Genomic DNA, 72,089 nt, shown 5'->3' on the forward strand with positions numbered 1-72,089 from the left:
GAGTGCTGTGTCGGGATCACTGGCGAGAGTGATTATGCCGTTGGGCCCGGGCATCTTGAGCTTCATATACCCGTAGTGAGGTATAGCTTGGAAGCGTGTAAATGCATCTCGCCCCAATAGGGCGTGGTATCCACCGTTGAAAGGGGCCACTTGGAAGGTTAATTCTTCAGTCCGGGTAGTTCTCCGGTGTGCCGAATACCACATCGAGCGTGATTTTTCCCGCGCATCGCGCCTCCCGACTAGGAATAATTCCTCGGAAGGTCGTGCTACTTTGCTTGATGCGGCTCCTGTCTATTTCCATTTTACTGAGTGTATCCTCATAAATGAGGTTTAGTCTGTTGCCGCTGTCCATGAGAACCTTGGTGAGCCGAAGCCGTCCACGATCGGACTGAGGACCAAGGCGGCTGGGGCTCGGACTATCCTGAATTTTGGTTCGTCATCGGCATTGAAAGTTATGGCCATGTCGTTCCACAGGTTTGTTGATGCAATTTGGCGGACTTCGGTGAGGTCGCGGAGTGCCCTTTTGCACTTACTGTTTGAAGCAAAAGTCTCGAAGACCGTCAATACTCTGAGGTCGTCGTCTTCTAGGGGATATTGCTCTGGGTTGTTTTTTGTGAGGATATCCTCGCCGCTCTTGGCCACCTGCCGGAGTATCCAACATGCTCTAAGGCTGTGGGTTGATATAGTATCCGGTGTTGCGTGTAACTTGCATGGTCCATCGAGCCATCCCTCCAGAACGGTTCCATATCCCGTAACGGGCTTATATTTATTTACCATTGGGCCAGGCATGCCACGAGGGTGTGTCCTTTTCACCTGAACGAGGGGTTGGGTGGAAACCGGCGGTTCCCAGCGAGCTGCCTGAGTTTTCCAGGCGTTTTCCATTGCGTAGTACTTGTATATTATGGTTGCCAAGTCTACGAAGCGTGATATGCGACGACGGTTGATGGCGTTGAGGATTCCTTCATCCATGCAATTTGTTGCGAACCGCTGAAATCGCGTCTTCGTCGCGACAATCTTCAATCTTATCTTTGACAAGCAGGAATCTAGCCCAAAAGTGGTGGACCATTTCCTGAGACTGCTATTGTATGCCCATGAGAGCGCTTTTATCTGGGGGGGGGGGGGGGGGTGGTTTGAAATCCGAACCCTGACCCAATTTAGGATCCGGAGTTTGAAGAACTTCCGAACTGATTTTTTGGGCTTGTCGTCCGATTCTATGTTCGGAGGACAAGGCATGTCTTTCTGCAGGTAGGTGTCTGGCTCTTCAAGCTTGGAGATCCGAATGTAGTTCGTCCTCAATATAGAGGAAGAGTTATCGTTTTGCTCCTCTACTACCGCTATTTGATGGGGGATCGGCGGAGTTTTAATTTCTCTCTGGTCGGGTTTAAGCCCAATCCGATCATAATCTGTGGCGACCCCCAGGGCGGCGATGCAATCTAGGAGCTCGTTTAAAGGCGACAACTCTGCCAGATCCATCTGCTTGGAGTATTTGGAGTCAACATGGAGGGGATTTTTTGATGACCTGAGAAGTCATCGTCGGCTTAACGGCCAAACGGGCGGTCATGATGAAGCCACCCAGCCGGAGGGTTTGGCCTCGGGCCAGTGCTCCTCTGAAGGTGACTTTGTCCTTGAGAACAAGGCGAACCATCGACCCTATCTTTCGACGTCACAACGGAACTCTCAATGAAAGCACCAATGTCGGTGTCAAAACCGGCGGATCTCAGGTAGGGGGTCCCGAACTGTGCGTCTAAGGTCGATGGTAACAGGAGACAAGGAACACAATGTTTACCCAGGTTCGAGCCCTCTCTATGGAGGTAATACCCTACTTCCTGCTTGATTGATCTTGATGAATATGAGTATTACAAGAGTTGATCTACCATGAGATCGTAATGGCTAAACCCTAGAAGTCTAGCATGTCTGACTATGATTGTGAGGATATATGTCTACGGACCTAGCCCTCTGGTTTATATAGACACCGGAGGGATCTAGGGTTACATAAGGTCGGTTACAAAGAAAGGAATCTTCATATTTGGACACCAAGCTTGCTTTCCACGCCAAGGAGAGTCCCATCCGGACACGGGTAGAGTCTTCGGTCTTCGCATCTTCATGGCCCACGAGTCCGGCCCATGTCCAATAGGTCGGACGCCCGAGGACCCCTTAGTCCAGGACTCCCTTAGTCTTCTCCTCGGTAGAACTCGAATAAAAAGAAAACAAATTCAGAGAAACACACTGAAATATTTTTGGAGTTTTTGGTTTTCTTGAACAAGCAAATAAAAGGGAAAAGCAAAAACGAGAAAAACTATTTACACGGGAAAGCTCCCAACAAGCAAAAGAGGAACAAGGGAATCTTTTTGGGGTTTCTTTTCAATATTACAACTAAGCATGCATAGAAAGTAAACTAACTACAACTATTTTTTTGGTTTTTCTAAGGCTTCTCAAACACACAAGAAGAAAGCAAGAAAAATAAAATTAAGCATGGATGATACAATGAAAAAGAGTGAACACCGACAGATTAAATAAGTGAACAGGAATGTAATGTCAGTGGGAAACACATACTCCCCCAAGCTTAGGCTTTTGGCCTAGCTTGGTAGTCGATTAGAAGCCTGGATAATAGTTGGGGTACTAAGGAGCGGGCATCCACTGATCCCACTGCCGAGGCTCTTCCTCCTCCTCTGCAGCAGCCTGATCGTTTCGGTAGGCAACGATGTCCGCAGGCAAAAATCCTATATCCGCCCATGGCAATAGGATCAAGCAAAGCAAGAGCAGGCAACGGAATAATATCACGAGTTTCAATGCTAAAAACCACTTTATAAGTGAGGGAGTCCTGGATTAGGGGGTATCCGGACTGCCGGATTATATCCTTTTGCCAGACTATTGGACTATGAAGATACAAGATTGAAGACTTTGTCCCATGTCCGGATAGGACTCTACTTGGCGTGGAAGGCAAGCTAGGCAATACGGATATGTATATCTCCTCCTTTGTAACCGACCTTTTGTAACCCTAGCCCCCTCTGTTGTCTATATAAATCGGAGGGTTTTAGTCCGTAGGACAACATACAGTCATACCATAGGCTAGCTTCTAGTGTTTAGCCTCTCCGATCTCGTGGTAGATCAACTCTTGTAATACTCATATCATCAAGAATAAATCAAGCAGGACATAGGGTTTTACCTCCATCAAGAGGGCCCGAACCTGGGTAAAACATCGTGTCCCCTGCCTCCTGTTACCATCTGCCTTAGACGCACAGTTCGGGACCCCCTACCCGAGATCCGCCGGTTTTGACACCGACATTGGTGCTTTCATTGAGAGTTCCTCTGTGTCATCGCCGTTAGGCTTGATGACTCCTACTATCATCGATAGCGATGTAGTCCAGGGTGAGACTTTTCTCCCCGGACAGATCTTTGTGTTCGGCGGCTTCGCACTGTGGGCCAACTCGCTTGGCCGTCTGGAGCAGATCGAAAGTTACGCCCCTGTCCACCAGGTCAGGTTTGGAAGCTTAAATTAAATGGCCGATATCCGCGGAGACTTGATCTTCGACGGATTCGAGCCCCTGCCTTGTGCGCCACGCGATTACGATGAGTATGATTTAGCTCTACCATCGGACCGTATTCAGGAGATCACACCGGCAGCCGCTCCGAGCCTCAATTCAGAGCCAGTTGCGCCATCCATGGACGGGTGGATAGACCCTGTCATGGAGGCCGTATCCTCAGTGGCGATCGAGCCGAATATCGACCTTACCCTTCATGAGAGCCGTGTTGCCAAACTGCCGGATCCTTCTCCGGCCACGGACTCCGAACCGCCTGCGCCCGTTCCTATCGAATCCGATTGGGCACCGATCATGGAGTTTACCTCCACGGATATTTTTCAGCACTCGCCCTTTGGCGACATACTGAACTCATTAAGGTCTCTCTCCTTGTCAGGAGGATCCTGGCCGAACTATGTCCGGCAGGATTGGGATGCGGATGACGAAGAAATTCGCCGCCCACCCACCACCCACTTAGTAGCCACTATCGACGACTTAACCGACATGCTCGAATTCGACACCGAAGACATCGAAGGTATGGACGACGATGCGGGAGACGAAGAGGAACCACTACCCACAGGGTACTGGATAGCCACCTCATCATACGATATATACATGGTGGACACACCCAAAGAAGGCAATGGCGATGAGACAACGGAGGATGACCCCTCCAAGAAGCAACCCAAGCACCGGCGTCAGCGGCGCCGCTCTAAGTCCCGCCAAGGCAAAAGTGGTGATGCCGACACAGGAGATAATAGCAATCCGGATAGTGCCGAAGATGGCAACAATCCCCTCCAGCAAGATTTAGGGCAGGAGGATGGAGAAGCGAGCCCTCCAGAGAGAGCGGCAGATGGAGAGGCGGAGCATGATAATTACATGCCTCCCTCCGAAGACGAGGCAAGCCTCGACGATGATGAATTCATCATGCCTGAGGATCCCCTCGAACAAGAGCGCTTCAAGCGCCGACTTATAGCCACGGCAAATAGCCTTAAGAAAAAGCAACAACAGCTTCAAGTTGATAAAGATTTGCTAGCCGACAGATGGACCGAAGTCCTTGCGGCCGCGGAATATAAACTCGAACGTCCCTCCAAGAGTTACCCAAAGCGTAGGTTGCTACCCTAACTGGAGGAGGAAGCATTCAAACCCACATCTCTAGCACATGATGCGGCTGACCGGCCACCTCGTGGTCGCGATAGAGAGGCATTTCAGCCAAAAGCTCAGTCTGCACTCCAACGCCACTCACATAAAAACGTCAAGGCATGGGGAAATACGCCAGACCTGCGAGACGTATTGGAGGACAAACCAAAACATGCAAGATCGATCTACGGATCACGAGGGTGTGCCACTATGCGAGACGATAATCGTCATGCCAGATACAGTAAATGTAAGTCCGGCCGGGCCGAACACATCGGGCAAGACTCATTCGAGCTGCGTCGCGACATAGCCTAGTATAGAGGCGCCGCACACTCCCTATGCTTCACAGACGAAGTAATGGATCATCAAATCCCAGAGGGTTTCAAACCCGTAAATATAGAATCATACGACGACACAACAGATCCTGCGGTATGGATCGAGGATTTCCTCCTGCATATCCACATGGCCCACGGTGATGATCTACACGCCATTAAATACCTCCCACTCAAGCTCAAAGGACCAACTCGACATTGGCTCAATAGCTTGCCAGCAGAGTCCATTGGCTGTTGGGAGGATCTGGAAGCCGCATTCCTCGACAACTTCCAGGGCACTTACGTGCGACCACCAGATGCCGATGACTTGACCCACATAATTCAGCAGCCAGAGGAATCGGCCAGGCAATTCTGGACACGGTTCCTAACAAAGAAAAATCAAATCATCGACTGTACGGATGCAGAGGCCCTAGCAGCTTTTAAGCACAACATCCTCAACGAGTGGCTCGCCCGGCACCTTGGTCAGGAAAAGCCAAAATCTATGGCAGCCCTCACGACACTCATAACCCTCTTTTGTGCGGGAGAAGACAGCTGGCTGGCTCGTAGCAATAACATATCAAAGAACCATGGTACTTCGGATACCAAGGATGGCAATGGCTGGTCACGTCGCAACAAACATAAGCGCCGCATTAACAGCGACAATACCGAGGATACGTCAGTCAATGCCGGATTCAAAGGCTCTAAACCCGGTCAGTGGAAAAAGCCATTCAAAAGAAGCACTCCGGGCCCGTCCAGTTTGGACCGTATACTCGATCGCTCGTGCCAAATACATGGCACCCCCGACAAGCCAGCCAACCAAATCAACAGGGATTGTTGGGTGTTCAAGCAGGCCGGCAAGATAAATGACGAAAACAAAGATAAGGGGTCACATAGCGATGACGAGGAGAAGCCCCGGCAGCCGAACACCAGAGGATAGAAGAGGTTCCCCCCACAAGTGCGGACGGTGAACATGATATACGCAACCCACATCCCCAAGAGGGAGCGGAAGCGTGCGCTCAGGGACGTATATGCGTTGGAGCCAGTCGCCCCAAAGTTCAACCCATGGTCTTCCTGCCCGATCACCTTTGACTGCAGGGACCACCCCACTAGTATCCGTCATGGCGAATTCGCCGCATTGGTCCTAGTGGGGTTTCACCTCACTCGAGTCCTTATGGATGGTGGCAGCAGCCTGAACCTGCTTTATCAGGACATAGTGCGCAAAATGGGTATAGACCCCTCAAGGATCAAACCCACAAAAACGGCCTTTAAAGGCGTCATACCAGGTGTAGAGGCCCATTGCACAGGCTCAGTAACACTGGAAGTGGTCTTCGGATCTCCGGATAACTTCCGAAGCGAAGAGTTAATCTTCGACATAGTCCCGTTCCGCAGTGGCTACCATGCACTGCTCGGGCGAACCACATTTGTGAGATTCAATGCGGTACCGCATTACGCATATCTCAAGCTCAAGATGCCAGGACCTCGGGGGGTCATCATAGTCAATGGAAACACAGAGCGCTCTCTCTGCACGGAGGAGCACACTGCAGCCCTCGTAGCAGAAGCGCAAAGCAGCCTCTTAAGGCAGTCCACTAGTTCGGCGATTAAGGACCCAGAAACCTTCAAGCACGCCCGGAGTAATCGGCAACAGGATCGCCTGGCACGTTCCGATCTTGCATAGGAATGCGGCCCCCACCCCTGTCCCAGCCAAACGGCGAAATCTGTGCCATGCGTACATAATTACGCATTAAAAATACCATGGGCACAGGCGGGGAGGGGGGCACGACTGCGGCACGCTCGAAGTCGCGGCTTAAACTGCACTAGGGGCTTCCCGCTTTGTTATTTTTCTCTTTTAGGACCTTAATCTCTGGAAACCCTGTCCGGCAGCATGATTGCCGAGCACATGATGTAGCAACCAAGGAGGAAGAAAGCTACGTCACACCATGGAACTCCCAGGTGGATTACGATAACGAGTCAAATATTTGCTTTAATACTATTCCTCAGCTTGCCCTTGGAAGGGACATGTCAAACAGTCCTACTTTTTGCTTATCGCACTACTTGTATCATTCTGCTTTAACACACCTTTTTGAATAAACAATGCATAGCACTAAGACTATTATTGCATTCTTCCTTTCTCTATATATATGTTCATTCATGACATCTAGCACCTGTACACTCTGGTACGGCCAATATGCTAGGGGCTTAAGCATACCCCATAATACGGCGTGAGAAGTCCGAACACTTTCGAAAGTGCGGCACCCCGAACGTATAGCATTATATGCATCAGCTCCGAATCATGTCTTGGGTCAATAGTTGGGTTTGCCCGCTCCCATGTTTTGGTACCTTATGTTCCGCTATATCGGCTAAGGTAGCACTGGGAGAACTACTACGATTGTGCCCCGGTTCTGCTGGGCTAAGCACCTCAGTAGAGAAAGCTAAAACTGAATGTCATGATAAGGCGAGAGACTGGTCACTGTTTGAGAGGTTTCAAGTCCCTAAAGACTTATGCCGCTTAGAGCGAGGAGTCGGCCCTATCCGGCATAAGGCGTGTATTGCGCCCCGAATTCGGCCTTCCGAATACTAGGGGCTTCGCCAAAATTTAAAATTATAGAATTCTATGGCTAAGTGAGAGTGATAACGTATTATAGTTCGATTGCCTTGTTCGTTGTGCTGAGCACCTCCCTCGAAGGACCCAAAAATGGGAACAAGAGTGCTCAGGTTTATCCCGAACACCCCAGCACTCGTGGCGTGGGGGAAGAAGCTGACGACTAGCCATCTCTCAGATTTGATAAATAGCCGAACATAAGGTAATATTTTAAATTCAGACAAGCATTGCATAGCGCATATGAACAAGTTTTCATAATACAGGATTACACGAGAAAGTTTATTCAAATATTACATCTTTCGCACACTCTTCCGCTACAAGATGGGCACCCTTCAGGACACCCTCATAGTACATCTCGGGTGGCGATGCTCCTTGCCCTACGGCGGCCCCCCCTTCACCAGCTTCACGGCGTCCATCTTAGCCCAGTGCACCTTCGCACGGGCGAAAGCCCGGCGTGCACCTTCGATGCAGACGGACCGCTTGATGACTTCCAGCCGTGGGCAGGCATCCACAAGGCGCCTCACTAGGCCGAAGTAGCTATTGGGAAGGGCGTCGCCAGGCCACATCTGGACTATAAAGCCCTTCATAGCCTGTTCGGCCACCTTGTGCAGCTCGACCAGTTGCTTCAGTTGGTCGCTCGGAGGCATCGGGTGTTTGGTCCCAGTATACTGAGACCAGGACAGCTTCTCCGTTGAGCTTCCCTCCTTGGCCTGGTAAAACTGTGCGGCATCCGACACACTGCGAGGCAAATCTGTAAATGCTCCTGGAGAGCTCCGGACTCGGTTAAGTAACAAGTAATTTACTTTCACATGCTTGCTTTGCATATTGAATGCCTTACCCGCCGCTATCTTCTTCATCGCATCAATCTCCTGGAGGGCCTTTTGGGCCTCAACCTTGGCATTCTTTGCGCTCTCGAGAACCGCGGCAAGCTCGGACTCTCGCGTCTTCAAGTCAAGCTCCAACGCCTCGTGCTTCGTCACGAGAGCGTGGAGCTCTTGCTACACCTCGCCCACCCGTGCCTACTGCCTTTCCCGCTCGGTGCGCTCCTTGGCCGCTTTGTTTTCGGCCTCGAATAGCGCTTGCTTCAGGGTCGCCACCTCGGTCGTGGCCCCTGGAAAATTTACGATGATCCTGTCATTTTGCAATCGTATTCTTTTTATATATATCCATAGACTAGGTACTACTTACCTTTGTTCACCCCGAGCTGCCTCTTGGCAAGGCCGAGCTCTTTCTTGGACCCTTCGAGGCCCTGCTTCAGTACGGCAACCTCCGCAGTCAGTGCGGCAGAGGTCAGCAGCGAAGCCTGCATACGCATATAGAAATACTTATATTAGACTCCTGCAGATATTAGTTGATCCTCTATTCGGCTTTTCTTTTTGAACACCAAACAGAGCATCAGGGGCTACTGTCTATGCGGTAATATTTTTGCTATATTTCAAATACTTACCTCAAAGCCTGTTAGAAGGCTGGCACAGGCTTCAGTCAGTCCGCTCTTGGCGGACTGAACCTTCTGGACCACCGCACTCATAATAGTGTGGTGCTCTTCGTCGATGGAAGCGCTGCGAAGCGCTCCCAGCAGATTGTCCGGTTCCTCTAGATGGACAGAGGTCACCGGCACAGGCGTCTTGCCCCTTTTGGAAGGAGGCCGCCTGCCCGAGTCCGGAACCACTGGAGGTTTCGGCGCGGTGTTCGGCTGAACGCCGAACTTGGAGCCCTCGGGAGCCTTACCCCCTCTGCTCCCGGAGTCTGGAAGGTCGCCTTGAGGCGCCTCCAGGACTGTCTCCCCTCGACCCGGTGCCTCTTGAGACAGCACCTCAGCATTATCCGTAGGGGAAGGGGAGGTGGCGGTTGGAAGTGGATCGCTATCCATATCCGACGAGTCCAAGGAGCCGCCCGACGAAGATACATCGATACGGGCTTGGGGCGGTCTGCATAATCATATTCGACATTAGGAGAAGCTGTGCAACGAAGGTATGCCATGAGTTACTCTGGTATCCGAATACTTACGACTTCTCCAGGGGCTTGGCCCTGAGCAGCCACTCGTCTTCGTCTTCGGCGGCGGTGGTGAAGCAGTCCGGAAGGAGAGTCCTTCCCTTCTTAGACCCTTCGCCCCCCCCCCCGGGGGGGGCGGCCATCCTTTTCTTGTCTCCCCTGGCTAGAGGGGGAGCGTCTTCATCCTCCTCCTCGCCTTCGGGGGAGGAGTGCATCGCAGAGTCATCGAACGATGAGTCCGGTACTACCTGGCATCGGGAACTCTTTCGGGTTCCCTTGGCCTTCTTGGTCTTCTCCGGCACCTCGTAAGGAGCCAGAGTCAGCATCTTCGTCAGGAGAGCGTCCGCGGTGTCTTCGGGCAGAGGGGCCGGACAGTTGATCTTCTCCGATGCCCCCACCCAGTCCTGTAAAGGGCATGGGAGCTCAGACCCCACACGTGGTTAAGCTATGGGAAGTGAAAATCCTACCAGATGTACAAAACTTACCGGATTCGCAGGGCGCTTCGCGCTTAGCCCGCGGTCCTTGGTGAGAGAGGGAGGGACCTCGGCGCCCTTGAATAGCACCCTCCAGTCGTCCTTGTGCATAATCTCTAAGAGCTCGCTCAGAGTCTGCTGCTGGGCCGGGTCGAACTCCCACAAGTTGAAATCCCGTTGTTGACACGGGAGGATCCGGCGGAAGAGCATGACCTGGACTATGTTGACAAGCTTGAGCTTCTTGCTTGCCATATTCCGGATACATTTCTAGAGTCCATCCAGCTCCACCGATGAACCCCAGGATAGGCCCTTCTCTTTCCAGGAGGTGAGCCGCATGGGGAATCCGGATCGAAACTCGGGGGCCACCACCCAGTTGGTGTCGCACGGCTCGATGATGTAGAACCATGCCGATTGCCACCCCTTTATGGTCTCCACAAAGGAGCCTTCAAGCCAAGTAACATTGGGCATCTTGCCTACCATGGCTCCGCCGCATTCTGCTTGTTGGCCTCCCACCACCTTCGACTTGATATTGAAGGTCTTTAACAACATGCCGAAGTGGGGCCGGATGCGGAGGAAAGCCTCACACACGACGATGAACGCCGAAATGTTGAGGATGAAGTTCGAGGCCAGATCATGGAAGTCCAGCCCATAGTAGAACATGAGACCGCGAACGAATGGATGGAGGGGAAACCCCAGTCCGCGGAGGAAGTGGTGGACGAAAACTACCCTCTCATGAGGTTCCGGGGTAGGAACGATCTGCCCCGCAGTGGGCAGCCAATGCGCGATATTCGCACTAAGTATCCGGCTCCGCACAGCTTTTTGATGTGACCCTCCGTGACGGAGGAAGCCATCCACTTGCCTCCCACTCCGGACATGTTTGGAGAAGGTTGTGGAGAAGGATGTGGACTTGGGTGTTAGAGCTTGAGTGCGCAAGAATGGATGAGCAAGGAGGAAGAAGGCGTGGGTAGAAGAAGGTTAAACCTTATCCCCTTATAAGGGCGGCCGAAACTATGCGCCCCCACTAGCCTGGTAAAACTCGCTTATCCCCCAAGCGCCGTAATTGATGGCGCGGTTGGGTTACCCACACCCGTATTGATGAGAATCCCGTAATAAGGGGGACACGATCTCTGCTTTGACAAGACGTGTCAAGAAACTGCCTCGCGTTATGTGCGGGGCTAGTTAAAGGAAGCGGTTCGAATAATCACTGGGCCATGGCATAATGTCATGTTGCCAAAACGTGTCAGCAGATTAGATTTGTGGAAATATTATTCTCTCTATGGTGGTATGTGGAACTTATTTTGCAGGGTCGGACACTATCCTTGTATTCAAATTTTTCCGTGGTGTATTCGGAGGAGGAACCCGCCTTGCAATGCCGAAGACAACACTGCGCGCCGGACTCATCATCATTGAAGCCTGGTTAAGGGGCTACTGAGGGGGTCCTGGATTAGGGGGTATCCGGACAGCCGGATTATATCCTTTTGCCGGACTATTGGACTATGAAGATACAAGATTGAAGACTTCGTCCCGTGTCCGGATAGGACTCTACTTGGCGTGGAAGGCAAGCTAGGCAATACGGATATGTATATCTCCTCCTTTGTGACCGACCTTGTGTAACCCTTGCCCCCTCCGGTGTCTATATAAACCAGAGGGTTTTAGTCCGTAGGACAACATACAATCATACCATAGGCTAGCTTCTAGGGTTTAGCCTCTCCGATCTCGTGGTAGATCAACTCTTGTAATACTCATATCATCAAGAATAAATCAAGCAGGACGTAGGATTTTACCTCCATCAAGAGGGCCCGAACCTGGGTAAAACATCGTGTCCCCTGCCTCCTGTTACCACCCGCCTTAGACGCACAGTTCGGGACCCCCTACCCGAGATCTGCCGGTTTTGACACCGATAATAAGGAATAGGGATGGCAGGGTAATCTCATGCAATAAAATGGTGGTGTTCCATTGCTGCGCGGTCTAGGTAAACCTTGGTCAAAGGGTAATCATGATGGCGTATCTCAACATTAAAGTGAGCCGCCAAGCAAGTAGCAAAAATCCCACCATTTATTTTACCCTTGGACTTATTAATATGAAGGCGACGTGCCACAATAGCTCCCAAGCTATAAGTTGTCGCCCTCTAATGCACGACGCAAAACAACAAGGTCTGGTGAGCTGAGTGCACCCACCTTCTCTGTAGCAAGCAATCATTTTGCAATGAAAAGAGCAAAGTAATGATCAACAGGAAAATGCAAGCCATTGGCAGTGATAGCTGACACCCCTCTCTCATCTCCCACTGTCAAAGTGCGATAAAAGGCCTCAAACTCCGCTGGCCTAGGCTCAGCTAAGCTCCCATCAAAAGGATCTTGCATATGTTACAAAATTCAGTAAGTGGTATCTGATGGTTTTGAGCATATAGATCAGAACTCACTTCAGGAGGATTATTCCTAGGAAGGAAAGTAAAACTTTCAACAAAGATGTTTGTGAGGATTCGATGCTGTTCACACTCATCTGCGATGAAGTCGGTGAGGCCGGCATTAGCAGCATATTGTGTGAACTCCTGAAGGATTCCAGCCTCTTCCAGGAACGGGGTGTGCGGCCATTCGCATGGCCGTACTTCCGCCAACCTCCGAGGATGGAGATCACTGTCGGATGACTCCCCAATAACACCCTTGGAGTTCTTCTTGGAGCCAAACTTCCTAAAGATATTCATGCTTTTCCTATGAACAAAAATTCTGAACTTTATTAGCCCATAAAATTTTCTCAACAAAACTTGACAAAAATGATACGAACTACTCATAGGGATACATAGAGGCCATATAAAGCATTCAAACTACTTAGAACTCTAAGAGTTCACCATGCAAGCTCATCTACAATAGCACCAAGAGTGGCTAATTATTCAAAATATAAACCACTAAAACAAAAACTAATTGGACAAACGGTGGAGTCACATACAAAGCAACAATCCCCCGAAATAGTTTCGGAAATGGAGCTTCGAGCAAAGAGATCGAAATCCGTGGGTTTGAGAGCAAGAACACGGGAGAGAGACCAAAGGATAATTTTTCTGGAGGTAAGTGATGATGTGGTGTAAAGAGATAAGTGAGGGGCCCACGTGGGGACCACAACCCACCAGGGCGCGCCTGGGGGTCCTGGCACGCCCAGGTGGGTTGTGCCCACCTGGTGCACCTCCATATGATTTTATTTGCACCAGAAATTCAGAAATATTCAAAAAAACATATTAAATTTTCAGGGCATTCTGAGAACTTTCATTTTTGGGTCATTTTTTATTGCACGGGGAAATCAGAAAACGGACAAAACATGGCATTTTATTTTATTTAACTAATAAAAATAGAAAACAAAACGTAGGGACAGAAGGAAGTTCTTACTAAATTGATCAACTTCATACCGCTCAAAAATGATCCATTAATAAGGTTGATCAAGTCTTATTAACAACCACTTTCGATTAGCATGAAACCGAAGAACTTTCATAAATCACTAACTTACCTCAATGGGGATATGAATGTACCCAACAATAAGTGTTTCATATTTCTTTTTGGTAGTAGGTAGAGTGTAACATCCCAAAATTCTAAATTTTGGAATGTTATATTAAATAAATATTTATGATTGTTAGTTTGTTGGTTTGTTTGCTGTGTCAATGATTGAGTGAAATTTGAATTTTTTTGAAAGTTGAATGAGAGGGAATAAAAGGACTTTCCCAAAATTTTCTATTTGAATCTCTATTTAATTTTTAGTTTGAAGATTGTCCAAAAAAATTCACTAATAAAATAATAATATGAGAGGAGTAATATGACACTCCAAAAATCAGAGACAATATTAGACAATTTATTTGAAACTCAAATTCTATTTCATTTTGGATCTTGAAATTATGTTCGTGATTTAGGAAATTTTATTTTGAGAATTTTGGTATATAATATGCCTATGTAATTCTTTTTATTATTCTATTTTTTCTTATTTCTCCTGGCTGTTAAAAAAAAGCCCGCGAGGCCAGGCGCGTCGGCCGGCCCGGCCCAGGCCAGCGCTAGGGCTGTGCACGCATGCACGCTCGCTTCCCACGAGCCGCCGCCACCTCGCTCGCTCACCCGAGATCCCTCCCTCTCGTTCCCTCTCTCTCTTTGTTTTTTTCTTTCTTCTTTTTTCCCTGGCGCCTGGACCCCACCCGTCATCTTCTCCCATCACACGAAACAGGAGGAGCCCAGCTCGGGCACGGCTGCGATGCCGCACACGCAAATGGCGGAAACCCATTCTATGGCTTGTCCCCTGCCCCAAGAACATGTCCTATAGATACCTAGCCACCTCCTCCGACCCCCCCAAACCCACGCCGAAACCACCTCTACCTCATGTGATCTTTGTTTGGATCTCGCCGTAGCCGGGACGGTTCATCGTAGATCCCGACGCCGGTGAACAACCCTGAACCACCAAATCTTGTCCAACATACTTCCTTCATCATTACGCCCCTCATTGACATATTTTCGGCACCCAGATTCAACCGGGGCCACCGCCTCAAGCTCGCAACGCCGCCGGAGTTCATCCAGAGCACGAGAGTTTACGTTGACGCCTGCTCGACCCTGACATCACCTCGCCTCACCTTCAACACAAAACCAGACGCCCTCGCCACACCACATCGCCTGGACACCGCCGTCGTCGCCCGGGAACATCGGAACCGCCGCCTCGCCGCCGTCATCTTATATGCCGGCGCCGCTATAGCTTCTGTAAGCGCCTCCCCATCGTCCGTTCGTTCTTTCCTCACATTAGATCAAAGCGTTTTTTCTATTATTTCTAGGTCGGTTTTTAGTTTATGATTTTATTCGGTAGATTGACCGGTGCGTTGGTATTTTGTTAATAAAATGTATGCATGCGTTTTCTGTTAATCTACGGCCGAGCGGAATATAGCTTCGGATCGCACACCCCGTAGGCTCAGTTACAGCCCGCTACGTAGCTGGCGGACGATCTGTTTTTTTGTTAGTTTCTGTTTTTTGTTTTAGATTCGGTTTTTTTTGAATCTTTAGATCTACAACTCCGATTTTGATGATTTTTTTCCTACAGTTTCACAAAAATCCGTTCTACCCAGAGAAACCAACGATTTGTTTTGAGCCTTTTAAATTTCGAATCCAATAAATTTGTTACAAACACTAGATTGCTAATAACTTTTATTTAAATGTAGCTTTTTGATTAATTATTTTTGCTAGTGATCACTTGATATTTTGTCTAAACAGTAGACATTTGCAAATTAGTTTTCCTTTATTTTAAATTATTTTTGGGGGCAAAACAGTACTGTTTTACATACTTTAGTGTTATTTTCATTTCCCTTAGTATTTATTTGTTTTTAACTAATTTTTTTTGTATTTTTGACAAAATTAGTTTTGTTTCTGTTATTGAATAGTAGACAATTTTATTTTCATTTAAAAAATTATTTTGTTTGGTTTTGTATGAAAACTTGTATAGGTCATAGTTATAGTTTTATAAAAGCTTTTTTTGCTATTAAAAGTTTATGAAAAATATTTTCTGTTAAATTAGTTGTTTTCATTTTCTTTTCTGTTAATTTATTTGTTTTGAGATTTATTTTGTTGTTTAGTTTTATGTAGGACAAAGAAAACTATTTTTATTGTTTGTGGTAAAGTCTTAGACTTTTCCTTAGTAATTTTTTTCATAATTTTCCTTGAAGTCCTTGATTTTATTTGGGTTTTATTATTTGATTTATTTGTTGTTTATTGATAATTGTGATTGCTAGAATGATTGCTTATGTGAATGTAATGTTTGACTGTATAGATATTCTTCAGATAGTGACGAATAGTACTATCAGGATTTTCTGAGAGCGTATCATCTTCACAACTAATACCAGGCAAGTTCACTTTACCATGTTTTCCATACCTATGTTTTATTTGCATGTAGTAGCACCCTTTCAAATATCCCTCTAGTAGTGTTACTGAATATTGTAGTTGAGTAGAACACATGAGGTAGGAACCCATCTCCCTATTATCAAGCCCGAGACGTTGTTTAGTTTCAATGCTACGCTATAGTAGACGGGGTTGGTATGAGTGCTCGGGAGTGGTGTGAGAATGGAGGACTCTACATCAAAGACGACAACTTCATGTTGGCATCGGCAAGGACTGCATCTTCAGGACCTCAAGACTTCAGGACCTCTAGATTTCGAGACTCGAGACAAGAATTGAGTACACACTACTGGGTGAAGGATGGATTTGATGGGCACCCTGGAGAAACCACTGGATGGCCCGGATGCATGGAGAAGCGCCATGACATCTTGCGGAAAGCTTCACCCAGACTCAAAGAGACAAAAGAATACTTCATGCCTGGAAGCTTACCTATGCAACCGCGATTCATTATGGGCTCTGGATTGGTTGACCTTAGTTGTGACTCTGGTTGGGACGGTGCTAGCAGATGTAGAACTACGGTAGGATTGGATGAGCACCGGACAGTGGTCAGGGGAACTCTTCGAAAGACCATGTTTCGGTCGCCTTGTTCTCATACACCCTGAAGTGCGAGAACGTAAAAGAGGGATCGAATCTTGCGGGTAAAGTGTACAAACCTTTGTAGAGGGTTAAAACCTAATCGATTAGCCGTCTCCCCGGTTACGGACAACTTGAGCCTCTGGACTTGGATCTATCTCGAAACTCTCAACAAGCTAGTCAAGTAGAGGCATACTAGTGACATTTTGTTTGTCTATGTATTCACACATGTAATAAGTTTTTGGTTAATACAATTCTAGCATGAATAATAAACATTTATCATGATATAAGAAAAAATATATAACAACTTTATTATTGCCTCTAGGGCATATTTCCTTTAGTATCGCACTTGCACTAGAGTCAATACTCTAGATTACATTGTAATGAGTCTAACACCCATGGAGTCTTGGTGTTGATCATGTTTTGCTCGTGAGAGAGGCTTAGTCAACGGGTCTGCAACATTCAGATCCATATGTATCTTGCAAATCTCTATGTCTCCCTCCTTTACTTGATCGCGGATGGAATTGAAGCGTCTCTTGATGTGCTTGGTTCTCTTGTGAAATCTGGATTCCTTTGCCAAGGCAATTGCACAAGTATTGTCACAATAGATTTTCATTGGACCTGGTACACTAGGTATGACACCTAGATCGGATATGAACTCCTTCATCCAGACTCCTTCATTTGCTGCTTCCGAAGCAGCTATGCACTCCGCTTCACATGTAGATCCCGCCACGACACTCTACTTGGAACTGCACCAACTGGCAGCTCCACCATTTAATAAAAACATGTATCTGGTTTGTGACTTAGAGTCATCCAGATCAGTGTCAAAGCTTGCATCGACGTAACCATTTACGACGAGCACTTTGTCACCTCCATATACGAGGAACATATCCATAGTCCTTTTCAGGTATTTCAGGATGTTCTTGACCGTTGTCCAGTGATCCACTCCTGGATTACTTTGGTACCTCCCTGCTAAACTAATAGCAAGGCACACATCAGGTCTGGTACACAGCATTGCATACATGATAGAACCTATGGTTGAAGCATAGGGAATGACTTTCATTTTCTCTCTATCTTCTGTAGTAGTCGGGCATTGAGTCTGACTCAACTTCACACCTTGTAATACAGGCAAGAACCCTTTCTTTGCTAGATCCATTTTTAACTTCTTCAAAACTTTATCAAGGTGTGTGCTTTGTGAAAGTCCAGTTAAGCGTTTTGATCTATCTCTATAGATCTTGATGCCTAATATATAAGCAGCTTCACCGAGGTCTTTAATTGAAAAATTCTTATTCAAGTATCCTTTTATGCTATTCAGAAATTCAGTATCATTTCCGATCAACAATATGTCATCTACACATAATATCAGAAATGCTATAGAGCTCCCACTCACTTTCTTGTAAATACAGGATTCTCCAGAAGTCCGTATAAAACCATATGCTTTGATCACACTATCAAAGCGTATATTCCAACTCCGAGAAGCTTGCACCAGTCCATAAATGGATCGCTGGAACTTGCACACTTTGTTAGCACCTTTTGGATCGACAAAACCTTCTGGTTGCATCATATACAACTCTTCTTTAAGATATCCATTAAGGAATGCAGTTTTGACATCCATTTGCCAAATTTCATATTAATAAAATGCGGCAATTGCTAACATGATTCGGACGGACTTAAGAATTGCTACAGGTGAGAAGGTCTCATCGTAGTCAACTCCTTGAACTTGTTGAAAACCTTTTGCAACAAGTCTAGCTTTCTAGACAGTAACATTACCGCCAGCGTCAGTCTTCTTCTTGAATATCCATTTATTCTCTATGGCCTACCGATCAACGGGCAAGTCAACCAAAGTCCATACTTTGTTTTCATACATGGATCCCATCTTAGATTTCATAGCCTCAAGCCATTTTGCGGAATCTGGGCTCATCATCGCTTCCTCATAGTTCGTCAGTTCATCATGGTCCAGTAACATGACCTCCAGAATAGGATTACCGTACCACTCTGGTGCGGATCTTACTCTGGTTGACCTACGAGGTTCGGTAGTAACTTGATCAGAAGTTTCATGATCATCATCATTAGCTTCCTCACTTACTGGTGTAGGAATCACTGGAACTGATTTCAGTGATGAACTACTTTCGAATAAGGGAGAAGGTACAATTACCTCATCAAGTTCTACTTTCCTCCCACTCACTTCTTTTGAGAGAAACTCCTTCTCTAGAAAGGATCCATTCTTAGCAACAAATATCTTGCCTTCGGATCTGTGATAGAAGGTGTACCCAATAGTCTCCTCTGGGTATCCTATGAAGACATATTTCTCCGATTTGGGTTCAACCTTATCAGGTTGAAGCTTTTTCACATAAGCATCGCAGCCCCAAACTTTAAGAAACGACAACTTGGGTTTCTTGCCAAACCACAGCTCATAAGGTGTCGTCTCAACGGATTTAGATGGTGCCCTATTTAACATGAATGCAGCCGTCTCGAAAGCATAACCCCAAAACGATAGCGGTAAATCAGTAAGAGACATCATAGATCGCACCATATCTAGTATAGTATGATTACGATGTTCGGACACACCATTACGCTGTGGTGTTCCAGGTGGCGTGAGTTGCGAAACTATTCTGCATAGTTTCAAATGAAGACCAAACTCGTAACTCAAATATTCTCATCCACGATCGGATCGTAGAAACTTTATTTTCTTGTTACGATGATTTTCCACTTCACTCTGAAATTCTTTGAACTTTTCAAATGTTTCAGACTAATGTTTCATTAAGTAGATGTACCCATATCTGCTCAAATCATCTATGAAGGTGAGAAAATAACGATATCCGCTGCGAGCCTCAATGTTCATTGGACCACATACATCAGTATGTATGATTTCCAATAACTCTGTTGCTCGCTCCATTGTTCCGGAGAACGGTGTTTTAGTCATCTTGCCCATGAGGCATGGTTCGCAAGTACCAAGTGATTCAAGAAGTCCACCCGAATGGAGTTTCTTCATGCTCTTTACACCAATATGACCCAAACGGCGGTGCCACAAATAAGTTGCACTATCATTATCAACTCTGCATCTTTTGGCTTCAATACTATGAACATGTGTATCACTACTATCAAGATTTAGTAAAAATAGACCACTCATCAAGGGTGCATGACCATAAAAGATATTACTCATATAAATAGAACAACCATTATTCTCTGATTTAAATGAATAACCATCCCGCATCAAATAAGATCCAGATATAATGTTCATGCTCAACGCTGGCACCAAATAACAATTATTTAGGTCTAAAACTGATCCCGAAGGTAGATGTAGAGGTAGCGTGCTGATGGAGATCGCATCGACTTTGGAACCATTTACCACGCGCATTGTCACCTCATCCTTAGCCAATCTTCGCTTAATCCGTAGCCCCTGTTTCGAGTTGCAAATGTTAGCAACTGAACCAGTATCAAATACTCAGGCACTACTACGAGCATTAGTAAGGTACACATCAATACACTACAAAAAAGACACATTCGTGACATTTTGGGCTGAACAATTTTTTTTCTGTCATACATATGACACTTCTATGACGATAATTGTGACAAAACCCGGTATCATCATAGATGTGGTGGGCTCCTACTTCTATGACAAAAAATCATGACAGAAAATGGGCTTTTCGTCCTGGGCGGGCCGGAGACGCAGCTGCATGACATTCTTTGGGCCGTCCATGACTGAAAAAACCATGGTAGAAGTGAGGGGGAGGAAAATTTCGGGGAGTTCCCGGTTATGGTGGGAGGTCGGGGGCCGAGCGATGCGCGTTTCTCTCGTACACGTACGCGCGTGTGTGTGAGGCGTTGGCTCTAACTGAACCCGAGCGAGGCGTTGGGCTCTAACTAAATCCGAGCGATTGCACTGCAGGCTACGCGTTACTGAACCCGAGCAATCGATCGATGGCTGTTAACTAAACCCGATCGAGCGATTCCTTCGCTACTGCTGCTAACTGAAGCCGATTGATGCTGCCTCTGGATGAACAGTGAGCATTGCGGGGGGGGGGGTTGGATGAACAGTTCCCGGTGGGGGTGGATGAACAGGACCCCGTGGTGTTGCCTCTGGATGAACAGGACTCCGATCGATCGAGCCGGTTGGGGCTGGATGAACAGGACCACCCCGTGGAGGGCAGGATGAATAGTAGACGGTGGAGGGCAGGATGAACAGTAGCCCGTGGAGGGGTGGTTGAACAGGAGCCCTTGGAGAGGGCTGGTTGAACAGTAGCCGGTGGAGTAGCGCGCGGTGGAGGCTGGATGAACAGGAGCCCGTGGATGAACAATCGCAGGTGGAGGCTGGAGGAGGTCGACGGTGGATGAACAGTAGCTCGTGGAGGCTGGAGGGGGTCGACGGTGGAGATGAATACTATCTCGTGGAGTCCCATTTTGCGGTACGCCACACCCCTCCCAATGAACAGGACCCCCGTTTCGACCGTACCGCTCCAACACAAGTCTGTTTCGTCCGTTTTGCGGTACGCCACACCCCTCCCGATCAACAGGACCCCCGTTTCGACCGTAGGAGGTCCGTTTCCTCCGTTTTGCGGTACGCCAAACCCCTCTCGATCGACAAGACCCCGTTCCGAACATAGGAGGTCCGCTTCCTCCATTGTGCGGTACGCCAGGCCTCGTTTCCATCGCCTGTTCCGTCCAAGCCCTCCCGATGAACACGACCACGCATTCCGTTCTGACCCAGCCTGTTGGCTCCCACGCGTTCTGTTGCCTCCCGATGAACACGACACATTCCGTCGCCTCCCCATGAACACGGCGCATTCCGTTGCCTCCCCATGAACACGACACATTCCATTGCCTCCCCATGAACACGACGACGACCTTTTTTCTCCGTTCCGACCCAGCCATGTACACGAGCCCACGCTGTACGTATGCGCGAGTAGGCGTTCGAGACCCCACCCGTATGTACACATAAGTGGCCGTATTTTCTTTCTTGCACCCTGGCCGCTGTATGTACGTGTACATGCTACGTGTGCGCCTCTACTACGACACGTGCGTGCCTCTACTACGACACGTGCGCGCCTCCACATCGACCAGTATGTACGTACACGTTCGCGACCGGAATGACAACGCCACATACGCTTCGACCAGGTGGGTCCCGACTGTCAGGCACTTCCTTGCCTGCGAAGATGTAGCTGGTGGGTCCCAGCAGTCAGGGGGCGAATCCTTTTTTTTGCCCGGACGCACTTCCTTGCATGCGAAGATGTAGCTGGTGGGTCCCAGCAGTCAGGGGGAAACGTTTTTTTCACGAAATACAGTAGCCCGTGCGATGGGTCCCAGCTGTTAGGTGGAGGAATCATTATTTTCCGCGTAATAAGGACGCACTTCCTTGCTGCGACCGTGGACCCAGCTGTCAGCCTCTCCACGTACAGTCCACGTCCGATGGAAGTCGTTCCTTGACCATGTTGACCACGCCGTGCCGAGAGCACCAGGGCGGTGGACGACGGCGAGGCCTAGGAAGGGGACGACACGGAGGCAGGGAAGACTCGGCAGTTGTTTCCCATGGGGGGGGGGGGGGGGGCGGTAGTACGACTATACGAGGGTTTACTGGTTCGTCTGCCGTCGCCGGAGAATAACAGCAGGTGGGGTGAGTAGAGGGATGGCTAGGCCAGCGATGGGAGCATAGTCGGGTGGTGAGGCCTGCGCGGCAGCACAGCCGGCCGCGAGGAGGAGGGAGCAGGTAGTCCCGCCGGCACTTGTTTGAGCGGCTGGAGCAGGAAGAGCAAAGATTGAAGAAGCATGACGGCCATCAGATGGACATCCAACAGTCATTGCTTGTGCGTCAACCTTTTTTTAGGAAATCCTCAAATCTGTGGAAAACAGCATACAACCCATCTGCCATTATTTCTAATAATTTACAGCCCATTTGCTAATTCTTAAGGTTTTTTTGGAGCCCATATTCTTTTTGTTAGCATTACAGCCCATATTGTGGCAACGGTTAAAAAATTATACGAAATTTTGCATATTTCGATGCGGTCCGAACTGTTTCTAATCCCGAAATTTTGACTTACATTCAAACTGATTTAGAAAATAAATGTATATCAATATAAAATCCAACAAATTCTCCATGCATAAAAATTAATGTAATTTAAAATCTTGAAATGAAAAAAATATATTTGAAACTAATTGCCGGTTTGATGTGTTTTAAAAATGTACAACTCATTTCTCATTACTGATGGGCCATTTTCTTGACCAGCCGAATGAAAGCTCTCCTCGTCTTGAAAGATTCGCAGCCCAACAGGCATGGCAAAGCGACTTACTTGGCAAATCACAAAAAAACTGGGCTGTGGTCGTGGACCCAGCTGTCAGCCTCTCCACGTACAGTTCTCTTCCGATGGAAGTCGTTCCTTGACCACGTTGACCACGCCACGCGGAGAGCACCACGGCAGTGGATGACGGTGAGGCCTAGGAAGGGGATGACGCGGCTGTGGAAACCCGCGCGGAGAGTACTACGAGGGTTCATTGGTTCGACTGCGGTGTGAGGTTGCCGTCGCCGCAAGGCCTGGCCAGCGGTGGGAATGGTAGGGGCGGTGAGGCCTCTGCGGCAACACAGCCGGCCACGGGAGGTAGGAGCATGTGGCACGACCGGCGCTGCTTTGGGCCGCTGGAGCAAGAAGACCAGAGGTTGAAGAAGCACTACGATCGTTGGATGGACATCGTATGGTCACTGGAGCTAGAATCGTTCATATTGACTAAGTTGACAAAGCCCTTCATCCCCGTCAACTTAGTTGGCCCAAAAGTCAGCCTCCCAGCAAGGTGGGTCCCAGCTAGCCGGGGGAGTATTCATTTTTTTGCGCGTAATAAGGAGGCACTTCTGGTGGGTCCGAGCTGATAGCGGGGGGGACATTTTTTTCGCGAAATACGGTGGCCTGTTCGGTGGGTCCCAACAGTTCGGTAGAAAGATTTTTTTTCGCAAAATACTGGTGGCCTGTCCGGTGGGTCCCCGCTGTCAGGTGGAGGAATAATTAATTTGCAAGTAATAAGGAGGCACTTCCTTGCTGCGGCCGTGGACCCAGCTGTCAGCCTCTCCACATATAGTCCATGTCTGATGGAAGCCGTTCCTTGACCATGTTGACCACGCCGTGCCGAGAGCACCAGGGCGGTGGACGACGGCGAGGCCGGGAAGGGGATGATGCGGAGCCGGGGAAGACGCGGCAGTGGATGCCCACGTGTAGAGGAGTACGAGGGTTCACTGGTTCGCTGCGGTGTGAGGCTGCCATCGCCGCAGAATAACAGGGGGTGTGGGTGAGTAGACGGATGGCCTGGCCAGCGGTGGGAGTAGTAGGGGCGGTGATGCCTCCGCCGCATCGCAGCCGGCCACGGGAGGCAGGAGCACAAGGCACGACCGGCGCTGGTTTGGGCGGCTGACACAAGAAGACCAGAGGTTGAAGAAGCACTACGGCCGCTGGATGGACATCGTACGGTCACTGGAGCTAGAATCATTCATTTTGACTAAGTTGACAAAGCCCTCCATCCCCGTCAACTTAGTAGGCCCACAAGTCAGCCTGCCACTAAGGTGGGTCCCAGCTAGCAGGGGGGTATTCATTTTTTTGTGCGTAATAAGGAGGCAATTCCGGTGGGTCCGAGCTGACAGCAGGGGGAACTTTTTTTGGCGAAATGCGGTGGCCCGTCGGGTGGGTCCCAGCAGTCAGGGGCAAACGTTTTTTTCGCGATATACTGGTGGGCATTTGGTGGGTCCCTGCTGTGAGGTGGAGGAATAATTATTTTCCGCGTAATAACAAGGCACTTCCTTGCGGCTGCCGTGGACCCAGCTATCAGCCTCTCCACGTACAGTATTCTTTTGATGGAATTCGGTCGCTGACCACATTGACCACGCCGCGCCGACAGCACCACGGCGGTGGACGACAGTGAGGCCTAGGAAGGGGAAGACGCGGAGCCGGGGAAGACGCGGCAGTGGATGCCCACGCGGAGAGGAGTACGAGGGTTCACTGGTTCGGCTGCGCTGCCGTCGCCGCAGAATAACAGGGGGTGTGGGTGACTGGAGTGGAGGGATGGCCTGGCCAGCGGTGGGAGTAGTATGGGGGCAGTGAGGCCTCCACGGCAGCACAGCCGGCCATGGGAGGCAGGAGTAGGCGGCACGACCGGCGCTGCTTTGGGCGGCTGGACCAAGAAGACCAGAGGTTGAAGAAGCACCACGTCTGTTGGATGGACATCGTACGGTCAGTCGAGCTAGAATCGTGTGTATTGACTAAGTTGACAAAGCCCTACGTCCCTGTCAACTTAGTAGGCCCACTATACTGGGTCCCAGCTAGCAGGGGGAGTATTCATTTTTTGTGCGTAATAAGGAGGCACTTCCTTGCGTGCGAAGATATAGCTGGTGGGTCTGAGCTGTCAGCGGTGGTAACATTTTTTTCACGAAATACAGAGGCCGTTTCGGTGGGTCCCAGATGTCAGGTGGAGGAAATCATTATTTTGCGCATAATAAGGAGGCATTTCCTTGCGTGCGGCCGTGGACCCAGCTGTCAGCCTCTCCACGTACAGTCCACTTCAGATGCATGTCAGTCGTTGACCACGCTGACCACGCCACGCCGAGAGCACCAGGGCGGTGGACGACGGCAAGGCCTAGGAAGGGAACGACATGGAGGCAGGGAAGACTCAGCCGTTGTTTTTGTTTCCCACGTGGAGGGGAGTATGGCTGTACGAGGGTTTACTGGTTCGTCTGCCGTCGCCGGAGAATAACAACAGGTGTGGGTGAGTAGAGGGATGGCTAGGCCAGCGATGGGAGTACGGTGGGACGGCGAGGCTTGCGCGGCAGGACAGCCGGCCGCGGGGAGGAGGGAGCAGGCAGTCCCGCCGGCGTTTGAGCGGCTGGAGCAGGAAGAGCAGAGATTGAAGAAGCATGACGGCCGTTAGATGGGCATCCAACAGTATACAGGCCATCTGTGGAAAGCCTCAAATCTATGGAAAACAGCATACAGCCCATCTGCCATTATTTCAAATAATTTACAGCCCATTTGCTAATTCTTACGGGTTTTTTTGGAGCCCATATTCTTTATGTTAGCATTACAGCCCATATTGTGGCCACGGTTAAAAAATTATATGAAATTTTGCATATGTCGGTGCGGTCTGAACTGTTTTTAATCCCGAAATTTCGAGTCACATTCAGACTGATTTTAAAAATAAATGTACATCAATATAAATTCCAATAAATTGTCCATGCATAAAAATCAAAGCAATTTAAAATCTCGAAATGAAAAAAAGATATTTGAAAATAATTGCCGGTTTGATGTGTTTTAAAAATGTACAGCCCATTTCTCATTACTGATAGGCCATTTTCTCGGCTAGCCAAATGAAGCTCTCCTCGTCTTGAAAGATTTGCAGCCCAGCAGGCCTGATAAAGCGACTTACTTGACAAATCACAAAAGAATTGGGCTAGCCATTTTCAGAAAGAAAAAACTACTGGGCTGGTCTGTGGTAAACATAAAAGAAAAGGCTGTCTAGACAGGCCAAAGTGTCCCGCACAGCCCAGTATTTCCGAACGGACGTGTAGGCCGGGGCGCCTCTTCGTGAACCGTGGCAAACTGGCAACTGTCCACTGACTCTTAGCCTTTCCCTCTCGATTTGGAACTGCTGTCGCACGCTCTTCCTCTCCCTCCTCCATTTTCCTTCAGCCCTTCACCCTTTCTTCTGCCATTGTTCGATCGTCTTCTCCATGGAGGGAACAGGCCGGAAACGACCCCGTTATTCTTGCCCCGATCTGAAAGATGACGTGGTGGAGGAACTCATTGATCGGTGCGACGTCATCACCTCAGCTAGCATGGCAGGTTCGTTCAAGCCCATTCTCGACTCAAGTAATAACATCATTACAAAGAACCCAAGAGTCAAGGAGCGGTTTGATCTCCCCTATCTTCTTTGTCGTGACCCTGATGAATGGCGCCGGCACGACAAAGGCCTCGCCCTGTGCCAGTTGATGCCGCTTGATAATGATACGTATGATGTTAAGATGCCATCACTCGAGGGCAAGGCTTGGGCAGGCGCAAATGGAGATTGGGTTGTTTACATTGGGTCCAACTGCGAGTGGGAACTTGTGAATGTGTACACTTGTCATCGGGTTCCACTTCCAAAAATCTCAGCACACTGCCCAGAGGTTGAGCACACCGGTAATGTACGCACGTTCAAATACGATCATGGTGATTGTCTTCTACGGAAGATAGCAATTTGTCGAGTTCCCTACCGCTCTTGGAATTACAACAACTATCAAGTTGTTGCTATCTTCGACAAGCTTGTTGCCGTCCTTCGTGGTTCGACTCGATGGATATTGCTCAAAAATCAGTTTCTGTACACGGATGAGTATTGTGATGCAATTCAATACGAGGGCCTTGTGTTTCCTGCCACCACTTGTGGCACTGTTTTTGCATGGCATCCTAGTAGTTTCGGTACGTTTGTCTTCCACCGTAATTATAATTGTTTCATCCACATGCATGCGGGTTAGCAAGTTTCCCTTTACTAATTAACCTTCTTCTTGTGTTTCCAAGGTCCTGTGAACATCCCACCACCTCTACTTGAAAAATTTTATAACCAAGGGGGAGATGACGATGGTGATGATCACGAGCATGAGGATGAGCAACGCCGATATACTCTGTGGCGCCTGGCAACTAATTCCGATGGATCACCTCTTCTTGTGTGTATACAACCCACTGATGATGTTACTGGTAAGGAAGCAGGTGTCTCCCATGGTCGCACTCTCCGGACCTATTCCAACACCCGTTGCATGGTATTCGGGATGGATAATAGTGTGCTAGCGCCAACTCCTTCTCCCTGGCACAGAATTGATAGTCTCGGAGAAAACTCGCTCTTCCTTGGACAAAACTATCCGATGATGGTGAAAGGCGATCCAACTGCTGCTGACACATTTATGAGAAGCAACTGTGAATATCCCTCGGACATTTGGGTGGTTCCCTACCCTCATATTGATATAGTAGGCCGCTTCATCCTGGATGATCGGTCCTGGGTTGGTCTCCAGATCGACAACAGATGGCCCGTCCCAAAGAATCAGTTGTGGTTCAAAGCAAGCATTTCCAACGCTGCGGAATGGTTGAGTTGAAGTTCATTTCATGGCTTGTTATTTGTTGTGTGGTGAAAACTTTAGTATTTATAATGTATCCTCGTTGTCAATGTGGGTTGATGACCTATTGTATGTAATAAAATGATATGCATGTGATAAACTTACTAAATTTATGAATGGTTTTCGAGTCGCTTCTCTAAATTTGTACTAGCTTCACATGCTTCGTGCGTCGGGCGGGTCTTTTTACTGTAGCCATATGTTAATGTGTTCATTGTACGTAACCAGCATCTCGAATCCTCGATACTAGTATACTATATACTAGTAGGAGTAAGTAGTAGGAGTAGTAGGGTGGCATGGGCCAGAACAAGCATTCACGTCCAGGAGTACGGCACACGCCATCACCACGACATCCATCTGACACCATATTATTTCTTGGAGTCCGTGCTAGAGCAATCTCTTCAACCTCGTCATTTCTCTAAGGCTGGTTATAGTGGGGAGTAACTTAGACTAGTGTCATGCATATGACACTAGTCTTTGTTACTACCTTCATAGTGCAAAGTAACATACAAGTAGTATCATAGATGATTGCATTTATTACATTATAGACTCATTTTGCTTTGGTTTGCGTTATGTTATAGTAACATATTATGTTACTCCAAACATTTCTTTCCTCATTAACTATATGCCACATAAGCAAACTTGTCTTGAAATGCGCTATGTTACTTGCTAAGTTACTCCCACTATGACCAGCCTAACTTCAGCCATCGCGCGGAGGGCGAGGTGGGGGTTTGCCGATAGTCAGTTTCCTTAAATGTGGTCCCACTTGTAAGGCCAACTCCAACGCACGACCCCAAACGGACCTCCGTTTTGCACGAAATCCAATGATAATTTTGACTAGAAAAGCAAGACCAAAGAAAACAAGAACCACAAGAATACATTTTACTACTCCTGTAAGTTGGATTAGTGCCTTCTCGATGCATTCATTGTTGATCTGCGGAGGCTCGATCTTGCGTGCTTCTTTCTTCTTCGAGTGTAAAGAAGTAGACGTTGCTTCCTCGCATCTAGCCTCATGTCTAGCCTCTATTCTAGTAGGAGTATCAACAAGTGCACTAATCTCATCCGATAGTAGAACCGAAGATTTGGTTGGGTTCTTCCTCCTTTTGCCAACACGTGGGACATCCAGCATCCAGGTCGTGTCATGAAAGAAAATAGAGTGGTAGTTGAAGCCACGAGATGTGCATCTTGGGTTAAACTGTAAATAGAATCTTACTACTCTTGAGTAACTCCAAAAGCGGCCACCGAAGATCTTTATTGGATTTGTTTTTCATCACCAGCACATCGAGGTGAAAGATGTGCAGGTTCAGTGGGTCCTCTTGCGTTTTCACTGACATGTGGGCCGCATGTGAGAAAACAGACGATGGGCTCCGCGCGTCCGCTAGCGGGCTGAGAAGAGAGATAGAGGAGGGCTGAGCACGGACTGCAGGAAATTTGTTCTACGTACCTCGATATAGGCTCGATATAGTGGGGTGGCATGGGCCATAACTAGCATTCACGTCTAGCAGTACGGCACACGCCACCCACACGAGTCCCATCCGACACCAATTTTCTTGGAGTCCGTGCTACAGCCATCTCTTCTCCCTCCTGTTTTCTCAACCATCACGCGGTGGGCGGGGTGGGGGTTTGCCAATAGTCGGTTTGCTCAACTGCGGTCCCACTTGTAAGTGAAAATGCAACACCACACGCATTCCCGCTTGAGCAGCGTGCCGGACCAACCGTGTGAGGGTGCGACGCGAACACGGCAGGCTTTTCCTTTTGAACTCGTAACTTGTAAAATTTGGTTCTGCTCCATGGCACGACCGATAGATAGAAAATAACGGTTTTTCCTAGAGTAATGAGAAGTTTGGTTCTGGCGTCGTTCATGCATGGAGTACGTACGAAAATTATGAAGTTGATGCGAAAGTTAAGATAATTACCGTAGTATCATATACTACTACATGGATTTGACGGAAAGATAAAAATACATACGGATCCATCAACGTTCAACGACATCCTCACGCCCTAGTGCGCCGGGTCACCAACCGACGTGTGAGGATCAGCGGCATTGGCGGTGAGCTCAACGTGCTTCTGAACAATGCCGTCCAAGGTTGCCCTGCGCTCCAAGAAGGCCAGCGTCCTATTGTCCTCTTCTTGCATGTAGTAGTCCTTGTGGATGACTTGTGCGTAGACATGGGTGATTATGTCGATGGTGTCTTGCTGCGCCAGGCGCTGCGCGGCGAGCGCGACCTCGAGGTGGACATTCGCCCGCGCGACGGCGGGCAGCCACAGGGCCACCAGTGCGTCGAAGAGGTTGTTACCATAGTGGCCATTGAGGGTGGCGGGCATCGCAGAGCCTGGGCGCGTCGGCTGGAGGCTTATGTCAAAGTCGTCCGCAAGCTTCTTGACGATGGTGAACTTGTCGAGGTAACCAACGAGGACCTCGTCGAACAAGAAGACGAAGCTGTTGTCCAAGCGGCCCCTCGCCCTAGCGGCATCAAGCAATACTACCTGGAGACGTTCCTCGGTGCCGGGCCGCAGGCCGGCATCGTGGACCATCTGGCATAGCCGGCTGATGCTCGCGCTCATCGCCTCCATGGGTCTAGCATAGCTTCTAGTCAACTGATCTTGCGATTCGAGTGATCACTTAGCCCTTGGTTAGCGTGCGTAGGTGCGTAGGATTTCGTACTACTCCTCGGCCCTCTACTGCACCTGCCTTTGGCTGTATGATAGGTGGGCCAGCCACCCCCTGGGGCCACGTGTCATTCACTCAAAGGCAGTTGTCGTAAGTCAATGAAGCTGCGTCCCCCTCCGTGCCGGTGTAGTATAGTCATCTCACCAGACCTCTAGTTGGGGCCAAACGAGAGAAGTTTGATGTTTACTGGTTTATTGGTCCCCTTTGCATTTTGCGCCAAGTTTTGACCTTTGATTTAACTATTAAATGTTAATGCATGTAAACAAAAATGTTGTGTAAGTCACCTTACGAAAACCAAATAATCCCAAAATACTTAGGCACGGTGCATTAACTCCCTCCTTGTTTCTTATTTCGTGACATATCAACCAATGAGAGATGTGGGCCGTGCATGCTTTCAGTGACTTGAGACTACCAAACATGACATGCAGTGTTTAGTTCATTGCATGTAATCCTATTAGTACTCTAGTTAGGAGTAGCAAAAAACATTAAGTTCTCTCGCCGATAGGAATAAAACACCATGTATTTATTTACAGAGGGAGTAGTACATTTTTAGTGACATGCATTACTAGATATTGCTAGTCAAAAACTAAAATCCAGATGGACGTGGTAGTACTCCTAAATCCAGACGGTGGTGCTACTAGTACTAGTAGCAGTACTACCAATGTAGTAGTAGGAGTACTAGCACTGTACTATCCGTTGGTCAAATTATTACGTGTTGCTCCTCACAGTGAAGTGACAAGACCCTGCACCGGAGATGACACCTGAGTATAGGCGCCGTGTTCGGCATACCATAGTCAGCCTCACCGTCTGCAGTCACTATCATCATGGCTGTAGAGCTAGCCTGCTTACAACTAGCCCTGTTCGACATAATTTCCCGTGCGTAGATGCCCGTGCATTGCATGGAACACCAAGATTGGGGGTGGACGGCTCCGGCAGCGGCCATCTCGCCAGATTTTTCCACGACCTTCTACTCCTAGATGTGGTGGGGAGGAGATGAGACTGATTGTGAGAGACAAGGAGTTGTTTGTAAATAGGGAACAAGTGCGGGCATCTTTTTGCAAAAATGGAGAAGCTTGGTTTGTATGCGTCAGATCTAGATCCGACGGCTATTGGTGAAAGATGGGAGGCACAACATCATCACCAACTCAGGACCTGTTTGATTCACATGATTTTGAAAACGCAGGAATAGCCAAATAGGACACGGCAATATTACAAGTTTCAACCTGATATTACAAATGTTAGGAGTAATGCTGCACCTGCAAAGAGGGAATTACTAGGAAGTTTACGTAAGAACTTTCGTTACTTTAGGTGGATGCAGCATTATCGTACAAACTAAAATCCACCGCCCTGACAAGTCACTAATGGGCAAATAAGTTTTCGAGTCTCTGGCCACTTGGTGTTTCAAAAACAAATTTAGCTTCTGCAGAGAAATGAGCTCCACCGTGTACCCGCGCGGGTGTGGTTGGGCACGAAGCGTGAGTACGTGCACAGTGCACCTATTCTCTTCTTGTATACGTACACCACCTACGTGGGGTTGTGTGAGAGAGATACAAACCTAGAGAGATATAGTGTGTGGGTTCTTGAGAGTTTTTTTTATGGGGGGAGTCAATCAAAAAATTTAACATATGCAATGTGTGTGAAATAGAGTCCTAGATATAACATATATATAGAGGGGCGATCCACGAGAAGAGAGTGGAGGTATCATCGGCTTGAGGTGTCCATAGAATCGAAGAGAGGGAGGATGTGTGTGTGTGTGCGCGCGCGCGATCGATAAAGAGTGCAATCGAATTTGTGTGTGCCCATGTCAAAGATATAGAGTGGCTGGCCTACTGGAACGTGAGATGGGACATGTGCAGTTTGTCTCTGTGGCATGGATACCTACCTGCAGCGCTCGACTATCGATGTGTGGTGGGGGAAGAGGGAGGCCCAATTAACTATAGAGGTACAATGGCTGGTATATGTGTGGAGGAGGAGAGAGGCCTACCTCATGTATTAAGGAGATCGATCTGCCTCATGTATTAAGGGAGATCGATCGGCATCCATGCATATGTGCAGGAGATGAATAAGGTTGGGAGAGAGACATAGCTAGAGTGTTGGAGGGGGTGGTAGTGGAGTTGCTTCTAACAAATGGTGGGATAGGCTTGCTAGACAAACGGAGGGCACGCCCGCAATATCAATAAGAGAGGAGATGGCTGCTTGTTGTCTGTGCACGTGCGTGTGAGAGACGGGTCAGGAGGCATGCACGAATGATGAGGCGGGACGATGTGCCTGTGGTAAGCAGACGTAACTACATAGGAAGATCAATCACCCTTTGTAAGATAAAGGAGAGACATAACTTGTGAGGTACGTCGATCGATGGGGGGGATAGTTAAAGTCGATCTAGGTATATGTTGGGAGATCGATCGGTATACATGCATGTGTGTGTTAGAAGCAAATGAGGCACGAGGAGAAGGATAGAGAGAGAGGGATGCATGTAGGAGGTGGTACAAGAGGCATACTATATCGAGGGGGAGGAGTGTGCGAGTACGAGAACGATGAAAAGAGTGGTGGGAGTGAGGCATGGACGGTGACAAGAGAAGAGGGGAAGCTTGTGTTTGTGCTAGGCACACCTGGCTAGAGAGGCATATCGATCGATGTGTGCCATAAAGAAGGAGCTGGGGGGCCTACACACACCGTGGGTGAACGACCTAAAGTGAAAAGACGAATTTGCGCAATGGAGCTAGAGAATGTTGAGGGAGGGTGAGAGGGATCCGGGCGTGTGCATGCATAAGAGAAAGTTAGCGCTAGCTACAAGGATAAGAGGGTTGTGTGGGTGTAAAAGATGAATAGAGATCATATATACTTCATTATAAAAAGCGAATTCGGATATTTGAAGAATTTATCATAGTGTTTCAAACCGACGGATGTGTGAATATATATAACGGTGATACACATGGTGTGGTTATGAACATGGTATACTACATTTAATATGTTTTATCTCTACTCCTATAAAAAAAACAGAGTTGTTGATGATGGTGTGCCTGCCATCCTGCATTATAGGCCGTCTAATTTGTATCTAGCGAATAGCAAGGAAACTATGATGGTTGAAGTTGGCAACAATCATGATTGTAGTTTCTTATTGAAATAGAGAAACGAAATCAAATTTAGTTCGAATTGCAGCGGTAGTATAGACATTTGGAATGCACTAAAATGTTGGTATGAGTAGGTTACACGCATTATACAGCAAGCGAAAAAATTTAATCGGACATAACATGGATTCATACTCCCTCCTTCCATCTATATAGGGCGTAATGAGATTTTTAAGACCGCCTTTGACTATTAACAAGATTAATAGTACATGATGAAGGAAATATGCCCTAGAGGCAATAATAAAGTTATTATTTATTTCCTTATATCATGATAAATGTTTATTATTCATGCTAGAATTGTATTAACCGGAAACATAATACATGTGTGAATACATAGACAAACGGAGTATCACTAGTATGCCTCTACTTGACTAGCTCGTTAATCAAAGATGGTTATGTTTCCGAACCATGAACAAAGAGTTGTTATTTGATTAACGGGATCACATCATTAGGTGAATGATCTGATTGACATGACCCATTCCATTAGCTTAGCACCCGATCGTTTAGTATGTTGCTATTGCTTTCTTCATAACTTATACATGTTCCTATGACTATGAGATTTGCAACTCCCGTTTGCCGGAGGAACACTTTGTGTGCTACCAAACGTCACAACGTAAATGGGTGATTATAAAGGTACTCTACAGGTGTCTCCAAAGGTACATGTTGGGTTGGCGTATTTCGAGATTAGGATTTGTCACTCCGATTGTCGGAGAGGTATCTCTGGGCCCTCTCGGTAATGCACATCACATAAGCCTAGCAAGCATTGCAACTAATGAGTTAGTTGCGAGATGATGTATTACGGAACGAGTAAAGAGACTTGCCGGTAACGAGATTGAACTAGGTATTGAGATACCGACGATCGAATCTCGGGCAAGTAACATACCGATGAGAAAGGGAACAACGTATGTTGTTATGCGGTCTGACCGATAAAGATCTTCGTAGAATATGTAGGAGCCAATATGAGCATCCAGGTTCCGCTATTGGTTATTGACCGGAGACGTGTCTCGGTCATGTCTACATTGTTCTCGAACCCGTAGGGTCCGCACGCTTAAGGTTTCGACGACAGTTATATTATGAGTTTATGAGTTTTGATGTACCGAAGTTAGTTCAGAGTCCCGGATGTGATCATGGACATGACGAGGAGTCTCGAGATGGCCGAGACATAAAGATTGATATATTGGACGGCTATATTCGGACACCGGAAGTGTTCCGGGTGATTTCGGAGAAAACCGGAGAGGCGGAGGGTTACCGGAACCCCCCCGGGAGAAGTAATGGGCCATATGGGCCTTAGTGGAGAGAGAGAGGGGCAGCCAAAGGTGGGCCGCGCGCCTCCTCCCCCCTGGTCCGAATTGGACTAGGAGAGGGGGGGTGGTGCCCCCCTTTCCTTCTCCCTCCCCACTTCTTTCCCCCTCCTAGTAGGAGTCCTACTCCTACTAGGAGGACTCCTCCTACTAGGAGGAGGACTCCTCCTTGGCGCGCCATAGGGGCCGGCCGGCCTCCTCCCCTTGATCCTTTATATACGGGGGCAGGGGCACCCCTAGACACACAAGTCGATCCACGTGATCATATTCTCAGCCGTGTGCGGTGCCCCCTTCCACCATAATCCTCGATAATATTGTAGCGGTGCTTAGGCGAAGCCCTGAGACGATAGTACATCAAGATCGTCACCACGCCGTCGTGCTGACGGAACTCTTCCCCGACACTTTGCTGGATCGGAGTCCGGGGATCGTCATCGAGCTGAACGTGTGCTAAAACTCGGAGGTGCCGTAGTTTCGGTGCTTGATCGGTCGGGCCGTGAAGACGTACGACTACATCAACCGCGTTGTGCTAACGCTTCCGCTGTCGGTCTACAAGGGTACGTAGATCACACTCTCCCCTCTCGTTGCTATGCATCACCATGATTTTGCGTGTGCGTAGGAATTTTTTTGAAATTACTACGTTCCCCAACAGTGGCATCAGAGCCTAGGTTTTATATGTTGATGTTATATGCACGAGTAGAACACAAGTGAGTTGTGGGCGATATAAGTCATACTACTTACCAGCATGTCATACTTTGGTTCGGCGGTATTGTTGGACGAAGCGGCCCGGACCGACATTACGCATACGCTTACGCGAGACCGGTTCTCCCGACGTGCTTTGCACATAGGTGGCTTACGGGTGACAGTTTCTCCAACTTTAGTTGAACCGAGTGTGGCTACGCCCGGTCCTTGCGAAGGTTAAAACAGCACCAACTTGACAAACTATCGTTGTGGTTTTGATGCGTAGGTAAGATTGGTTCTTGCTTAAGCCCGTAGCAGCCACGTAAAACTTGCAACAACAAAGTAGAGGACGTCTAACTTGTTTTTGCAGGGCATGTTGTGATGTGATATGGTCAAGACATGATGCTAAATTTTATTGTATGAGATGATCATGTTTTGTAACCGAGTTATCGGCAACTGGCAGGAGCCATATGGTTGTCGCTTTATTGTATGCAACGCAATCGCGCTGTAATGCTTTACTTTATCACTAAGCGGTAGCGATAGTCATGGAAGCATAAGATTGGCGAGACGACAACGATGCTACGATGGAGATCAAGGTGTTGCGCCGGTGACGATGGTGATCACGACGGTGCTTCGAAGATGGAGATCACAAGCACAAGATGATGATGGCCATATCATATCACTTATATTGATTGCATGTGATGTTTATCTTTTATGCATCTTATCTTGCTTTGATAGACGGTAGCATTATAAGATGATCTCTCACTAATTATCAAGAAGTGTTCTCCCTGAGTATGCACCATTGCGAAAGTTCTTCATGCTGAGACACCACGTGATGATTGGGTGTGATAGGCTCTACGTTCAAATACAACGGGTGCAAAACAGTTGCACACGCGGAATACTCAGGTTATACTTGACGAGCCAAGCATATACAGATATGGCCTCGGAACACGGAGACCAAAAGGTCGAGCGTGAATCATATAGTAGATATGATCAACATAATGATGTTCACCAATGAAACTACTCCATCTCACGTGATGATCGGACATGGTTTAGTTGATTTGGATCACGTAATCACTTAGAGGATTAGAGGGATGTCTATCTAAGTGGGAGTTCTTTAAGTAAATTAATTGAAACTAAATTTATCATGAAACTTAGTACCTGATAGTATCTTGCTTGTTTATGCTTGACTGTAGATAGATGGCTCGTGCTGTTGTTCCGTTCAATTTTAATGCGTTCCTTGAGAAAGCAAAGTTGAAAGATGATGGTAGCAATTACACGGACTGGGTCCGTAACTTGAGGATTATCCTCATTGCTGCATAGAAGAATTACGTCCTGGAAGCACTGCTGGGTTACAGGCCTGCTGCTGGAGCAACACCAGATGTTATGAACGTCTGGCAGAGCAAAGCTGATGACTACTCGATAGTTCAGTGTTCCATGCTTTACGGCTTAGAATCGGGACTTCAACGACGTTTTGAACATCATGGAGCATATGAGATGTTCCAGGAGTTGAAGTTAATATTTCAAGCAAATGCCCGGATTGAGAGATATGAAGTCTCCAATAAGTTCTATAGCTGCAAGATGGAGGAGAACAGTTCTGTCAGTGAGCATATACTCAAAATGTCTGGGTATAATAATCACTTGATTCAATTGGGAGTTAATCTTCCAGATGATTGCGTCATTGACAAAATTCTCCAATCACTGCCACCAAGCTACAAGAGCTTCGTGATGAACTATAATATGCAAGGGATGAATAAGACTATTCCCGAGCTCTTCCCAATGCTGAAAGCTGCGGAGGTGGAAATCAAGAAGGAGCATCAAGTGTTGATGGTCAACAAGACCACTAGTTTCAAGAAAAAGGGCAAAGGGAAGAAGAAGGGGAACTTCAAAAAGAACAGCAAGCAAGTTGCTACTCAAGAGAAGAAACCCAAACCTGGACCTAAGCCTGAAACTGAGTGCTTCTACTGCAAGCAGACTGGTCACTGGAAGCGGAACTGCCCCAAGTATTTGGCGGATAAGAAGGATGGCAAGGTGAACAAAGGTATATGTGATATACATGTTATTGATGTGTACCTTACTAATGCTCGCAGTAGCACCCGGGTATTTGATACTGGTTCTGTTGCTAATATTTGCAACTCGAAACAGGGACTATGGATTAAGCAAAGATTGGCTAAGGACGAGGTGACGATGCGCGTGGGAAACGGTTCCAAAGTCGATGTGATCGTAGTCGGCACGCTACCTCTACATCTACCTTCGGGATTAATATTAGACCTAAATAATTGTTATTTGGTGCTAGTGTTAAGCATGAACATTATATCTGGATCTTGTTTGATGCAAGACGGTTATTCATTTAAATCTGAGAATAATGGTTGTTCTATTTATATGAGTAATATCTTTTATGGTCATGCACCCTTAAAGAGTGGTCTATTTTTATTGAATCTCGATAGTAGTGACACACATATTCATAGTGTTGAAGCCAAAAGATGCAGAGTTGATAATGATAGTGCAACTTATTTGTGGCACTGCCGTTTGGGTCATATCGGTATAAAGCGCATGAAGAAACTCCATACTGATGGGCTTTTGGAACCACTTGATTATGAATCACTTGGTACTTGCGAACCGTGCCTTATGGGTAAGATGACAAAAACACCGTTCTCCGGTACTATGGAGAGAGCAACAGATTTGTTGGAAATCATACATACAGATGTATGTGGTCCGATGAACGTTGAGGCTCGTGGCGGATATCGTTATTTTCTCACCTTCACAGATGACTTAAGCAGATATGGGTATATCTACTTAATGAAACACAAGTCTGAAACATTTGAAAAGTTCAAAGAATTTCAGAGTGAAGTTGAAAATCATCATAACAAGAAAATAAAATTGCTACGATCTGATCGTGGAGGAGAATATTTGAGTTACGAGTTTGGTGTACATTTGAAAAAATTGTGGAATTGTTTCGCAACTCACGCCACCTGGAACACCACAGCGTAATGGTGTGTCCGAACGTCGTAATCGTACTTTACTAGATATGGTGCGATCTATGATGTCTCTTACTGATTTACCGCTATCGTTTTGGGGATACGCTCTAGAGACGGCCGCATTCACGTTAAATAGGGCACCATCAAAATCCGTTGAGACGACGCCTTATGAACTGTGGTTTGGCAAGAAACCAAAGTTGTCATTTCTAAAAGTTTGGGGCTGCGATGCTTATGTGAAAAAGCTTCAACCTGATAAGCTCGAACCCAAATTGGAGAAATGTGTCTTCATAGGATATCCAAAGGAAACTATTGGATACACCTTATATCACAGATCTGAAGGCAAGACTTTTGTTGCTAAATTCAGAAACTTTCTGGAGAAGGAGTTTCTCTCGAAAGAAGTGAGTGGGAGGAAAGTAGAACTTGATGAGGTAATTGTACCTACTCCCTTATTGGAAAGTAGTACATCACAAAAACCTATTTCTGTGACACCTACACCAGTTAGTGAGGAAGCTAATGATGATGATCATGAAACTTCAGAACAAGATACTACTGAACCTCGTAGATCAACCAGAGTGAGATCCGCGCCAGAGTGGTACGGTAGTCCTGTTCTGGAAGTCATGCTACTAGATCATGATGAACCTACGAACTATGAAGAAGCGATGGTGAGCCCAGATTCCGCAAAATGGATTGAAGCCATGAAATCTGAGATGGGATCCATGTATGAGAACAAAGTATGGACTTTGGTTGACTTGCCCGATGATCGGCAAGCAATTGAGAATAAATGGATCTTCAAGAAGAAGACTGACGCTGACGGAAATATTACTGTCTACAAAGCTCGACTTGTCGCAAAAGGTTTTCGGCAAGTTCAAGGGATTGACTACGATGAGACCTTCTCACCCGTAGCGATGCTTAAGTCTGTCCGAATCATGTTAGCAATTGCCGCATTTTATGATTATGAAATTTGGCAGATGGATGTCAAAATTGCATTCCTGAATGGATTTCTGGAAGAAGAGTTGTATATGATGCAACCAGAAGGTTTTGTCGATCCAAAGGGCGCTAACAAAGTGTGCAAGCTCCAGCGATCCATTTATGGACTGGTGCAAGCCTCTCAGAGTTGGAATAAATGCTTTGATAGTGTGATCAAAGCATTTGGTTTTATACAGACTTTTGGAGAAGCCTCTATTTACAAGAAAGTGAGTGGGAGCTCTGTAGCATTTCTGATATTATATGTGGATGACATATTACTAATTGGAAATGATATAGAATTTCTGGATAGCATAAAGGGATACTTGAATAAGAGTTTTTCAATGAAAGACCTCGGTGAAGCTGCTTACATATTAGGCATTAAGATCTATAGAGATAGATCAAGACGCTTAATTGGACTTTCACAAAGCACATACCTTGACAAAGTTTTGAAGAAGTTCAAAATGGATCAAGCAAAGAAAGGGTTCTTGCCTGTGTTACAAGGTGTGAAGTTGAGTAAGACTCAATGCCCGACCACTACAGAAGATAGAGAGAAAATGAAAGATGTTCCCTATGCTTCAGCCATAGGCTCTATCATGTATGCAATGCTGTGTACCAGACCTGATGTGTGCCTTGCTATAAGTCTAGCAGGGAGGTACCAAAGTGATCCAGGAGTGGATCACTGGACAGTGGTCAAGAACATCCTGAAATACCTGAAAAGGACTAAGGATATGTTTCTCATATATGGAGGTGACAAAGAGCTCATCCTAAAAGGTTGCGTTGATGCAAGCTTTGACACTGATCCGGACGATTCTAAATCGCAAACCGGATACGTGTTTACATTAAATGGTGGAGCTGTCAGTTGGTGCAGTTCTAAACAAAGCGTTGTGGCGGGATCTACATGTGAAGCAGAGTACATAGCTGCTTCGGAAGTAGCAAATGAAGGAGTCTGGATGAAGGAGTTCATATCCGATCTAGGTGTCATACCTAGTGCATCGGGTCCAATGAAAATCTTTTGTGACAATACTGGTGCAATTGCCTTGGCAAAGGAATCCAGATTTCACAAGAGAACCAAGCACATCAAGAGATGCTTCAATTCCATCCGGGATCTAGTCCAGGTGGGAGACATAGAGATTTGCAAGATACATACGGATCTGAATGTTGAAGACCCGTTGACTAAGCCTCTTCCACAAGCAAAACATGGTCAGCACCAAGGCTCCATGGGTGTTAGAATCATTACTGTGTAATCTAGATTATTGACTCTAGTGCAAGTGGGAGACTGAAGGAAATATGCCCTAGAGGCAATAATAAAGTTATTATTTATTTCCTTATATCATGATAAATGTTTATTATTCATGCTAGAATTGTATTAACCGGAAACATAATACATGTGTGAATACATAGACAAACGGAGTGTCACTAGTATGCCTCTACTTGACTAGCTCGTTAATCAAAGATGGTTATGTTTCCTAACCATGAACAAAGAGTTGTTATTTGATTAACGGGATCACATCATTAGGTGAATGATCTGATTGACATGACCCATTCCATTAGCTTAGCACCCGATTGTTTAGTATGTTGCTATTGCTTTCTTCATAACTTATACATGTTCCTATGACTATGAGATTATGCAACTCCCGTTTGCCGGAGGAACACTTTGTGTGCTACCAAACGTCACAACGTAAATGGGCGATTATAAAGGTACTCTACAGGTGTCTCCAAAGGTACATGTTGGGTTGGCGTCTTTCGAGATTAGGATTTGTCACTCCGATTGTCGGAGAGGTATCTCTGGGCCCTCTCGGTAATGCACCTCACATAAGCCTTGCAAGCATTGCAACTAATGAGTTAGTTGCGAGATGATGTATTACGGAATGAGTAAAGAGACTTGCCGGTAACGAGATTGAACTAGGTATTGAGATACCGACGATCGAATCTCGGGCAAGTAACATACCGATGACAAAGGGAACAACGTATGTTGTTATGCGGTCTGACCGATAAAGATCTTCGTAGAATATGTAGGAGCCAATATGAGCATCCAGGTTCCGCTATTGGTTATTGACCGGAGACGTGTCTCGGTCATGTCTACATTGTTCTCGAACCCGTAGGGTCCGCACGCTTAAGGTTTCGATGACAGTTATATTATGAGTTTATGAGTTTTGATGTACCGAAGTTAGTTCGGAGTCCCGGATGTGATCACAGACATGACGAGGAGTCTCGAAATGGTCGAGACATAAAGATTGATATATTGGACGGCTATATTCGGACACCGGAAGTGTTCCGGGTGATTTCGGAGAAAACCGGAGAGCCGGAGGGTTACCGGAACCCCCCGGGAGAAGTAATGGGCCATATGGGCCTTAGTGGAGAGAGAGAGGGGCAGCCAAAGGTGGGCCGCGCGCCTCCTCCCCCCCTGGTCCGAATTGGACTAGGAGAGGGGGGGCGGCGCCCCCCTTTCCTTCTCCCTCCCCACTTCTTTCCCCCTCCTAGTAGGAGTCCTACTCCTACTAGGAGGAGGACTCCTCCTTGGCGCGCCATAGGGGCCGGCCGGCCTCCTCCCCTTGATCCTTTATATACGGGGGCAGGGGCACCCCTAGACACACAAGTTGATCCACGTGATCATATTCTCAGCCGTGTGCGGTGCCCCCTTCCACCATAATCCTCGATAATATTGTAGCGGTGCTTAGGCGAAGCCCTGCGACGATAGTACATCAAGATCGACACGACGCCGTCGTGCTGACGGAACTCTTCCCCGACACTTTGCTGGATCGGAGTCCGGGGATCGTCATCGAGCTGAACGTGTGCTAAAACTCGGAGGTGCTGTAGTTTCGGTGCTTGATCGGTCGGGCCATGAAGACGTACGACTACATCAACCGCGCGTCTACAAGGGTACGTAGATCACACTCTCCCCTCTCATTGCTATGCATCACCATGATTTTGCGTGTGCGTAGGAAATTTTTTGAAATTACTACGTTCCCCAACACATGGCATGCACAATGTGAAAATTATATCATTGAAAGAACCTTTCACAGACGAATTTAACGGTGTGCTTTGTGTAAGTTGCATGTCATGTATCATTGCTCTAATATTTGGTCAAAGTTAGCATCGGAAAACGCATTAGGCCCTATATAGATGGAAGGAGGGAGTAGCTTTGAATAGCATTTGTATAGTAAAACGGGGCAAGACTCTCTCTTTGTGTGGTGTGAATAGTTTTATTTTTTCGTTTTCTTTTTGGTTGAGGGAAGTGCGAATTGATTTGGTACGTACAAGTACAATATTACTACACGTTAGGCTTGTCCCTAAAATTCAACCCGCGTCTTATTATATCCCGAAAATTCAGATATCGTGCTCCCAAAACTTGCGCCTTCACAACCCGTGCCTTGCTATCCCGAAATTACAACGCGCGCGAAAACTCCCTCCAGCTGCCAAATCCCGACACGTGAAATCCCCCTTCTAACCCTGAGCCAAAAGGGCCACTAGTTCAAATCGGTGGGGGGTACTTTTGTAACACACCCTACATTTTGGACAAGCGCGTTCCTAAGTCATGCTTCACCCCCTCCCATCGCCCCCTTTTCGCCATTCGAAATCCCATGCCGGCATAACCTCTTCGCTCCAGCCGTGAAACCCCACCCTTCTCCGTCCGCCACGTCACCGCTGCCCAGCCGGAGCCTCTTCCCCGACGACGTCATCCAGCGCAACAGCTCGACGTCCCTCGTCCACATCCCCGGATGAGGATCCGTCGTCCATCTCACCGTCCCGCCGGTTCAGCCGCCCCGTCCTCCACCTCCAAGGAGCTGCTCCGATGATCACCTCGTCTATCGTGGCTGCTCCATCCCTATAGCGCCGCCTTAACCTGCTCCACCAGAACCGCAACATCCTCACCGACTCCTCGGACGAAGCCGAGGCCTACTCGGCGCCACCAAAGAGGTTGTACACTCATCACATCGCACCTTCTCCTTAACTCGACCTCCCGGCGCCGACAGTGCTCCATCCCGCACCCCCATGGAGCGGCTACCTTGAAGCCGGCGCCGCAGGCGACATCTCCACGGCGGCTCTCCCCCAGTGCGAGGCCCCTTCGGCGGCGGCGTCCATACCAGCCGGATCTGCTGCTGCTGCTCTGACTCTCGCTCGATCGCTCGCTCGCCCAGCTACTGCTGCTGCTACTCTCCCCCTCGCTCGTGCTGCTGCTCTGCTCCGATTAAGCCACACTTCAGTCAACTGAATCGACTTTTGGGTCAGTCGATTTTCAGGGGTTGGGGGGCTCGCCGGAGTTAAGGAAGAACCACCCGCAGTGGGGACTGGGGCTCACCGGAGAGGTACCCCACTATCTATCTTAGGGTTCAGGGTGGGGTGGGGGGCCTAGAGGGCTGGCGAGTTGTTTCGGGGCGGCGGTGGCGAGTTGTTTCAGGGCGGCGATGCGGCGCTGGGGCCGGCGGTTCGGCCGGTGGTGGCTGGCGGCTCAGGGGGGTGCAGGTTGAAGATGAACTGCAGGCCCTCCCTAAACTACATGTCAAGTGCCTCTCTGCTACCATTGCGTTCAGTTTCGACAGTAGCATTCAGATTCCACAGTAAATTTCAGTTTCGGCAGTTAAGTTTAGAGTCAACAGTTTTTACCTCATCTGTTGTAGTCAGGTGGTTTTTGGTGATGTTAATTTTACATCCATTTTACATCATCTATTGGAGATGCTATTAGAATCCCACTTGAGATTGACGATGTCTGTCTTGTGCTACTTTAGCCTTGACGTCTTACGGCTCACCGGAGCTGCTCCAACGACAGAACGATCCGTCACAACAAAGCAGTGCCCTGGACGCCATCTACAGATTCCTCAGATCTTCCTCCACACCTCCGACAGCCACCTCTGCCTCAACTGCTTCAGCGACCAACCCAATGATGCTGAGGTCGACACGGCTATGACAAAGAGGTTGTACACTTGTTGCATCACTTATTACTATACATTCACGTCGATCCATTAGGGCTATTTTGGTTCAACGGAAAAACATCGATCCACTGGTTGTTACCATCACTCTAAATTTCTGCATGCTCTCCTTACATAATCTCACCATATTTTTTTGTATGCATGTCAGATATTGTACACAGTCATGCTGAACATGTAGAGAAAAAGAGAAGAGTTTTGTGGCGCAAGACAATGTCATGCAGACATCACTCCATGGTGGGTTCAATGGCAAACCCTCCCCTCCCCTCTCCAGATTGTAATCCAGAGGAAGATATCTGTTCTGAGGCGGATTCAGACGCCGCTGACCACTCCTATCAACCCCCCAAGGTGTTTGCTCTACCTTGGCATGATGAAGTTAGTCATATCATGCATATGTTGCCTTGCAGTGCCTACTTTTAACATCACATATGTCATCTGCTTAGTTTAGACATGTTCTGTAATGCCACCTATTTAGTTTCTATAACATATATGGGAATTATGCAGTCTCATGTCTTTTAGCCAGCCATAATATATGTGAAATGTGCAATGCCATCCTGTTTAACTAGGCATCATATATTTGAATGATATCTTGCCCATCCTTTTCTTCATTACATTTCCATTTGTCAACAATGTTTGTACATTAAACTACTCTTCCTGTGAATCAGCCATTTGGGTGGGAGATGGAAAAATCTGGAGTGAAAACAAGGCCTTCAGAGCAGACAGTGCTACCTGTCAAAGCAGATCTCTTGTTGGGTCCCGATAGCTCCTCGGAGATGGATTCGGAGACAGATGACCAGTCCTATTCCCCCATTGAGGTGTATGCTCTAACTTGGCACGGTTATACTGCTCATATCATGCATACGGTGTCTTGCATTGCATAGTTTAGACATCATATACACAATATTCAACACCATGTTCTTAGTTCAGACATCATATCGAATGCCCCCTGTTTAGCATATAAATCACATATGTGAATTAAATGATGTGATCCTAATTACTTAGATAACATGTAGGTGAATTATGTCATGCGATCCTGTTTAGTTATTCATCATATCTTTGAATTATGTTATGCTATGCTAATCAGTTTAGATAGACATCATATATGTGAAATTATGTCATGCTATCCGTTTTAGTTAAACAATATACATGTCAACTATTTCATGCCCTCTTTTTTCCACACTATCTATTGCATCTGTCTCTCATACAATATCTGTACATTCAACTATGTTTCCTGTTTATCAGCCATTTGAATTGGAGCGGGTGATGCCAGTATCTAGAGGACTAAAAACACGGTCTTCAAAGAAAATAGTGCTACCTCTTGGTGGAGATAGCACCCCGGTTGTACATGCACAAGAACCAGCCCTACCACACATAACCCAAACTCTCGCAGATTGTACCCCTACTACGATGGACAGAGAACCAGCTTCACCCAATCTAACCCCAACCCCAGCCGATAGTAACCCAGTTCCTGTTGACACAACACCATCTCCACCACAGAGCTCCCAAACCAGAGCGGTTAGTAAGGCAGCTCCAGTGCCCATAGGGCCAGTACTATCACGGCGAACCCCAACTCCACCAGCTAGTACGCCTATTCCTGTGGAGGAAGCACAACTAGCTAGTCGTAGTTTAGCATCTATCGCATTTGATGTTGTTAAATCATATGTGCATATCTTCCCATCTTGGAAATATTATACTGAAGATGAAGGAAAATGCCAGTTGCAGGTGTTTGTCCAGGATTTATGTGTAAGTAATGTTATTCATGACAATTACTTTGCTTCGTCCCATACATCCTACCTCCATGATGGTTATAATACAACAAATTTTCCCATTTTTCTCTATATTGAAGGACCGATTTGGAAACTCGGGATGAGGTACCCTGTGCTAATACCTCTGCTATCTTCAAGAATGCTTGGTGGCAGTATCAAAATTACCTGAAGAAAACGTACTTCACCGGCAAAGGAACTCATCAAATTCCCTTACGTTCTCATGAGACACATTTACTAGACGATGACTGGGAACGCCTTGTTCTGTACTGGTCCCGAACCAAGAATGTGGTAAGGTCTATGAGCTCATTTTCTATTTTTAAGTATTATATTCTTGCGTCTTACTGTGATCTGTTCATGTAGAACAAGTGCCTAAACCTGAAGAACAACTGTTCTAATTTAAGATTCCATTGCTACCATAGGACATAGATATATGTTTGTTTGATGCTTTTATTATGTACTAGTACTTGGCAATAGAAGACTTGGTAGTTTAATCCTGTCCACCTTACTAATGAACTGGTTCACCGAAATGAGTTTCATATACTAGTACATGCTAAACTTGTTATGTGTCTGCTTGTTTCTTCTTTTAGAATGCTGACAGAATATTGGGGAAGAGTGCCTTATTAAGCAATGGTAAAGGAAGTAATGCAGATAAGGTTCAGGATAGTGACACATCCTGTCTTGGTTTATTGTTGGAGTTACTGGCCACTACTGCTTGCACAAGCTATTCAAACTCGCTGTCTGAATCAGTTTGGTTTCTTGAGTCTCAACTACAAGCTGAAAGACATCGATCAGCTGTGCTGCGACAAGAAGCGGAAGGACTGCGGAAGTCCCTGGAGCATTCAGATGCATACTTTCTGGTGCAACAGCAAGCGTTGGAGGATTTTAGCGCCAAACAGGACAAAGCTAATCAGCTTGCTTATTGCCAGCATGGTGGATACCCAGGATAACGTTTCTTGAGCTCTTCTGAAGTTGTTTCAGTTATGCTCTTGTTTTGCTGCCGCGTTTATTTGCACTGGTGGCCAATTTTGACGGCCAGTGTATATGATATGCTGCTTTGTTCCCTATATTTTCACTGGCGGCGAACTTTGATGCCCAGTGGATGTAATATGTGTAATAGCCGTGATAGCCTAGCGTTAGTTGCTTGCTTATTTATTTCCTTGTTGTCTTGTTTATTTGTTTCTTGTAGTCATTGAAGTTCTTTTTCCGCGGTTAACTAGTGGCTGCAATAACCTATTTTTTAAAACTAAGCCACAATAACCATGGGCTAATATTTACTGTAGTGACACTAGGCCTCCTACGGGCCGTAGAAACAGTGGGCCTTCTACGGGCCGTAGAAACAGTAGGCCTTCTACGGGCCGTAGAAACAATGGGCCTTCTATGGGCCGTATCATCAATGGGCCTTATACAGGTCGTATTATGGCCGTAAACGGGCTAGAGTTGGAATCGTCCGTTCATGGGCCGACCGTAATGGGCCATCGTTAATAGGCCGTATTTGATGACGCTATGAAAACGGCCCAACGTATTAACAGACCACAAACGGGCCGACTATAACCACGGGCTGAATTTGGCCCACAAGCAGAAAATGACAGTAACGAGCCATAAGTAAACAAATGCTGGAAATGAGCCCAAGAATAAATGGGCTCTGAGAAGGCCGAAAGATAACATGGGATGGAAACGGCCCAACGGAATAACGGGCCGTTAATGGGTGTAAAGTGATACACTGTTCATTACAGGCCAGTTTCACCACGGGCCGTTAATAGGCCAAGAGTTACATAGGGCCTCATATGGGCCGAAAGACGTCATGGGCCATACATGGGCCAGAAGTGAAAACGGGCTGGAATCATATTGGATGGCCCAGATGACGCTACTGCGCCTAATTCGGATAGGGCGTAACGGGCCTTGGGTTAGCGGGCTATAAATGGGCTATATGCGAACAGGCCGTTAACAGGCTTTCCATGGGCCGGCCCGCCACCTCTTGACCAAGTCAAACGGGCCGGCCTTTTCACAGGAATGGGCCTCTATTGGGCCGTGCCACGTGTCGACGTATCATAGGCGCCTTCCGTCCAATGAGTGGTTGACATCTGTCCCAACGATGAGCCGACACGTGTATCCTCCAGCCAATGATGATTTTACACGTGGAAAATCCCCATTGGTCGGGGCTGCTAACGGGTTATCAGATCCAAAACCCGACCCGATAGCTTAACAGCGTTCCGTTACGGTGGATGCCACATGTCGGTCACCCTTGATGAAAGCACTTCTGTGACGCGCAATTTATCGTCATGGAAGTGGACACTTCCGTGATGATAATTTTGGTAATGTCATGGAACACTTCTACGACAGCACAGGTATGACTATCTTGATTCTGTCATAAATTTGTCATGGATGTACATGCATGACCAAAAAAGCGACCTACTGTGACAAACACGTATCATCACGAAAGTGTATTTTTTTGTGGTGATAACATATATATCAAATATACCTTTCACTTTGCCATCCTTCTTCTCGGCCAAATATTTAGGGCAGTTCCGCTTCCAGTGACCAGTCCCTTTGCAGTAGAAGCACTCAGTCTCAGGCTTAGGTCCAGACTTGGGTTTCTTCACTTGATTAACAATTGGCTTGCTGTTCTTCTTGAAGTTCCCCTTCTTCCCTTCACCCTTTTGTTGAAACTGGTGGTCTTGTTGACCATCAACACTTGATGCTCCTTCTTGATTTCTACCTCCGCAGCCTTTAGCATTGCGAAGAGCTCAGGAATCGTCTTATCCATCCCTTGCATATTATAGTTCATCATGAAGCTCTTGTAGCTTGGTGGCAGTGATTGAAGAACTCTGTCAATGACACTATCGTCAGGAAGATTAACTCCTAGCTGAGTCAAGTGGTTGCGGTACCCAGACATTCTATGTATATGTTCACTGACATAACTATTCTCCTCCTACTTTGCAGCTGTAGAACTTATTGGAGACTTCATATCTCTCAATCCGGGCATTTGCTTGAAATATTAACTTCAACTCCTGGAACATCTCATATGCTCCATGACGTTCAAAACGTCGTTGAAGTCCCGGTTCTAAGCCGTAAAGCATGGCACACTGAACTATCGAGTAGTCATCAGCTTTGCTCTGCCAGGTGTTCACAACATCTGGTGTTGCTCCTGCAGCGGGTTTGTCAACTAGCAGTGCTTCCAGAACGTAATTCTTCTGTGCAGCAATGAGGATAATCCTCAAGTTACTGACCCAGTTCGTGTAGTGGCTACCATCATCTTTCAACTTAGCTTTCACTAGGAACGCAATAAAATTCAAGAGAACAACAGCACGGGCCATCTATCTACAACAACATAGACATGCAAAATACTATCAGGTACTAAGTTCATGATAAATTAAAGTTCAATCAATCAAATTACTTAAGAACTCCCACTTAGGTAGACATCTCTCTACTATATGATTCATGATCGACCTTTCGGTCTCAGTGTTCCGAGGCCATAAATGCATATGCTAGGCTCGTCAAGTTTAACCCGAGTATTCTGCATGTGCAAAACTGGGCTTGCACCCGTTGTATCTGAACATAGAGCTTATCACAGCCGATCATCACGTGGTGTCTCGGCACGACGAACTGTAGCAACGGTGCATACTCAGGGAGAACACTTATACCTTGAAATTTAGTGAGAGATCATCCTATAATGCTACCGCCAAACTAAGAAAAATAAGATGCATAAAGGATAAACATCACATGCAATCAATATAAGTGATATGATATGGCCATCATCATCTTGTGCCTTTGATATCCATCTCCAAAGCACTGTCATGATCACCATCGTCACCGGTTTGACACCTTGATCTCCATCGAAGCATCATTGTCGTCTCGCCAACTATTGCTTCTACGACTATCGCTACTGCTTAGTGATAAAGTAAAGCAATTACGTGGTGATTGCATTTCAGACAATAAAGCGACAACCATATGGCTCCTGCCAGTTGCCAATAACTTTGTTTAGAAAACATGATCATCTCATACAATAAAATTTAGCATCATGTCTTGACCATATCACATCACAACATGCCCTGCAAAAACAAGTTAGACGTCCTCTACTTTGTTGTTGCAAGTTTTACGTGGCTTCTACGGGCTCAGCGAGAACCGTTCTTACCTACGCATCAAAAACCACAATGCGGTATAGTGATTGCATTTTGATCTTTAGAAAGAACCCTGTTCATTGAATCCGATTGAACTAAAGTTGGAGAAACTAACACCCACCAGCCACCTGTGTGTGAAGCACGTCGGTAGAACCAGTCTCGCGTAAGCGTACGCGTAATGTCAGTCTGGGCCACTTCATCCAACAATAGCGCCGAATTAAGAAACAACTAGTCACGGCAAGCAATATGTTTATAGCCACGCCCACAACTCCTTTGTGTTCTACCCGTGAATATAACATCTACGCATAGACCTGGCTCGGATGCCACTGTTGGGGAACCCAGTAATTTCAAAAAAAATTCCTACGCACACGCAAGATCTATCATGGTGATGCATAGCAACGATAGGGGAAGAGTGTTGTCCACGTACCCTCGTAGACCGTAAGCGGAAGCGTTATGACAATGCGGTTGATGTAGTCGTACGTCTTCATGAAACGATCGATCCTAGTACCGAAAGTACGGCACCTCCGCGATCTGCACACGTTCGGCTCGGTGACGTCCCACGAACTCTTGATCCAACTGAGTGTCGAGGGAGAGCTTCGTTGGCATGAAGGCGTGATGACGGTGATGATGAAGCTACCGGCGCCGGGCTTTGCCTAAGCACTACGACGATATGACCGAGATGGATTATGGTGGAGGGGGGCACCGCACACGGCTAAGGAATCAATGATCAACTTGTGTGTTCTAGGGTGCCCCCTGCCCCTGTATATAAAGGAGCAAGGGGGGATGCCAGCCGGCCCTTGGGGCGCGCCAAGGAGGGGAGGAGTCCTCCTCCTAGTAGGAGTAGGACTCCCCGTTTCCTAGTCCAACTAGGAGGAGGAAGGGAGAATGAAGAAGAGGAGAAGGGAGAAGGAAAGGGGGCGCCCCCCCTTCCCTAGTCCAATTCAGACTAGAGGGGAGGGGCGCGCAGCCCTACCTTGGCCGGCCCTCGCTCTCTCCACTAAGGCCCATGTGGCCCATTAGTTCCCCCCGGGGGTTCCGATAACCCCCCGGCACTCCGATAATCATCCGGTGACCCCCAGAACTCATTCGGTGTCCGAATATAGTCATCCAATACATAAATCTTTATGTATCGACCATTTCGAGACTCCTTGTCATGTCTGTGAGCACATCCGAGACTCCGAACTACCTTCGGTACATCAAAACACATAAACTCATAATACCGATCGTCACCGAACGTTAAGCATGCGGACCCTACGGGTTCGAGAACTATGTAGACATGACCGAGACACGTCTCCCGTCAATAACCAATAGCGGAACCTAGATGTTCATATTGGCTCCCACATATTCTACGAAGATCTTTATCGGTGAAACCGCACAACAACATATGTTGTTCCCTTTGTCATCGGTATGTTACTTGCCCGAGATTCGATCATCAGTATCTCAATACCTAGTTCAATCTCGTTACCGGCAAGTCCCTTTACTCATTCCGTAATGCATCATCTCGCAACTAACTCAATAGTCACATTTCTTGCAAGGCTTATAGTGATGTGCATTACCGAGAGGGCCCAGAGATACCTCTTAGATACTCAGAGTGACAAATCCTAATCTCGATCTATGCCAATTCAACAAACACCATCGGAGACACCTGTAGAGCATCTTTATAGTCACCCAGTTACGTTGTGACGTTTGATAGCACACTAAGTGTTCCTCCAGTATTCGGGAGTTGCATGATCTCATAGTCATAGGAACATGTATAAGTTATGGAGAAAGAAATAGCAACAAACTAAACGATCATTGTGCTAAGCTAATGGATGGGTCAAGTAAATCACATCATTCTCTAATTATGTGATCCTGTTAATCAAATGACACCTCATGTCTATGGTTAGGAAACATAACCATCATTGATTCAACGAGCTAGTCAAGTAGAGGCATACTAGTGACATTCTGTTTGTCTATGTATTCACACATGTACTAAGTTTCCGGTTAATACAATTCTAGCATGAATAATAAACATTTATCATGAGGAAATATAAATAACAACTTTATCATGTACTAAGGAAATATAAATAACAACTTTATTATTGCCTCTAGGGCATATTTCCTTCAACTGCAACGTATCATGTTGCAGGATATTTCCTACGACGAGTGAGTTTTGTTGTTGGGTTACGGTCTACACTCAACCTGCCGAATGCGTTGATGGGACTCCACACCCGGTTGATTGTTTCCGCTGAGACTTATGAGGTATATATCAATTTTACATTATTTATACATGTGATTGCACTTTGATATATACATTGATGTACTGTGTGTGCCAGCATACCGATCCAGGGATGGCCCGGATACACAGAGGCTTGACCGTTTGAGGTCGGGTCGCTACAGAGATGGTATCAGAGCACATGTTGACTGTAGGACGTGACCCTAGAAATTGGAAAGCCCCTAGGACAGGGAATCTCTAAAACTTTATTTTCAAAATAATCCATTACTTCTCATCTTTTTTGATTTTATCAAATATCCCCTCTTACCTCAAATAGTTAGAATATACCCCTTTCCCTTTTGACCACATGAAGAATAACTAAAGCCGCTCCAAGAAGGACAAGATATCGGACAACCGATGACCTCTTCAGAGTAAAGATGATTTCACCATGCATTAGAAGAGTTGAAGCTACAACAGTTGAAGACTCCGAAGACTTGAAGAACTTGAAGAATCTGCAGAATTATTTGACCTTTAGAAGACCAAACCCTTGTTATATACTTACCTTAGATGCGACGATTTGTGAGTTGTCATTTGTTTGATGTTTTTCCGACAGCCACAAAAATAAAACCTGTTTCTTCAAAACTATTGTTTGTATTGTGTGTATCTCCCTCTATCTTCCGTATCTCATCCCAAAATCCTTGGACCCAATAGATGATGAATGAAGATGGAGTTTTATTTTCGAGATCAATGACACAGCCGGAGGTAGCACAATAGATACAGAACATGGAAGATCGCATGAAGGAGCACCATATTGAAGGAGAGTATATGGTTCCATACACCTTACGGTGCATCACACAATGTGCTGCAACATGGCGAGAGATACATCCAGCTATACAAGGATGGAATGGAGGAAATGCTTTGGAAGAATTCAAGACGATTCTATTGAGGTCTTGTCTTATCAAGAAGCCATGTGACCGTAAAATGAAGAAGCAAACTTGTGCATGCAAGATATGTGGAGAAATAGGACACACCCATGAGCAACACATGGATGGAAACCCTCATTGTGAAGAACATCACCCACCTGAAGAGTGCCCGACTAGGAAGTTACTTATTTCCTGTATGAAGGAACTACACACTACCCGGCTTAGTGCCAAGTAGTTACCAAGCAGCGGAAGGAAGCCATGAAAGAAGCCCTCAGAGTAAATTCAGAAGAACCCGCAATGAAGGAAGTTATTGAAGACCCTGATGGAGAAGGCCTAAACAGATTTTATGCTCATGCTTGCTATTCATGTGGAGATAAAGGACATTTTTCCTAGTATTGCACAAAGGAAAGATAAGAGCATCTCAGAGACTTTTTGGCGGCATAAGTGAAGTTTGGCCCTCATAAAGTAGAAGCTCTGATCATTATGGAGAAATACAGAAAGAGAAAATGAAGGCATCCTCAAAACAACCCAATTTCTACAAAGAAGGACCTGACTCATATCACTTGTTACAGGTGTAAGGATTTAGGTCATTACGCTAGTAAATGTCGAGAAAAGAAGCCTAGAATCCAAGGATCCTACATAATCACAAAGAAGCCCCGAAACATGTCAGAAGTCATTTGTTTTTGCTGCAAGGAAGCACAACATTTTGCTAGGGAATGTTCAGATCAGAAGAAAGCTGGAGCTGAGTAGTTGAAATCTTAATATGGATAATAACAGTAGTAGAAAGCAATTTTTGTTTCATCGGTTTGATGAGTTGAATTATGTAATCGAAGCTTTAGAGATTGTAATGAATTCATGAAATCAATAAAGTTAATGTGTCATCATTTCATACGTTGAATTTATGAGTTGTTACTCCATGAACAGAGATTTTGACCATTTTTGAGGATATGAGAAATATGGTCCATGGAAGAATTTGTGCATTTCAAGGGTGATAGTACCCTGTGAGGACACTTGACCCATGGAAAGGATAATGATATTCCATAGAGTGGAGTTCTGAGTTATATTTTTTGGTTACCCCAAGGCTATGAAGGAATGGAGTATTATTGGATTTAAAGGAAGTGTAATTTTAGAATGTGGAACAAGAGTAACTGCAAGGATGAGTTAAAAAAATTGTAAAAGAGTTGAAGTGGGCCATAACCCATAGGCTCGATATTTGAAGACGAACAGACATAACCTTGATAAAGGAAGAAATTGGGAAGAAGCTATGTTTTCATAAGCACACATTTCGTAGGAGGTTATGCAAAACTCGAGAGTTTTGAAGGAACGATAGATGTTTTGTTTGGCTTGCATAACCAATGGATTCACATGAACCCAGTTTGAGGACAAGAGAAATTCTGCAATGCTTGTGAGAATGCCCGAGTGTTAGAAATGCGAGATTTGCTAAACCTTATACAGGGTAATGATTCGGGTGCGGAATGGATTGATCACCATACCGACTTACTCGTATCATTCGCTCTTGCTATTTGGAATGGTAAATTTGAGTGACTTACCCATCATGGAGAGACGATGATATCAAACCTTGTTTAAACCTCAGAATGGCATGTTAAGAAACCCTGGTACCAGGCAGTTGTTGCCAATCGTAGGTTATACGGCAAGATTTATCCCAGGCCCATTTTTTGCAAGAAAACCATTAATTGTTGACCTCCATGAGGTTTCGATGGTTGTTTAGCATTGGAGACAAACCGGTCAGCTAAGAAGACCCAGTCTCGGAAGAACCTCGCCGGGATGAAAGGACACGTGTTTGAGGAAAAGGTTATGCCCCTACCGGAAGAGCCTCAGTGAAGGAGTTATTCTAGAGAATATGAGAAGACCGACACTGTCAACCCAAAGGGATGGAGTATATGAGTTCTGTCAGAAACATATCCCCGCTTTGAAGTGTGGTAGCACACTAGACCATTCCGATCAACGGAATTGCTGGAAGACCCCCAAACCCTAACATTTTCTTGCTAGCCTCTTCGAATCTCGAGGACAAGATTCATTTTAAGTGTGGTAGGATTGTAACATCCCAAAATTCTAAATTTTGGTATGTTATATTAAATAAATATTTATGATTGTTAGTTTGTTGGTTTGTTTGTTGTGTGAATGATTGAGTGGAATTTCAAACTTTTTGAAAGTTGAATGAGAGGGAATAAAAGGACTTTGCCAAAATTTTCTATTTGAATGTCTATTTAATATTTAGTTTGAAGATTGTCCAAAAAATTCCCTGATAAAATAATAATATGAGAGGATTAATATGACACTCCAAAAATCAGAGACAATATTTGACAATTTATTTGAAACTCAAATTCTATTTCATTTTGGAGTTATTGCAAAAAATAAAATAATTTTTAAGTATTTTTATTTGGTCTTGAAATTATGTTCATGATTTAGGATATTTTATTTTGACAATTTTGGTATATAATATGCCTATATAATTCTTTTTATTATTCTATTTTTTCTTATTTCTCCTGGCTATTAAGAAAAGCCCGCCAGGCCAGGCGCGCCGGCCGGCCCAGCCCAGGCCAGCGCTAGGGCTGCACACGCATGCACACTCGCTTCCCACGAGCCGCCGCCACCTCCCTTGCTCACCCGAGATCCCTTCCTCTCGTTCCCTCTCTCTCACGTCATATCTCTCTTTGTTTTTTTCTTTCTTCCTTTTTTCTCTAGCACCTGGACCCCACCCGTCATCTTCTCTTGTCGCACGAAACAGGAGGAGCCCAGCTCGGGCACGGCTGCGATGCCACACACGCAAATGGTGGAAACCCTACCTACGGCTTATCCCCTGCCCCAAGAACATGTCCTATAAATACCCAGGCACCTCCTCGTCCGACCCCCCCCCCAAAACCCCACACCGAAACCACCTCTACCTCACGTGATCTTCATTTGGATCTTGCCGTACGAGATGGTTCACCGTAGATCCCGACACCGGTGAACAACCCTGAACCACCAAATCTTGTCCAACATACTTCTTTCGTCATTGCACACCTCATTGACATATTTTCGGCACCCGGGTTCAACCGGGGCCACCGCCTCAAGCTCGCAACGCCGCCGGAGTTCATCCAGAGCATGAGAGTTTACGATGACGCCTGCTCAACCTCGACATCTCCTTGCCTCACCTTCAACAGAAAATCGGACGCCCTCGCCACACCGCATCGCCTGGACACCGCCGCCGTTGCCCAGGATGCAGGGAGAAGCACCATGACATCTTGCGGAAAGCTTCACCCAGACTCAAAGAGACGAAAGAATACTTCATGCCCGGAAGATTACATGTGCAACCGCAAGTCATTATGGGCTCTGGCTTGGTTGACCTTAATTGTGACTCTGGTTGGGACGGTGCTAGAAGATGTAGAACTATGGTAGGATTGGATGAGCACCGGACAGTGGTCAGGGGAACTCTTCGGAAGACCATGTTGCGGTCGTCTTGTTCTCAAACACCCTAAAGTGCGAGAACATAAAAGAGGTATCGAATCTTGCGGGTAAAGTGTACAAACCTCTGCAGAGGGTTAAAACCTAATCGATTAGCCGTGTCCCCGGTTACGGATAACTTGAGCCTTTGGACTTGGATCTATCTCGGAACTCTCAACACCGGACTGATAACTTAATGTGGGAAACATTATGATGATATGGGCTATGAGACATCGGTTGGCGGAACCATGTCCTGATAGAAAAATCCGTAGTACAGGCTACTGATATTCCTTTGTTGTAGGGAAAATAAAATTAGCTTTTACGCAGAAACCTCATATACGGAGCCGCAAAGCCATATTGCATATAGAATAGATTTTCATCTGTTTTCTCTTATTGTGATCTTGCCGGTACATTCAATGTACTGACCTGCACGGATGCAACGTATCATGTTGCAGGATTATTTCCTACGATGAATGAGTTTCGTCATTGGGTTACTGTCTACACTCAACCTGCCGAATGCGTTGATGGGACTCCACACCCGATTGATTGTTTCCGCTGAGACTTATGAGGTATATATCAATTTTACGTTATTTATACATGTGATTGCACTTTGATATATACATTGATGTACTGTGTGTGCCAGCATACCGATCCAGGGATGGCACGGATACACAGAGGCTTGACCGTTTGAGGTCGGGTCGCTACATAGAGGTATTTGAAAACTTCAATAGTGATTGTCACAGATTTTTCAATAACATTAATACCATCCACTTGGAATTGTTTCTTCGAAAAGTGCACTGTTTGCTCATTACCATTTATATGAAAAGTGACTTTGCTTTTATTGCAATCAATAATAGCCCCTGCAGTATTCAAGAAGGGTCTACCAAGGATAATCAACATGTTGTCGTCCTCGGGTGTCTGAAGTATAACAAAGTCAGTCAAAATAGTAACATTAGCAACAACAACGGGCACATCCTCACAAATACCGATAGGTATGGCAGTTGAATTGTCAGCCACTTGCAAAGATTTTTTAGTAGGTGTGAGTTTATTCAAATCAAGTCTTTTATATAAATAGAAAGGCATAACACTAACACCAGCTCCTAAATCACACAAAGCAGTTTTCACATAATTCTTTTTGACGGAGCAAGGTATAGTTGGTATTCCTGGATCTCCAAGTTTTTTTAGGTACTCCATCTTTAAAAGTATAATTAGCAAGCATAGTGGAGATTTCAGCTTCCGGTATTTTTCTTTTATTAGTGATGATGTCTTTCATATACTTTGCATAAGGAGGCATTTTCAAGATATCAGTCAAGCGAGTACACAAAAAGACTGGCCTCAGCATTTCAGCAAAGCATTCAAATTCTTCATCATCATTCTTTTTAGTTGACTTAGGTGGAAAAGGCATTGGTTTTTGTACCCACGGTTCTCTTTCTTTGCCATGTTTTCTAGTAACAAAGTCTCTTTTGTCATGCCTTTTATTCTTAGGTTGTGGGTTATCAAGATCAAGAGGTGGTTCTATCTCAACATTATCGACTGGTTCTTTATTATTGTTAGGTTGAGAGTCTTCATGAACCTCGTCATTATCCTTTTCATTATCACTAGGTGAATGTTCATTACCAGACTAAGTTTCAGCATCAGAGATAGAAACTTCATTATCATTGTCAGGAGGTTTTTCTATTTCAGGTTCACTAGAAGCATGCAAAGTCCTATCATTTTTCTTTTTATTTTTATTTTTCTTTTTATTTTTAGAAGGACTAGCTTTAGTGATGTTGTTCCTTTGTGAATCATGTTCTATTCTTTTTGGGTGTCCCTCGGGATAAAGTGGTTCCTGAGTCATTTTACCTCCTCTAGTTGCAACTCTAACAGCAAAATCATGTAAATTATTATTCATTTCATCAAGAAATTCTCTTTGAGATTTAGCAACTTGTTCTAACTGGGTTTGTACCATAGAAGCATGCTTTCCAACACCTCTAACATCATTTGAGATTCTAAATAACAAGTCACTCAAGTGAGCAATCATATCAGAATTGTATTTCAATTGTTTCATAACATTTGCATTGAAGTGATCTTGTTTTCTAATATAGTTTACAAACTCATAAAGGCATTGGCTAGGATGCATATTGTGAGGATTGTCATTATCATTGAATTTCATAAGAGATTACCTCTACCACCTTAGGCAATGGTGGTGTATTAAGCCCATGTATTTCTTTGATAGGAGGTAAATTTTTAACATCCTCAACTTTGTTAGCACATTTAGGATCAACAAAACCTTCTGGTTGCATCATATACAACTCTTATTTAAGAAATTCATTAAGGAATGCAGTTTTTGACATCGGTTTGCCAGATTTCATAAAATGTGGCAATTGCTAACATGATTCGGATAGACTTAAGCACCGCTACGAGTGAGAAAATCTCATCGTAGTCAACACCTTGAACTTGTCGAAAACCTTTTGCAACAAGTCGAGCTTTGTAGACAGTGATATTACCATCAGCGTCTGTCTTCCTCTTGAAGATCCATTTATTCTCAATGGCTTGCCTATCATCGAGCAAGTCCAGCAAAGTCCACACTTTGTTCTCAAACATGGATCCTATCTCACATTTTATGGCATCAAGCCATCTGTTGGAATCTGGGCTCATCATAGCTTCTTCATAGTTCGTAGGTTCGTCATGGTCTAATAACATGACTTCCACGACGGGATTATTGTACCGCTCCGGTGCGGAATGTGCTATGTTCGACCTACGAGGTCGACTAATAAATTGATCTAAAGTTTCATGATCATCATCATTAGCTTCCTCTCTAGTTGGTGTATGCATCACGGGAACATATTTCTCTGATGTGCTACTTTCCAATTCGAGAGAAGGTACAATTACCTCATCAAGTTCTTCCTCCCACTCACTTGTTTCGAGAGAAACTCCTTCTTGAGAAAGGATCCATTCTTAGCAACAAAGATCTCGCCTTCAGATCTGCGATAGAAGGTGTACCCAATTGTTTCCTTAGGGTATCCTATGAAGACACACTTCTCCGATTTGGGTTCGAGCTTATCAGGCTGAAGCCTTTTGACATAAGTGTCGCAACCCCGAACTTTAAGAAACGATAGCTTAGGTTTCTTGCCAAACCATAATTCTGAAGGAAATATGCCCTAGAGGCAATAATAAAGTTGTTATTTTATATTTCCTTATATCATGATAAATTTTTATTATTCTTGCTAGAATTGTATTAACTGGAAACTTGATACATGTGTGGATACGTAGACAAAACACTGTGTCCCTAGTAAGCCTCTACTAGACTAGCTCGTTAATCAAAGATGGTTAAGTTCCCTAACCATAGACATGTGTTGTCATTTGATAAGTGGGATCACATCATTAGGAGAACAATGTGATGGACAAGACCCATCCATTAGATTAGCATTATGATCGTTCCATTTTATTGCTATTGCTTTCTTCATGACTTATACATATTCCTTTGACTATGAGATTATGCAACTCCCGGATACCGGAGGAATGCCTTGTGTGCTATCAAACGTCACAATGTAACTGGGTGATTATAAAGATGCCCTACAGGTATCTCCGAAGGTGTTTGTTGGGTTGGCATAGATCGAGATTAGGATTTGTCACTCCGAGTATCAGAGAGGTATCTCTGGGCCCTCTCGGTAATGCACATCATGATAAGCCTTACAAGCAATGTGACTAATGAGTTAGTTGCGGGATGATGCATTACAGAACGAGTAAAGAGACTTGCCGGTAACGAGATTGAACTAGGTCATGTCTACCGACGATCGAATCTCGGGCAAGTAACATACCGATGACAAAGGGAATAACGTATGTTGTCATTACGGTTTGACCGATAAAGATCTTCGTAGATAATGTAGGAACCAATATGAGCATCCAGGTTCCGCTATTGGTTATTGACAAGAGAGGTTTCTCGGTCATGTCTACATAGTTCTCGAACCCGTAGGGTCCGCACGCTTAACGTTCGATGATGATTTTTGTATTATATGAGTTATGTGATTTGGTGACCGAATGTTGATCAGAATCCCGGATGAGATCATGGACTTGAAGAGGAGTCTCGAAATGGTCGAGAGGTAAAGATTCATATATAGGACGATAGTATTCAGACACCGGAAGTGTTCTGGGGGTACCGGGTACGTATCGGGTCACCAGAAGGGGTTCCGGGCAACCCCCGATAAGCTATATGGGCCTAATGGGGCAAGATGGGAAACACACCAGCCACTAAGGGGCAGGTGCGCCCCCCCATATGGGCTGGCCAAATTGGATAAGGAAAGAAAAAGGGAATAGGATTCCCCCTTCCCCTTGTTCCCTTCCTACTCCGAATAGGAATAGGAATAGGAAAGGGGGGAGGCCGAATTGGGAGGACCCCAAGTAGGATTCCTCCAACTTGGGGCGCCCCCTTGGCTGCCTATCCTCCCCTCCAACCTATATATATGTGGGGGGCACCGCTAGAACACACAACAAACATTGATAGCCATGTGCGGCACCCCCCCCTCCATAGTTTACGCCTCCGGTCATATTCACGTAGTGCTTAGGCAAAGCCCTGCGTGGATCACTTCACCATCACCGTCACCACGCCGTCATGTTGACGGAACTCTCCCTCGACACTTTGCTGGATCAAGAGTTCGAGGGACGTCATCGAGCTGAACACATGCAGAACTCGGAGGTGCCGTACGTTTGGTGCTTGATCGGTCGGAACGAGAAGAAGTTCGACTACATCAACCGCGTTGTCAAACGCTTCCGCTTTCGGTCTACGAGGGTACGTGGACCCACTCTCCCTCTCTCGTTGCTACGCATCTCCTAGATAGATCTTGCGTGAGCGTAGGAAATTTTTGAAATTGCATGCTACGTTCCCCAACAGTGGCATCCGAGTCAGGTCTATGCGTAGATGATTTGCACGAGTAGAACACAAAGAGTTGTGGGCGATGATAGTCATACTGCTTACCACCAACGTCTTATTTTGATTCGGCGGTTTTGTTGGATGAAGTGGCTCGGACCAACCTTACATGACCACGTTCATGAGACCGGTTCCACCGACAAACATTCGGTAATATTTCCCCAATATTTGATGTGCAAATTTGTTATAATGATTGCATGCCTCCTATTTATGATGATTATAATGATGAAAGTGGATTTGGAGAGGTCGTGACTTTATTTAGTGATGAATCTGCTATTTTGGAAGAGGTTTCAATTGATTATGATGAGAACAAAGTTGCTATTTATGATGATTACGGTGATGACATGTATGCTATATTGAATAATGATAATCATGAAACTTGTCATCATGATTTGAATTTTTAATCCCATGATAGTTATTTTGTTGAGTTTGCTCCCACCACTATTGATGAGAAGAAATTTGCTTATGTGGAGAGTAATAAAATTCCTATGCTTATGCATCATGAAAAGAGTGCTTTATGTGATAGTTATATTGTTGAATTCATTCATGATGCAGCTGAAAATTAGTATGAGAGGGGAAGATATGCTCATATATATTGCAATAATATCAAGTTTCCTCTCTATGTGTTGAAAATCTTGAAGTTGTGCTTGTTATGCCTTCCTATGCTAGTTGATTCTTGTTCCCATAAATTGTTTGATCACAAAATCCCTATGCATAGGAAGTGGGTTAGACTTAAATGTGCTTGCCATGTGCTTCATGATGCTCTCTTTGTGTTTCAATTCTTATCTTTTATGTGAGCATCATTGAAATCATCATGCCTAGCTAAAAAGGCATTAAAGAAAAGTGCTTGTTGGGAGACAACCCAACACTTTTACCTAGTGTTTTTATGTGTTAACATGATTAAGATACTGTAGTAATCATGTTTTATTGCTTTTGTTTCAATAAAATGCCAAGTAAAGCCTTTGGGATCATGTTGGGTGATAGTTGATTTGATCTTGCTGAAAAACAGAAACTTTTCCACTCACGAAAATAATTCTCATTTTTAACATAAGCACGATAAATTTTCTGATTATTTTTTTAGAAGATTAATAGACAAATTTCCTAGGTTTTCCTAATTTTTAAGAATTTTTGGAGGAGTAGAAGTATGGTTAGAGTACAGATTACTACAGACTATTCTGTTTTTGACAAATTCTGTTTTCAATGCATAGTTTGCTTGTTTTCTAGTTTCTATGGCTTATATTGCTCAATATAAATTGTGTAAATGATATGATACAGTAGGCATTGTGTGGAAACAATTATGAATCGTGTCTTTGACAGTACCAAAGTGAAATGGTTTGCTCTTTATCGTACTAACCTATCTCACAAAGTTCTGTTAAGTTTTGTCTGATTGAAGTTTCCAAGTTTTAGGTGAGATGTCGATATGAGGAGAATAAGGAGTGAAAAGACCCTAAGCTTTGGGATGCCCAAGGAACTCCAAGGTAATATTCAAGGAAGATCCAAGCAACTAATCTTGGGGATGCCCCGGAAGGCATCCCCTCTTTCGTCTCCAACATTATCGGTAACCTCACTTGGAGCTATGTTTTCAGTTGTCACATGATATGTGTTTTGCTTGTTGTCGGTATCAAAACTAGTTGATCTCGGGTAGGGGGTCCTGAACTGTGCGTCTGTGGATCGAAGGTAACATGAGGCAAGGGACACGATGTTTACCCAGGTTCGGGCCCTCGTAATGGAGGTAATACCCTACTTCCTGCTTGATTGACTTTGATGAGTATAGGGGTTACAAGAGTTGATCTACCTCAAGATCGTAATGGCTAAAACCTAGATGTCTAACCTATATGGTTGTGATTGACTTTGATGAGTATAGGGGGCCAGGGTTGTACAAAGTCGTTTTATAGAGAAAGGAAACTATGCGACTAGCAGCCAAGCTTGCCATCCATGCCAAGGAGAGTCCCAGTCGCAGGTGGAGGCTGGAGGAGGTCGACGGTGGATGAACAGTAGCCCCTGGAGGCTGGAGGAGGTCGACGGTGGAGATGAACAGTAGCCCATGGAGTCCCGTTTTGCGGTACGCCACACCCCTCCCAATGAACAGGACCCTCGTTTCGACCATAGCACTCCAACACAAGTCCGTTTCCTCCGTTTTGTGGTACGCCACACCCCTCCCGATCAACAGGACCCCGTTTTGACCATAGGAGGTCCAAGAGAAGTCCGTTTCCTACGTTTTGCGGTACACCAGACCCCTCCCGATGAACAAGATCCCATTTTGACCGTGGCCGGTCGAACAGAAGGCCGTTTCCTCCGTTCTGCTGTACGCCGGGCCTCGTTTCGATCGGTTGTTCCATCCAAGCCGGTTGGCTCCCGATGAACACGACGACACAGTTCCTCCGTTTCGACCCAGCTGGTTGGCTGCCGATGAACAGGACGTCGTCGCTGCCTCTCCATTACACGAGCCCTGGCCGTACGTATGCGCGAGTAGGCATTCGAGACCCCGCCCGTATGTACGTACGTGGCCGTATTTACTTTATTGCACCCTAGATGTACGCTCATGTACACGATATTAATGGGACTGCGTGACATGCTACATGTGCGCCTATACTACGACACGTGCGCGCCTATATTACAACATGTGCCCTTCCTTACACGGCCACGGTTCATCACTGTAGCCTGTAGACAGACCGATCAACCAGTATGTATATACACGTTCGTGACCAGAATGACAACGCTACGTACACTTCGACCAGCTGGGTCCCGACTGCTAGGGAGGATAAGGAGGCACTTCCTCGTGTGCGAAGATGTAACTGGTGGGTCCCAGTAGTCAGGGGAAATGTTTTTTTCACGAAATACGGTGGCCCGTCTGGTGGATCCTTGCCATCAGGTGGAGGAATCATTATTTTCCGCGTAATGAGGAGGCACTTCTGTGATGCCCTGAGACCGTTGCGCCAGGTGTCTTCCGGTTATTCGCTATTGTTGTCTTGTCATTTGCTTGCGTGTTGCATCTTGCCATGTCATCATCCGCATTGCATCTGCATGTTTTCAAAACTTGCATCCGTCCGAGTTCCCCCAGTTCTTTCCGTTGTCCGTTCTGAGCCCGTCCACACTTGCACACGCCTGCGGCACGTCTAAAATATTATTTTATAAGTGGTGGGAAATGTTCTCCGAATGCGATGAAACTTGGCAGGTGGCCTATCTACACTATAACAACACCGCATACCAACTTTCAACCCATTCCGAGAACATTTTCCGGCCACTTATAAAATAATATTTCAGACATGTCGCGGGTGCGTGCAAGTGTGGACGGGCTCAGAACGGACAACGGAAAGAACTGGGGGAACCCAGATGGATGCAAGTTTTGAAAACATGCAGATGCAATGCAGATGATGACATGGCAAGATGCAACACGCAAGCAAATGACAAGACAACAACAGCAAATAACTGGAAGACACCTGGCGCAACGGTCTCGGGGCGTCATAACACTCCACCACTACGAGAGGATCTCGTCCCGAGATCTAGGATGGCACCAGAGGGGAAACGGAAGAGGAAGACGAGAGGTAAAACTAAGTTGCTTCTTTGACAAACGAGTGAAACCATGAACCTTGAGAGGTTAGACCATTTCGAGAAAAGAATACAATGGAGATAAACGAGGTTGAAAACACTCTGTTAGAAAGGAGGAACAAGGAACATTACGAGAACCTTGTAGGTTGACAGACATAAGAAAAATGTTACAATGTACAAGAAGTACATGCAAGCACTCCGGTAGCAACGAAATGAACAAGGAACGATAACGATCAAATATGACAACACTCCACTTCGAAATGGAAGGCATAGAATATGAACTTCGCAAAAAGAAAGCACTTGGGTGAGACTCCGGTTAGAAGAGGAATGATAGAAATAACACTCCGGTTAAAACAAGATAGAGAAGGAAAAGAATGATATCATTTGGACAGCATTCCGACTATAAATGGAAGAATTTGAGTATTAACTTGACAAGCTGAGAAGATACTTGATGAAATCAACAACACACTGCCTCCGGAACTATTGAAAGAAAGTCACAATGGATAAGAAAGATTTCAGGAAGCACTCCAGTTGTGAAGGGATGAAAGACTTGATAAAATGAAAGAACTTGAGCGGCGGGCACACACTCCAGTTAAAAGGATAAGCATGAAAAGATCATGATCTTCACAATTCGAGATGATTACTGAAAAGAGTAATATCACAAAGCCTCCGGAAGAAATGAAAGAATGAAATGTAATGGGCGGAGGGGAACAAGCTCTTGAGAGAGCATGCTTACAACAAATGCTGGAATGGAGTTGTTGGATTATCAACAATGAAAAGCATAAACTTGATATGGTCTTATGGAATACATCTCAAAATTATGAGGTGACAACCTGCCACTCACGGAAAAAAGATAGATTGGATTGATATCAACAAGGAGATTCGGAGTTTGTTTGACGCCCCAACGGATAACTATAGCGGCGGTATAGCCGGTCTAACGTCGGACGTTTTCGGTCTCCGGAAACAGTCGTCGGGCCTCTCTCTCTTCTCTTCTCTCAGCTCGAGCCCTTCTGCACAACCCACAAGTTCCAACCGATCCCTCGCGTGCGTGTCCGAAACTTCCCCGGACCCGACCCGGACAGTTGTCACCGTTAGGTCCGGATCATCCCCAAACATCTACAAAACATCTCCGTTTTTCTTTTTGGACTCGCTACCTATTTGTTTCTGGACCGTCCGATTACATCGAAGGGACTAGATCGTCCTTCATCTAACTCACTCGCTATGTATATATATTAGCCTATCCCTAGACCGAATCCCTAATTTTTAGGGATCCTACCCTAGCATCGCCGCCACTCTCTCGGGATCCCCCAGATCCGATCCAAACCACCAACCGACCAGCGCCACATCGCCTCCTCCTCCAGCCTCTGTTGCTTCCTCGCTCTAAACCCCTGCATACTCTTGTGCTTCCCGTGCACCGCCGTAAGCAGCAGCGCCACCGGAGCTCCCTTCACCATCAAGCATTAACAGGCCGCCGCACCTCTTCTCTGTCTCCTCCTTCCTCTGGCTCTCTCATATCTCTCTCTTACCCGAATCCCCTCCCTCTCTGTTTGGCTACAGGATGAGCCCAGCCGCCGAGCTCAAGCTGCCTCGCCCGACCTTCCTCGTCACCGTCTTCGACCAGGCAACCAGCGCCATCACCAAGACCTTGCCTCCATCCCGGAACTCGCGCCACCGCTAGAGATAGCGCATCCCCTCGCCCGATCTTTCGCGATCCAAACCACAGCCCTCCTGTTGCAGCGCCATGGGTGGCTACAGCCCAAGCTCGCGCCCGTCCTGGATCCACCCCATTCGCCAAGGCCGGTCCCTGCCGAATCCGCCCGCCTCCGGCACCTCCGTGCTTCACCGCCGCCGAAGCCCGCTGCCAGTTTCGCTGCCGTCGTCGCTTCCTGTCGAGAAGAGGGCGCGCCTCCTCTGCATAGAACGGGGCCACTCCAACGCCCGCTGCCTCCTCCTGCACGGCCGGCCCAACACCAGCGCCTATGACCGCGCCTAGGCCAGCCACCTCCAAGGCCCAGCCGCAAGCCTCGTGGCCCAGCTTCCTCCTCCACCCACCAGGCCAAGCCCATGGGTGAGCTGACCCCAGGCCCCTTCTTTTTTTTCTTCCAACTGCTGGGCCAGTTCAGTTTCAGCCCGTGGTCATTTTTTCCCTTGGACGTTTTGCTAAATATCCTGAACATGCATATTAGAGAAATGCCATTTTCTTGCATTGCTCATAATTTAAATAACCGTGCACCGGATTAAAATGATCTCTATATGAAAAATGCTTAGGATTTCATCTAGTTTCATAATATGCAACTTTCACCCATGTTTAAAATGCTTAAAATGTTGTTTGACTAAATTTTGCTCATATGCCATGTTAAAATGATTTAATTCATAACTAAATAACCGTAGCTCCAAACCTAACAAACTTTATATGTAAATGGGGTAGAAAAATGCCTAGTTTAACATGGTGGCTTTACTTTGCATGTTTAATAACTCTAAAATATGGTTTAAGGCAGAACAGTACCAAATCCATAATTATGCTTATGAGGATTTTCTGGACTTGTTGCTTGTTGTTCCGGCCTCATTTAAACTTTCCTAGATAGGTAGTTTTCATATGCTTCACCTCTTGCCATGTTCAACAACATTTAATATTGTTGGTACCTAAACAAGAGAGAACTAAATAATTGATGTGGTGTTCCATCAATATGCAACTCGTTGCATATTGAGCTCCACTTAACTTGTAGTTTTGCTTGTGCACTTTGCCATGCCATGCCTCATTAATCCGGACATGCATCATACTTGGTTGTGCATCATGTCATGCTTATGTGGTGGTTGTTTACTATGTTGTTTGCTTATTTCCGGTGTTGCTTCTTCAGGTTGGTTCCGATAACGTCGCGTTTGTGAGGATTCGTTCGACTCCGTCCGTTTGCCTTCTTCATGGACTCGTTCTTCTTCCTTGTGGGATTTCAGGCAAGATGGCCATACCCTCGAAATCACTTCTATCTTTGCTTGCTAGTTGCTCGCTGTAACATCACAAATTTGCAATTTGGAATGTTATACACTAGAACATCTGCATATCATATTTCTTGCATTTTGGTTGATCCTAGAAATTTCACGCAACTCAAGGACCCTCGGAGAGAGTTGGAGATTTCGTTATTTTCATATTTGAGTTTTCTCAAATTTTGGAAAGAGGATCATTTGATTTATTTATTTTATCTTCAATTATTTTTCCGATGTCAAAATATATGAGAGAGGGAATAATATGACTTTCCCAAATTTAGGAAAAATGAAGATTTAATAAATAGATCAATTTTAGTTTTGCCGGTGTTTATTTGCATTTTATTTGGATAGGGAAAAATGCGCGTTTTCGAAAATTGCATTTTAGGCCCGGAGAAAAGTTCATTTTGTTCGGCTCATTTTTAGGAGTCGGGGAAAATTTACTTTTAGAATTTTGGAGTCCGTTTAATTTAGTTTTCTTTTGTTTTTCTGCGCGCGAAATCAGTTAAAAAAACGACTGGACCAAGGCCCAGCCGGGCCAAGGCCCAGGCCAGGCCGCTGCGCCCCAGCCTCGCGCGCGCTAGGCGCCAGCCGCCGCCTCTTGCCAGGCCGAGTCCGGCTAGGGTAGCCCCCCCCCCTTTCCTTTATTCCGTTTTCCTTTTTCCTTTTAGGACTCTTTTTCCTATTCCTAGTCTATTTCTTGTCCCCTACCCCAAGTAAACCCCCCCTCCCCAATATAAATACCCAAGCACCCCCCCCTCTAAACATCAAATCAAAACCCCTCTCTCCACCACCCAAGCCGCGCCTCACCCCGCGCCCTACACCGCCGCCGCACCTAGCGCCGCCGCCCTTGTGCCCTAGCCGCCGCCGCCGCACCTTGCCCGCGCCGCCGCCGCCCTACGCCACGCCGCCGGAGCCCCTCGCCGGAGACCTCGCCGGAGGTTGCCCCACGTCTCTTTTCCTCGGATCGTTTTCTTCTAATCGTTCCGATTCTTTTATTCTCTTCCGATTCGTTTTCTTTCTGATTCTTCTCTAAACCGTTCCGGTTTTCTAGATCGGTTTTTCTTTCGGTTTTCTTTTCCGAAACCCTAGATCGGATTTGTTTTCTTTTCCGATTTAGTTGCCTTGGACCGTTCGCCGGACCGTTCGTCCTAACGAACGTGATCACCGGATTCTTCTAGGTTAACGAATGTCCGTTCGTTTTACCGTTCTTCGTTTTCTTTCTCGTCGGATTTATTCCGCGTCTTTTCCGCGATCGCGATCTCAGATCCGATCTTCATTCTAGTCTTTCTTTTCGCTCGTTTGTCGGAACCAGGTGATTCAAGCGCCTGGAGTTTCATTTCGAAACCGCCGTTCCGTCTAATCAACTTAAACAAGTTTTTGCCCCGTTAAAAATTTGACCTAGTTTCAACTTGCTAGAACCGAGTTGTTTTCTTCCGCCGTTTGTTTTCCGTCTCTCTGTTCGGTTCGTTCTTTTTTTGCAACCGGAGTTCTTAAGTTGAACTACCTGGTTCCTTCTCTTGTTCGAGTTTTACCTGTGCATTAGTTGAGTACTTATTGTATGCTTGTTGTTTGTCTGCGATAGATCACCCGGCTTGCGCCGCCTGTTACTTCAAAACCCTAGGTCTCGCGGATCATCAGCAAGGCAAGTAACACTTTGATCATACCTTTTCTACAACCCATGTTTTATTGCATTAGATCAATCCTCTCACATTGCATGATTAGGATCTAATTAAATTGTGGGATGGGAAGTAGATGAGGTAGTACCTATTACCTGTTTTATTATGAAACCTTTGGGAGTTACTTCTACGTTTGCTTATTATGCCATGCTATGCTAGTAGACGTGGATTGGGTGAGTGATATCCATGACAGATGTGAGTTGATAATTTTAATGGTTTATCTAAGGTGGCAACTTAAACACACATCTGGGTGGATTGAGGCACCTGATGTCTATCAGGACTTGCCTGTTTTTTTTGGACCGCCACCCAGGCTCAAAGGGATCATAAGATAATTCATGCTAGAAACTTCCGTGTGCAGCCACATGCTACTATGGGCTCTGGCATAGTTGACTAAGTTGTGCGAACTCTTACGGGGTGGACTAGCAGATGTAGGGGTTGTAGGTGGTACGGTCTACCCCACATGTAAGGTGCTAGTGCTTCTGAAAGACTATGTCTCGGTCATCCGTTTCTCAAACACCATGTAGTGCGAGAAAACAAACGGAGGCGATCGAGTCATGTGGGGAAAAGTGCGCAAACCTCTGCAGAGTGTACAAACTAATCATGATTAGCCGTGTCCCCGGTTATGGACAACTTGAGTATCTAGTTCTTGAATATCATGTGAATCTCAACATGTTACTTCTAATTAATGTTGTTGGGTTTTAATTATTTTAATTGGGATTGAGAATGTTGTCAACCATTCTCAATGTTTCACAACCACCTTGATAGTTAAATAAATTTATTCCTTTGCAGTAGGGAAAAACTGGCTTTACGCAAAAACTGTAACCATAGAGCTTTCCACCAGCCATATATGCATATAGTATAGCTGTTTCATTCCATTACTCTCTATGTGTTACTTTGCCAGCATATTCCATGTGCTGACCCGGGGCTGCAACTTCTCATGTTGCAGACTTTTCAGACGACGAGTAAAGTGCTTTTATGTCGTGGTTCTATACTCAGTGATGCCGCTGGAGTTGATGGACCCATTTATCTTCCAAGTCTTCCGCTATTATCGACACTAGATGGCCTTAAGCCATTTTCATTGTAATAAGTTCTCTTTGAGACCACGATGTAATAAGTGTGTGATTGCCACTCTGCTATAAATCCTTCGATGTACTGTGTGGTGTCAGCATTACTAATCTAGGGATGACACCGGAGCACAGAGATCAGACTGTTTGAGGTCTGGTTGCTACACTCGCTCTATTGCTATGCCTATGCTACGATACCTATCACTTGCTTTATCATGCCTCCCATATTGCCATGTCAGGCCTCTAACCCTCCTTTCCTAGCAAACCGTTGTTTGGCTATGTTACCACTTTGCTCAGCCCCTCTTACAGCGTTGTTAGTTGCAGGTGAAGATTGGAGCTTGTTCCTTGTTGGAACATGTTTATTGTTGGGATATCACAATATCTCTTATTTAATTAATGCATCTATATACTTGGTAAAGGGTGGAAGACTCGGCCTTATGCCTAGTGTTTTGTTCCACTCTTGCCGCCCTAGTTTCCGTCGTTCCTTGATTTTGCGTTCCTTACGCGGTTGGGTTATAATGGGAACCCCTTGACAGTTCGCCTTGAATAAAACTCCTCCAGCAAGGCCCAACCTTGGTTTTACATTTGCACTAACAACCTAGCCTTTTTCCCTTGGGTTTCCGGAGCCCGAGGGTCATATTTATTTAACCCCCCCCCCCCCGGGCCAGTGCTCCTCTGAGTGTTGGTCCATACTAGAGCCCCTTGAAGCGCCACCTCAGGGAAACTTGAGGGTTGGTTTTAGTTGTACGGATTGCTCATCCGGTGTACCCTGAGAACGAGATATGTGCAGCTCCTATCGGGATTTGTCGGCACATCTGGGTGTCTTTGCTAGACTTGTTTTACCATTGTCGAGATGTCTTGTAACTGGGATTCCGAGTCTGATCGTGTCTTCCTGGGAGAAGGAATATCTTTCGTTGACCGTGAGAGCTTGTGATGGGCTAAGTTGGGACACCCCTGCTGGAATTTGATCTTTCGAAAGCCGTGCCCATGGTTATGGGCAGATGGGAATTTGTTGATGTCCGATTGTAGAAAACTTGACACTTAACTTAACTAAAATGCATCAACCGCGTGTGTAGGCGTGATGGTCTCTTCTCGGCGGGGTCCGGGAAGTGAACACGATGTTGGAGTTATGCTTGAACGTAAGTAGTTTCAGGATCACTTCTTGAGCACTTCTAGTTCAGGACCGTGCTTTTCTTCTCTTCTCGCTCTCTTT

This window comes from Triticum urartu, chromosome 5 (genome assembly GCF_003073215.2).
Source record: "Triticum urartu cultivar G1812 chromosome 5, Tu2.1, whole genome shotgun sequence".
Lineage (NCBI taxonomy): Eukaryota > Viridiplantae > Streptophyta > Magnoliopsida > Poales > Poaceae > Triticum > Triticum urartu.